Genomic DNA, 72,089 nt, shown 5'->3' with positions numbered 1-72,089 from the left:
TGCCCCGCCCTGGTGCCATTCTTCCCGGAAGTACATATGGGACTTACCAGGTTGTGGATCCATCCTCCATCCAGGCCCCCATCAAACCTCACTGTGAGCAGAAGTGCAAGAAGCTCTGGGATGGGCGAACCAGAGAAGAAAGGAAGCTGCTCTTTGGGGAATGGTAAAGTCACCTCTTCCTCCCCCGGAGGAGGGCTGGATGGAGAATCTTGATGAGAGAGCAGTTTTCTCTGGCTTTGGGTCCCAGGAGGGGATGGAGAATCGCAGACAGATGAACACTGGACCACAATCATCCTGCTCCATTGCCCGAGGGCAGCAGCGGGCAGTTCTAGAGCATCAACAAAGGCCCTATCTCTCTTTGTATATACAATAGCCTAAGTATTATTATTAATATTACTAATAACGTAATCTACTAGAATCAATCATTTCAGAGTAAACATAATAATTTAAAATGAACCAATTTATTATCAGTCAGATAAGAGGTAGGAGTTCAGCTCAACTCTGAAAAAACCCCTCAATTTAGTAATACTGAAGATATTGATGAGCTTGTTCAGTTGTGAACTGCAGGACTGCGGCTCTCTAGGACCGAACTTGCCTACCCCTGTCCTTGGTCAAGTCAATTCAGCTTTATTTATATAGGTCTTTAAACAAAAAGGATTGCGTCAAAGCAATGAAACAACATTAATTAGGAAAACAGTCTGTCAATAATGCGAAATGACAGTTAAAGGAAGTTCATCATTGAATTCAGTGATGTCATCATCTCAGTTCAGTTTAAATAGTATCTGTGCAATCATTTGCAATCAAGTCAACAATATAGCTATAAATAAAGTGACCCCAACTAATCAAGCCAGAGGCGACAGCGGCAAGGAACGAAAACTCCATCAGTGACAGGATGGAGAAAAAACCTTGGGAGAAACCAGGCTCAGTTGGGGGGACAGATCTCTTCTGATCAGACTGTCACGATAGGTATTGGGGAAAAACACAAAGAGAGGGTAGATCCAAATGCAGGTAAGGGTTTTATTTAAACAGAGGGGTAAATACAAAATAAACAGTCATGAGAGACAAATCAAACAAAAAGGGAACCGGATGAAACGGGGAACTCGGAAGAACTGAAAGGTAGAGGAAGTCTGGTGGAACGAGAGAATGAGACACATAGGGTAAGACAAAGCAAGACTGATGGACCTGAAACACAATGACATCAGACAAGGACTCCGTGACATAGACTAAGACAGACTGGGTATTTATACACAGAAGGATAATTGGGAAACAGGAGACAGGTGGGGTGAACAATCAATCAGGTAACAAGGAGGAAGGTGACCATATAAGGGAACAGGAAGTGATCTGGGACAGGCACCGTGAGAAGGAGGACATCTAGTGGAACCCCGGGGAACAACAACCCAGACACTGTGACAGTACCCCCCCTCTACGGAGCGGCTACCAGACGCTTAAAGACAAAACATGACACAGAGACCAGGAGGGAGGCGGACAGGTGGAGGCTCAGGGGGAGGGACGGAGGGCCAGAAAAGGAACACATGGGGGACAAACACCAGAAATGATACATAAAACCGGGAGATCAGGAGGGAGGAGGACCGGAGGAGGTACAGGGGGAGGGACGGAGGGCCAGACTAAACTAAAGAGAACAGACAGAAACAGAACTCAAAAAACACAAAACATAAGTCCATGAAGGACATGTTGAGGCGTCCACTAGGACGGAGCAGATGACCACCACAGCCGTGTGGTCAAGGCCAGAGCCCTCCAGGGCGGAGCGGAAGACCACCACGTCCTCATGGTCATCACCAGAGTCCCCCAGGGTGGAGCGGACGACCACCACGTCCTCGTGGTCACCGCCAGAGTCCCCCAGGACGGAGCGGATGACCACCACGTCCTCGTGGTCACCGCCAGAGTCTCCCAGGGCGGAGCCGAAGACCACCACGGCCTTGTGGTCACCGCCTCGGGAACTGTAACGGACACCGCCTCGGGAACAACATCGGGCACCGCCTCGGGAACAACCTCGGGCACCGCCTCGGGAACAGCATCGGGCACCGCCTCGGGAACAGCATCGGGCACCGCCTCGGGAACAGTATCGGGCTCCGCCTCGGGAACTGCATCGGGCTCCGCCTCGGGAACTGCATCGGGCACCGCCTCGGGAACGACCTCGGCCTCGGGAACAGCATCGGGCACCGCCTCGGGAACTGCATCGGGCTCCGCCTCGGGAACAGCATCGGGCTCCGCCTCGGGAACAGCATCGGGCTCCGCCTCGGGAACAGCATCGGGCTCCGCCTCGGGAACTGCATCGAGCACCGCCTCGGGAACTGCATCGGGCTCCGCCTCGGAAACAGCATCGGGCACCGCCTCGGGAACTGCATCGGGAACTGCATCGGGCTTCGCCTCGGGAACTGCATCGGGCACCGCCTCGGAAACAGCATCGGGCACCGCCTCGGGAACTGCATCGGGCACCGCCTCGGGAACTGCATCGGGCACCGCCTCGGGAACTGCATCGGGCTCCGCCTCGGGAACTGCATCGGGCTCCGCCTCGGGAACTGCATCGGGCTCCGCCTCGGGAACTGCATCGGGCTCCGCCTCGGAAACAGCATCGGGCACCGCCTCGGGAACAGCATCGGGCACCGCCTCGGGAACAGCATCGGGCTCCGCCTCGGGAACAGCATCGGGCTCCGCCTCGGGCACCGCCTCGGGAACTGCATCGGGCACCGCCTCGGGAACTGCATCGGGCACCGCCTCGGGAACTGCATCGAGCACCGCCTCGGGAACTGCATCGAGCACCGCCTCGGGAACTGCATCGAGCACCGCCTCGGGAACTGCATCGGGCTCCGCCTCGGGAACTGCATAGGGCACCGCCTCGGAAACAGCATCGGGCACCGCCTCGGGAACTGCATCGGGCACCGCCTCGGGAACTGCATCGAGCACCGCCTCGGGAACTGCATCGAGCACCGCCTCGGGAACTGCATCGGGCTCCGCCTCGGGAACTGCATAGGGCACCGCCTCGGAAACAGCATCGGGCACCGCCTCGGGAACTGCATCGGGAACTGCATCAGGCACCGCCTCGGGAACTGCATCGGGCACCGCCTCGGGAACTGCATCGGGCACCGCCTCGGAAACAGTATCGGGCACCGCCTCGGGAACTGCATCAGGCACCGCCTCGGGAACTGCATCGGGCTCCGCCTCGGGAACAGCATCGGGCTCCGCCTCGGGAACTGCATCGGGCTCCGCCTCGGGAACAGCATCGGGCTCCGCCTCGGGAACAGCATCGGGCTCCGCCTCGGGCACCGCCTCGGGCACCGCCTCGGGAACTGCATCGGGCACCGCCTCGGGAACTGCATCGGGCTCCACCTTGGGAACTGCATCGGGCACCGCCTCGGAAACAGCATCGGGAACTGCATCGGGCTTCGCCTCGGGAACTGCATCGGGCTTCGCCTCGGGAACTGCATCGGGCTCCGCCTCGGGAACTGCCTCGGCCTCGGCCTCGGGAACAGCATCGGGCACCGCCTCGGGAACTGCATCGGGCTCCGCCTCGGGAACAGCATCGGGCTCCGCCTCGGGAACAGCATCGGGCACCGCCTCGGAAACTGCATCGGGCACCGCCTCGGGAACTGCATCGAGCACCGCCTCGGGAACTGCATCGAGCACCGCCTCGGGAACTGCATCGAGCACCGCCTCGGGAACTGCATCGAGCACCGCCTCGGGAACTGCATAGGGCACCGCCTCGGAAACAGCATCGGGCACCGCCTCGGGAACTGCATCGGGAACTGCATCGGGCTTCGCCTCGGGAACTGCATCGGGCACCGCCTCGGGAACTGCATCGGACTCCGCCTCGGGAACTGCATCGGGCACCGCCTCGGAAACAGCATCGGGCACCGCCTCGGGAACTGCATCGGGCACCGCCTCGGGAACTGCATCGGGCTCCGCCTCGGGAACTGCATCGGGCACCGCCTCGGAAACAGCATCGGGCACCGCCTCGGGAACAGCATCGGGCACCGCCTCGGGAACTGCATCGGGCACCGCCTCGGAAACTGCATCGGGCACCGCCTCGGGAACTGCATCGAGCACCGCCTCGGAAACTGCATCGGGCACCGCCTCGGAAACTGCATCGAGCACCGCCTCGGGAACTGCATCGAGCACCGCCTCGGGAACTGCCTCGGGCTCCGCCTCGGGAACAGCAGCTGCCTGTCTCCTCCTCCGCCCTCTACGATGGGGAGTCGGTGGCGTTGAGTCGGCCATCTTGTGCTGTGGTGCTGGGCTGGCGGCCATCTTGGGCTGTGACGCTAGGTTGGCGGCCATCTTGGGCTGTGGGGCTGGGCTGGTGGCCATCTTGGGTTGTGGGGCTGGGTTGGCGGCCATCCTGTGCTGTGGGGTTGGGCTGGCGCCCATCTTGTGCTGTGGGGCTGAGCTGGCAGCCTTGTCTGGACACTCTGGTGTGGTTGTTGCATCCCACTGGGCACGATGGTGCAGGTAATTGGTAAACCCCCAAAAGTCCAGTATCTCTAACCCCTTCATCTCCCATGAAGGTAAAGGATCATCCAGGCAATTATTAAATAAATCCTTTAGTGCTGCATCATTGTAACCTAGCCCGACTGCCATAGTCCAAAACAATTGCGCCAGGCCACCCACCTCACTTCCCTCTTGATGAAGGGTGATTAAGTTCTGGTATCTCCCCCTCCGTTCCTCCATGGTGGCTGGGGAACCGATTCGAAATCCCACACCGCTGGATCTAGGCATGACGGAGTCCTTCTGTCACGATAGGTATTGGGGAAAAACACAAAGAGAGGGTAGATCCAAATGCAGGTAAGGGTTTTATTTAAACAGAGGGGTAAATACAAAATAAACAGTCATGAGAGACAAATCAAACAAAAAGGGAACCGGATGAAACGGGGAACTCGGAAGAACTGAAAGGTAGAGGAAGTCTGGTGGAACGAGAGAATGAGACACATAGGGTAAGACAAAGCAAGACTGATGGACCTGAAACACAATGACATCAGACAAGGACTCCGTGACATAGACTAAGACAGACTGGGTATTTATACACAGAAGGATAATTGGGAAACAGGAGACAGGTGGGGTGAACAATCAATCAGGTAACAAGGAGGAAGGTGACCATATAAGGGAACAGGAAGTGATCTGGGACAGGCACCGTGAGAAGGAGGACATCTAGTGGAACCCCGGGGAACAACAACCCAGACACTGTGACACAGACAAAATCAGCAGCCCAATTCCATGTTGGGATTGGCAGAAGAATCATCTGTTTCCTGTGGTCCTTTCCCGGTGGTCGTCTGAGACAGGGTTGTCCTGGTCTCCGCTGTCTTTCAGGGCTGTAGAGGTCCTTTCTAGGTTCTGATCCACCATCTGGTCTTGATACGTACTGGATCCGGGTGGCTGCAGTGTCCCCTTGACTTGGATACAACCTGGATCTGGTGGCTACGGTGTATATGTTTTTCTCCTTTCAGACGAATTCAGTTGGATTTATAAAAAAAATTATTTGATCTTTCAAGACATTTGATGCAACTTACCGGGTGTCGCACTCCATCGGTCCATGAGATGTTTGATATAAAGCTCATCCATTGAGGGGTAAACAAAGCCTCCTGTAGTGAATCGTTATAATCACTTTAATCTAGCTTGAGCTCACTGTTGTAAAATGGAAGCAGTTTCTGGGGTATGACGTATGAGGACAGCATTGTGCTTTGAAAACCAACGTTTGTTAACAGGAGCAAAGGAAGCACAGGAAAACCAGTCTCCTCTTGGCTTATATCGAAATCCTGCAATGTTCTTCTTTAATTAGTCACCATTGTTCTGTTTTGATCTCTCCACTGTGTTTCCACATGGATCACTTCTGAGTGGCGCATGCGCAAAGCTGACCTCATACGTCATTCCCCCAGAACTGCTTTGTTTACAAATGTGAGTGCAAGCTAGATTAAAATGATTGTTAGGTTTTGAATATGGATATCTATTATGGAGCTTCAGGGCACTTCATTAAGACGTCCCCTTCTCATCCCCTATGTCCAGTGGTGAGTCCCCTCATCTCTTCATCTCCCAAGCCCTCCTAAAATGTCTCAACCTAACCCGAAGAAGGCTGGCCCAGGTGCTCAGGATTGAAAGGATCCAAGTGAAACTGCTTTGGCATGGACGCATCGAGTACCATCTTCTCCTGTATCTTTACAAGTGAGATGTTTCCACCAGTAAAAAATTTACTTTTTGGTATTGAAGGGACCCATCATGGACATCATCCTGAGATGCCCATGACTATCAGAACACTCTCTCGAGCAGATGGGATTCTAGCGAGATCCTCCGATGGAGTAAGACCTGTTTCCAAAACTGTTTCTCTCCAATGTTCTGTTGCCCCCTGAGAAGAGCCCCAATCTCCAATTTAACTCCATCTGTGTGGAGAGCCCCAAACCCTTGGAGAACCCTGCAATCCCATCTGACTATGTGGTGTTCCAGGATGTCTTCAGCAAACAGACAGCCACCAAGTAACCACCTCATCAGCCATGGGACTGTGCCATTGACCTGCTGCCTGGAGCCTGTCTCCCCAAGTGTGAAGTCTACCCCCCTGTCCATCCTGGAGTGCAAGGCAATAAAAGATTGCATCAAGGGTGCTCTTCAACAGTGGTTTATTCGTCCTTCCACCTCACTGGCCACCTCAAGCTTCTTCTTCATGTGCAACAAGGACAGAGGCTTGCCACCCTGCATTGATTACCAAGCCCTGAAAGAACACACCGTCAAGCTCCCCTATCCACTTCCCCTGGTCCCAGTCACCCTCGAGGAACTCCGTTAGGTCCGCATCTTCTCAAAGCTAGAACTGCAGAGTAACCTCATTCGAATCCGGGAGGGCGATGAGTAGAAGACAGCATTCATAACCCCCTCAGGTTACACTGAATATCTTGTGATGCTGAACTAACTCACCATCCATCTTCCAGGGATTTATGAATGAAGTGTTCCAGGAGATTCTCCTCCAATATGTCATACTGTACATAAATAAAATCCTGATATTCTCCCAGAACATTGCCAAACATCGCCATCCGTCCTTCAGCAGCTCAGAAGATACCAACTCTAACTGACACTCAAGAAGTGTGAATTCCACCACCCCACTGTCCAGTTCATCCTCACTGCAGATGGTATTCAAATGAACTAGGGGAAGGTCCAGGTAATCCATGAACGCAATCTGTCAAGAAGCTCCAATGATTTATTGGATTCACCAACTTTGACCGCACATTCATCCAGAACTTCAATCCTCCATTCAGCCCCCCTCACTTCCATGCTCCCTCATCGGCCCAAGTCTCTGTTCTGGAATTCCACATCTTTGGAAGCCTTCAAGAAGCTCAAGGAGGCCTTCTGCACTGTTCCCATCCTCACTCACCACGATCCCCAACTCCCTTGTATAGTGGAGGTAGACGCCTCCACTACCGGCATGGGAGCAGTGGTATCACAATACCATGGAGAGCCTCCCCACCTCCACCCTTGCGTGTACTATTCCAGGAAGTTTACCTCAGCGGAGCAGAACTATGACATCAGTAACAGGGAGGTAGCTCCGGGCATACTCCTACTCCAACCAACACGCACTCCCTGAAACAGACCACCAAAGCCTCACCCCATTTCAGTGCATACTTGGCTTCGAACCCCATCTGTTTCCCTGGACAGAAGAACCCTCTGACATTCCAGCTGAAGACCACTGGTTCTGTACAAGCAAGAGAGTTTGGGACACGTCCATGTCCACCTCCAGCAGGCAGTACAGAGATGCAAGGCCTTGCCTTTGCAAATGCCTGCCATTCCAACACCCCCATCCTGCTCCCAGGAGATAAGGTCTGGCTCTCAACCCTGGGATCTGCGGGACCTGCCTTGCACGAAGCTGAGTTCCTGCAACATAGGTCCCTTCACCATCCAAAGGCAGATCAATGAGGTCACCTTCCTCCTACAACTGCCAGCCTGGTATCGTACCCACCCGGTATTCCACATCTTACTCCTTCAGCCCCTTCTCTCCCTCAAGGTCCCAATGAGCCGGCAGTATCTCCTCCTCCTGAAGTCATGAAAGAGCCCTCTATCTACCGTGTTCATAACATCATAGACTCCTGACGACAGGGCAGTTGTAAAATGACTTTGTCATTTGTAATGCATATGTTGAGTGTCTGTTGATCAGATGATCATCATGTTCATCTGATGTTCGCTACTGTATATGAACCTAGTTTTAAAATAGGCAGGGGAAATTCCAGAAATTAATAAAATATCCGTTACATGCTTAGGATTTTTGCAGTGTAATAATGAACAGGAATACTTTCTAGGTGATGTTTTCTCAGTAAAATTGATTTCCTATTCATTCAACAGAATGTATGAATACTAGGGAATAACAATATGGCGGCATGGTGACTTCACTTTTATTACGTCATGAGCAATCCAATTCTCTGTTATAGATCAGTGGGTGTTTTTAATTTTTGGATGAACTGTCCCTTTAAAGAGAACCTGGTTTATGTAACTTTTAATTTCAGTCCAGATGCTTAATGTTACTCAATCCAAGAACCATTTTGAAGTTAATTCGATTTTTTTTTAAAAAACCAAACAATTTAATATGTATTAAACCCCTCAAAAATTGGGTAAGAAAGACAGGCAGCGGTGAGAATAGTGTTCACACATGACGGCTATGGTATTCTGTGAAACTCAGCAGATGGTCTTTTAATAATACATTTTCTAGATGTTCCCTTGCCCAAGCTGATGGCTATCATAGCACAGTGGGTTCATCAATGGTCAAGTTAGCCCCTCCTGCTTGCAACCACCCAACCAGCTGAAATAGAATAGTGGCATGGTCATTAACCCTTTCCAAGCTTCTAGGTGACAGAGCACAAGTAATCCTGTACAGTCCAGCCAAACTCTTAATGTTCTTTCCACTAAATGATAATGCAAATCCTGTAGGGGCACAGACAGGGCCGCTGAGCTACTTAAGGGGCTTTCACAGCATTGCAAGTTATTTGTTGATTATATCACCAATTATGTCACTGCTTCTGAGTTTTGCACTATAAAACACAAGGAAACAAACTCAAAAACACAATACACTACCAGTCTAAAATTTTGACTATGGATTTTGATCTAAAGGTTTATGCTCAAATGCTTGAAAGTAGTTTTGTAAGAAGATATAAACTAATCAATTTTTTTAGATCAAGACAATCAGCCAATAACTGTCTGCAGTACATGGAAACTTCAATAGGTCCCATTAAAACTTCCAAGATTATATCTCATGAAGTTTGAGAGAATGTCCTGATTATGCAAAGCTGACAAGTAAAAAAATAAATAAATACAATATTGTACTGTAATGTACAGAGTTTTTGACTGTTGAAAAAAAAAAAAAACTGGTTACTTCTCATAATTCCAGTAGTAGATGTGTCCAAAAGTATGACCACTAATGTATGTAGTGAAAGTAATTAACTCCCCAAAGTCAAACTATTTTCTATTCATTTAGCTGGATATGACCGGACTGGAAAACATACTTTTTTCTCACCATGGGCTGATCCTCTTATACCACCATTCTTTAACAGATGTTTGACGTCAGAAACTTCAAGGCTGAGTTACCATAAACATTTCAATCTTCCTTTATATTTTGTGCCAAAGTATTCAACTGAAGTTTACATCTTCCACCTCCAGCTCAGGGTTTGTGTGTGGTCTGTAGCATCAGCCGACCATCTGTGTACACTTCTGTGGAGAGTGGAGTCAGGGAGTGGAAGCAGGTTTACAGGTGAGGAGATGAGCTGTGATAATTCTCATCTAACCTCTCCTTTACCTTATCCTCTGCTTTATCCATGTAAAGACACCATATGTGTGAAATCTCTAGTTCAGATGTACTTAGTACTTCTGACCTCCTAAGTAAAGATTTGCTGTAAGTCACAAAGTGACAAAGGTTAAAAAAGGCCCTTGTACTAGCTTTATTTTATATATATATATATATATATATATATATATATATATATATATATGTGTGTGTGTGTGTGTGTGTGTGTGTGTGTGTGTGTGTGTGTGTGTGTGTGTGTGTGTGTGAGAGAGAGAGAGCTTGTTTATGTGGTTAATGAGGACACAAATTTGTATAATGACATAGGTATGACACAGGTATTACAATGAGGAGGTGGTTTATGGGGACATTTTTAGTGTCCCCGTAATTCAAAACGCTTATAAATCATACAGAATTAGTTATTTTGAAAATCCAAAAATGCACAAAGTTTCCTGTGAGGGTTAGGTTTAGGTGTAGGGTTGGGGTAGGGCAATAGAATATACAGTTTGTACAGAATAAAACCCATTACGCCTATGGAGAGTCCCCATAAACCAAATATACCAACATGTGTGTGTGTGTGTGTGTGTGTGTGTGTGTGTGTAATGTTTAGCCATTAGCCTAAACAAGTTGTATTCTACAAAAGAAAAAAGCGTGTGTGTATAAATTGGTAGTGCCAAGTTCTACAAGTTCTACAAAAAGACACAAAGACCATAGACTACATTCATGTTTCTATATCACCAATTAATAAATTAATGTCTGGTGCTGGAAATGTGCTGGAAATTAATTTACATTCAATGATTTCATTCAAAATGCACTGCAATGTCTACTTATAGTTTAAGTGTATTGCTCTACAGATGATTTTTGAAAGGCTTTATAAATATAGATCAATATTATGTTTTTTTCAACATAAAGACACTGTTGAAGAAATCAACTTGGAATGAATGAAAAACATTAAGAATGTTTTTTATTTTTATTTTTTTTTTTTAAGTTGTAGAGGCCTGACATTTTTAAACACAAAGCAGACTAGTAAAAGTTTTGAGGTCATTCTTCGGCCCACCCTGCTTTTTGACACATGTTTTCATTATGAAATAAAAATATTATGTAGTAAGGGTCACCAAGAGTTCCCCCTAGTGAGGTCCAGTGCATTATGATGATGAAATGGAAATTTCGTATTATTCTATAGGCAGGATCCCAGTTCTGTGGATCTGTGACACTCATCAAGCAACACATGAATTCTCTTTCAACAGTAGACGTTCTTAAATGTCACTTTACATTCAGACTGTATTTGTCAGGCAGCAAAGGGAGATGAACATGGAAAGTACATAAATAGCACTTCGGCTGTAAATTACTAATATGAATGCTTTACATCAACAGTTTAATCTTGCAGTGTTGACACAGGATGCAACACCAGCATCTCGAGGGCAAAAATATGTACACTACTGTAAATCTTCTAAAACCAGTTAAAAAGTCCTTAAAGTCATTAAGTCATTAAAACTGTGAAATAAAATAAAAGAAATTATATACTGTAGGAGTTATAGTGACCAATAATACAAATTAAGGTATGGAATAATAAAAACATGCCTTTTATAACAATTAGTTATCGCACAGTATAATATACAGTGAAATATTCAATAGGATATAATTGTACATTATATGTACTGTACCTTTTAACTATATAAAGTACAAATTACCTTCAAATTTACTGTGAAATTATAAAGGATGCTCTAGTGTGATGTGTCTCACTCTGTCACGCATAATAATTATATTATATTTAATTTTAAATAGTTTTTCCTCTTATTTCTGTATTCAGTTAATCTCTCTCTACAAACGTTGAAGCTGTGTTTAGTTACTTCCAAAACTTCCAAATAAAATGTAGCAATCCAGTATCTAAGCTATTTTATTAAAGGGGTCATATGATGCGATTTCTATTTTTCTTTTCTCTTTGGAGTGTTACAAGCTTTTGGTGCATAAAGAAGATCTGTAAAGTTGCAATGACTAAAGTTAAAATCCAAAGACATATTCTTGATGAGCTTTGTAAAAATCGACAGATTAGAGGACCAACAATAATGTACAGTATGTGGAAAATGATTTGTTTTTTGAACCTTAAACCACATAAACACCTTGCAATACACCAAATACACAATATAATGTTATTTTTCGCAACATCATACGACCCCTTTAATAAAAGTCGTGGGGCAGGTTGACGACAAGTTGTACATGCAGTACGATCTCCTATGTCACAAACCAAAATAATAGACGTGATCTTCTCAGGCCACATGTAAAATTAAATAAATTATCAAATAGATTATTACAGTAAATAAGTATGGATGACAGTTAATGACAATAACAGTTCAGTTAATTCCCCTCATTAGTAACAGTTTACCCTTGAGGATAAATAAAGTTAATATTAGTCGTATGTTAATAATAATACTTAAATAACATTGTGATCTTTTATCCCTGTTATCGTATTATTTATGTTTAAGTAAAAAAAAACAAGTTATTTTCTTCATCATGTCTCCAAGTTCTCTACCTCCAAATGTTCTTTAAGTTCTGGAAGTCCAAAAGTCCAACACTAAATAATTTTGTGATCTATTTCCATTTTTTATTTTCAAAAGGGAAATACTGACATGGATGTTTACAGAGCAGAGGTCACCTGTTTTAATTCCAATGGGAGAGATGGACTTTTGTTTGTCTTATTAATTTGTGCTGTGTTATTTGGTTACAGTGTTATTTCTGTTTAAAAAGGCAGAAATAAATAACACATTAAAATCTAAAGAGTGTTCATGTGATTTTTTTTTACATTAGTAGTGTAGTCAAATACTGTTTTTAGTTGTTGAAATGAGCTTTCCTATTTCTATCTCATGCATTGTGAATTGACATACTTTAGATTTAAAGTAGACTCTGAGGCCCATCTTATTACCATGGTCCACTCATTTTATAATTTCTAGTCTAGCCACTGATAAAGTCCAAACTTTTCTTGAAGTTTAAGCCTCTTGAATGCCTGTTAAGCAATGATATTCATATATTTATGGGTGAATTAAATGTCCAAATATATTTTGGACCCAACGCAGATGGAAAGCTGCATTAGATATCACGAAACTGCTATCTGGTTTACTGCTAACTTTGTTAATCTAAAAAAAAAATTAAAACACTTACTGTACTGTGAAGTATTCTTTTGCTTTGTGGAATTTTATGTCATATATTTTAACAAGGTAAACATAATATATAGAGTGATATAAAACAGTGAAATTCTCCACAGAATTCTGCTGTTGCATGACTAAAAAGGCTTTTCAGAAACTTTGTAGTTTTTCACAGAAAATCCTTTGTCAAATGTAAATGATTTGCTCTGGGTTGGTCATGGGACTGGAGTGAACTGGCAGGGTCTCAAACTTCAAATAAGATCAGTAAAAGTCAAGAGTTTTCATTTACTCAATATTCACTCATGTGATGGAAAGTCTGTTATTGCATTGCCATGGCTTTGCTGTCATATGGTCCTCAGGAAACCTCAGGTTGCTTTTTCATAGCTCAGAAGACTTCTCTACACTGTAATAAAAATTCTGTAGTTTTTACAAAATAATTTTGGCAGCTGTGATTGCCAGATATAAACTTTACAGTATAAAACTGTAATTGCATTCAGTATTTACAAACAAAAAAATTCAGTGTATAGTAAATTCAACAATGCACACTGCTACAAAAATCTGTTTTGTATATTTAACATAAATTGACAACCACCATAATAAAAAATAAAAAAATGAAAATGAAGAATCAGTTCATCACAAACAGCTTTTCCACAACATGACGTATTGTGACGAGCACTCCCGGAGGAATCAGCGTCGCCCTGGAAACCAAAGCAAAACACCTGCACGTCCTCGTCACCGGCTGATCGGTCACAGCTGCTCCCAATCAGCCAGCACACTCAAAAGGAGCACATGCTGCACTCAGAGATCGTTCTTGAACCAAATGCAACACTGGTCTAACCCCTCTCTCTTCACTTTTCAGAAAGCAGCGAGTGACCGACAGCCCAGGCACTTTGGAGCACGTTTGGACACCCACTTTCACCTTAACTGGCACAGAAAAGCACGAAGAGCAAACGGGAAGCACCGGCCACCAGAAAGCTGAGCAGCACCTTTCACCAGGCATCACTGTGTTTTGATTTCACATACCCCTTGTCGAGTGATTCTTCACCCCGTGACAGTGGTGGAGAATGCAGGCAGAACAGTGAGGAATCACCGACAAGATCACCGCCCCAACACCTCATTTTTTTCTCTGTTTCGGTCACCAGCACCACAGAAGGCGGCACGCGCGTCCCTGCATTGGAGGATGTCTTGCAACACCTCGCTGAATTAAGCATCCGCCAGCAGCAAATAGCGGAACACCTCGCCACTCGCCTGGGCAGGACGGAGGATGAACTCGCCGCCGCCCGTGCTGTCGCAGCCCAGCGCGTTCCACTACCTGAGCCTCAGGCACAAGCCATCCGCCTGTTACCCAAGATGACAGCCGATGACGATGTGGAGGCCTTCCTTCAGGTCTTCGAAAACACCCCCCACCATGAGGTATGGCCCGAGGACGAGTGGGCACGTGCACCCTCCTCACTGGTGAAGCACAGAGGGCTTACTTCTTGCTTCCCCTGGCGAGTGCCGACAGTTACATCGAAGTTAAGCGAGAGATCCTGGCGAGGCTGGGCCTCTCCCCTGTGAGCGCCGCCCAGCAGTTCCACGAGTGGGAATACAGGCCCCGGGTGCCAGCCCATACTCAGCCGCCTCGCCCAGCACTGGCTGTTGGAAGGAAACCCCACCCCAACACAGGTAGTGGAACGAGCGGTGGTAGATCGCCTCCTGCGCTCACTACCTCGCTCACCGACAGGCTGTCGGCATGAGGAACCCACGTGATGCCCGGGAACTAGTGGAGGTGATCAAGCTGGCGGATTCTGTCCATCCCAGCGGGGCAGGGGACCGGCTGCTGCCATTCCCCTGGACGGTGGTCCAGGAGCAACTCAGGCAGTGCGGTCACCCTCATCCAGTCGCGGCTGTGCGCCCCTCGAAGCGGCCGGAAAAACTTCCTACCGATTACCTGTGTGCACGGAGACACTCGCCAAGTACCGGCCCGTGTAATTTTGTCCCCCCAGGGCACCTGGCCCGTGGAGGTAGGCATGGTGAAGGACCTGCCGGTGGCCGTACTGCTTGGAAGGGATTGGCCCAGCTTCGAGAAGCTGCTGTCTGCCACTGCTCAGCCTGCCAGCCCCAAGGGGAACCGTCGAAGGCCGAGGCGGCCGCCTGGACCCCGCCGCCGACCGGCCCTGCTCGTCTCCGACAGTGGGAGAGAAGGTGAGGCCCCCTCCCAATCTACTAATATGTTTTATGATGTCTACCAACAGGCCGCTAGAGGGGGCTCTTTTGCCAAGGAACAGCGGGAGTACGACCGACTCAAGCACTGTTGGAGCCAGGTGCGAGTCGTAGATGGAGAGGACGTCCTCCCCCAGCCCCACCCTCTCCCACATTTTGTTGTAGAGAATGGCCTGCTGTATTGTGTCGCCCAGCGTAGGGGGGAGGAGAAAAAGTTACTAGTCGTGCCTCGAGCCAAGATCGAGACCATTCTAGAGCTGGCCCATTCCCACCCCATGGCAGGACACCTCGCGGCAGCCAATACTGCTCAACACATCCACATCCGCTTCCATTGGCCGGGCCTGGACGCCCAGGTAAAGCGGTTCTGCCAAGCCTGCCCGACCTTTCAGGCCATGTCGCCCAGGACTCCTCCCCCCAGCCCGCTCGTCCCGCTGCCTATCATCGAGGTGCCCTTCGAGCGGATTGGAATGGACATAGTGGGGCCGTTGCCGAAGTCTGCCAGAGGGCATGAGCACATCCTGGTCATCGTCGACTATGCCACCCGGTACCCAGAAGCAGTCCCCTGCGGAAGGCCACCGCGAAGTCCATCGCCCAGGAGCTGTTTCTGCTGGCCAGCCGAGTCGGCCTCTCCTCGGACATCCTGACTGACCAGGGAACCCCCTTCATGTCCCGGCTAATGGCAGACCTCTGCCGGCTGCTGCGGGTGAAGCAGTTGAGGACAACTGTCTATCACCCCCAAACTGATGGGCTCGTAGAGAGATTTAACCAGACCCTCAAGCAAATGCTCAGATGCGTGGCATTGGAGGACAAGCGGGATTGGGACCTCATGATCCCCTACGTGCTCTTTGGGATCCGCGAAGTTCCCCAGGCCTCAACTGGATTCACCCCCTTCGAGCTCCTGTTTGGCCGTCAACCCCGAGGCCTCTTGGACGTGGCCCGGGAAGCGTGGGAGCAGCAGCCGCCCCCACATCGTACCGTCATCGAACACGTCCGGCAAATGAGGGAACGGATCGACCGAGTGATGCCGTTAGTCCGGGAACACCTCACCAGGGCCCAACAGGCGCAGCAACGTCGTTACGACCGGGCAGCCCAACCACGGGAGGTCCAACAAATGCTGAAGTTGGGGGTAATAGAACCATCCCGGAGTCCATGGTCCAGCCCAATTGTGATGGTCCCAAAGCCGGATTGCACCCTCCGCTTTTTGCAACCACTTCCGCCGCCTGAACGAAGTCTCCGAATTCGACGGGTACCCCATGCCTCGGGTGGACGAACTGCTGGACCGCCTAGGAAGGGCCCGGTACATCAGTACCCTGGACCTCACCGAGGGCTATTGGCAGGTGCCGCTCTCCAAGGCCGCCAAACCGAAGACCGCCTTCTCCACCCCCAGTGGCCATTGGCAGTACCGGACCCTTCCCTTCGGCCTACATGGGGCCCCAGCGACGTTCCAGCGGATGATGGACATCCTCCTGCGCCCCACCATGCTTATGCGGCTGCCTATCTGGATAACGTCGTGGTCCACTCCGAAGCGTGGGAGGAACATCTGGATCGTCTGCGGAGGGTGCTTTCGGAGCTCTGGCGGGCTGGACTTCCTAGCCCTCTCTGAGGCCAAGTACCTGGGCTACCAAGTCGGCGAGGACTCATCCGGCTACAAGAAAAAAAAGTTGAAGCCATCCACGCTGCCCCAAGACCCCAAACGAAGACCCAGGTACGAGCCTTCTTGGGGTTGGCGGGTTATTACCGTTGTTTTATCCCCAACTTCTCCTCTTTAGCCGCCCCCCTGACAGACCTGACCAGGAAGGGGCAGCCGGAGAAAGTATGCTGGACCCCGTCGGTGGAAGAGGCCTTCTCCCAGGTGAAAGCAGCACTCACGTCCTCACTGGTACTCCGCGCCCCGGACTTTAGCTGCCCCTTCCTGCTGCAGACAGATGCCTCCGACATAGGACTGGGAGCGGTCCTCTCCCAAATTCAAGAAGGTGAGGAGCATCCGATCATTTACATCAGCAGGAAGCTGTTCCCCGCCGAGAGGAAGTACGCTGCCGTGGAGAAGGAAGCCCTGGCCATCAGGTGGGCAGTCCTGGAGCTCCGGTACTACCTCCTGGGCCGCAAGTTCACCCTGGTAACCGACCACGCGCCCCTACAGTGGATGGCCCGCGCCAAGGACACCAACGCCAGGGTGACTCGCTGGTTCCTAGCGCTCCAGGACTTCCACTTCGAAGTCCGCCATCGAGCTGGGGCCGCCAACGCGACACAGCTGCTCCCAATCAGCCAGCACACTTAAAAAGAGCACATGCTGCACTCAGAGATCGTTCTTGAACCGAATGCAATGCTGGTCTAACCCCTCTCTCTTCACTTTTCAGAAAGCAGCGAGTGACCGACAGCCCAGGCAATTTGGAGCACGTTTGGACACCCACTTTCACCTTAACTGGCACAGAAAAGCACGAAGAGCACACGGGAAGCACCGGCCACCAGAAAGCGGAGCAGCACCTTTCACCAGGCATCACTGTGTTTAATAAATCCACTCTCCGGGGCTTTTGATTTCACATAACCCTTGTCGAGTGATTCTTCACCCCTTGACAGTATATACTAATATATGGAAAGCAAGTCATTCACGCAAAAAACACTAAACACCATCATGGTAACACATGACACTTAAATAATGCAATTAACAATCATTAAACAACAGAAGATGTAACATAAACCAAAATGTACATAGCTGATAATAAACAGGACAAAACTATTAAGAAAACATGATTTTTTTTAAACAAAATACTTTAAAATGTGGAGTGTCATGCAGGGAATTCTGGGAATAATAGTTTACAGGTTTTTACGGTAAATTATATGTTTTTTTCACCTCATTGTTTTACAATTCACAGCATTTTACTGTAAATTTTCATAAAAAGTCTGGTTTGATCTTTTACAGTTTTTCCCTGTATAGTAAAGGAATTTATTAGATTAACAGTAAGCTCCCATACTATATACAGGGAAAAACTAAGTACAGTCCAGATCATATGATTTTTCAAGAAAGATTTCCTTGATGTCACTGATGTCAGCAATAAAAAAAATACTTTTCAGCCTGCATTGAGTTAAGTAATAAGTAATTGAAATTTGTCACAATTATTACCAAAGTTGTCAAAAACAGATTTATGGATTTGCAACCTTCAGACATGGCTGGGAATTTCTGTTGAAACCATTACTGCTATTTTTGTTTCTCTGACAGAACCAGTCCCAGGACAGGGAAGAGTTGAAACAGCATGGGAGGAAAGTGACCAGTGTGGAGGGCCAAGAGAGAAAGTTAAAAGTACCATTGTGAGTTTATTAGGAAAACAGATATTGAACCCCAGCGGATTATCTATGGGAATAGCTTCATTCAGCATTTTTTTTAAAGTGACATACCAAACAAGTTTACAAAAAAATTGAATGTTAAAAATCAAAATATAAAAACAATGCTTTAACAATTATTAGTCAACAACATTTGACTATATATATACAGTATATATATATATATATATTCCCTCAAAAAAGTGATGATAATAAATACTTAGTACTGATGACCAATGTACCGTTCAATAAACATGTCATAACATAAGGTGGGCCGAAACCCTATACTCAAGCTGTGCCTGCTGAAATGTCTCCCGCATGATGCATATCAGACGTTTATGAATATATTTGATCTCAGTCAGTGTTTACTTTCCCGATTTCTCTGCTTCTGCATAGAACAGGTCTCCATGATGGACAATTATATATCTTTACCTGATGACTCAACTCACTCTATTACCACTAGTTGACAAGAACATGCAGCGTACCAAATGTTCCCAAACGGTCTTGTTTTGCTACTCAAAAGCCCGCCCACATACGCTCTGTGCTAGCAATATGAAGCCTTCCATCTCCGACCATAGCACACAGGGCCCCACTGATGGGCTACTTAGTATGCATAGGGCTTTGTGGCAGATGTAATGTGCAGACAGTAAAAAAACAAGCTCTCTTGATCTGTTGGAGACAGGAGAGCAGTTGGCTGAAGTTACACAATATTACTATTAGATATCAATGTTCATGTTCAGTATTTCTGCAGCATGAACGTTACATAGATGACCTACATAATTTTCCCAAATATATTCCATAATACAGTTCACTCACTTCACTTTCCATGAACTGGAACTAATAACCATGATTTGTTACACTTTCTTGTCTTGTTATTTGATTGGACTGCTGAGAGTTTTTTTTTTTTCTTTCTATCTTTCTTTCTTTCTTTTCAGACATTTTTACACAGCTGTAGGTTATTAAAAATGCAAGATGCCAATTGAAAAGTTTGCTCAGGTTACTTAAAGCAGAGTCCTTATGTAAGATTCGACCTCTGTTTCTTTAATAATGGAGCAACTTGCATGTCAAATGAGGATATGTCTCAGAGAGTTATTCAATCTCACATGCACACATCAAACAAGTCACAATATAAACAAACCAATTTCCCCGATGTACTCTCCTCTTACACTAGGTCTTTAAATAACACTCGGATATTGAGGTAAAAGCATCTGTAAGTTCTTTTCTGTACTGAGAACATGAAATAAACAGACATTTGATACGGCTGTTGTTTGTGTTTGAGTTTTTTTTTTCTGTGTTCTGTTCCTGTGGCTCTGTGAATGTGCCCTTATAACAGTGTTAGCAGGTCAGTGCTCTTTCAGAACTGGAGGAGCACAGAAGATGGGTGTGTCTCGAGCAGCCAATCACAAAGCGTTTGAAGCCTGAAGCCATATAGTACCTCCCACAATCTGCCGAAGGAACAACATCATGCAGTTTTCTTTTTCCAGTATCAGCATATTTTAAGTTGTTGTTGTTATATTTCACAGTGTCAATATTATATACTATCTGCAGTGATACTAAGTCAAAAAATTCCTTAATTTAATTGTTAATAATTGTTTCATAAGTGTGTGCAAAAATAAAAAAAATAAAAAAAAAAATAAAAAAAATAAAATAAAATAAAATAAAACATACTTAATTAAGTACTTTTATACTTAAGTCAATTGGACATGATCACATGACTTGGTCAAATAAGATTTTTTTTCCCCCTACCACAGCAGTACTGTGTGTGTGTGTGTGTGTGTGTGTGTGTGTGTGTGTGTGTGTGTGTGTGTGTGTGTGTGTGTGTGTACCTACTTAACCATATTTTTCAGAACCAATTTGTACCCAAAAGTGAGCAAAACCTGACAAAATCTCCAAAAACCTCCCTTTGGGGACATCCTCATTAACAAAAAAACTGGAATAAGATAGAATTAGTCAGTTGGGCCACTTGCATATACTCACTTGGTGAGAAGAAACAATGTATATATATATATATATATATATATATATATATATATATATATATATATATATATATATATATATATATATATATATATTAAATAAAATGTATTTGCTATGATTTTGGTTGTAGGAGCCACTGGTAGCATTCTATGTGAAATATGTATATCTGCTAAACATTTGTTTACAAATACACCTTTATTATTTTATTACACAAATACAGTAGCCTAGACAGCCTTAAAACTGACAGATGCAGCCTAAAAGCCAGAAAACTCCAATTTTGATTAATTGAGCCCGAAAACTATTTATCAAACAATAATGATAAGCCTGTGAAAACTTCCCCAATGTTCCGACCACAACTTTTGTGCCCCCTTTCCTGTTCTACCAAACTGCTCAAATGTCTAAAAATGCTTTAAAGTCTCAAACATTGCTTTAAAATTATTTATACTAGATGGTTTCCTTAGAAGAAACTATAAAAGAGAACGGATGCCTAAATATTTTATGAGAGGAATGAATCACACACCACAGCAGTTGGAGTTTGACCGCCTCTGCTTGTGTAGCACGCGATAATGACCACAGCTAGTCAGTTCAAGGGTGACTCTACTCTGTGCTTCCATCTTTCTGTAGCTAATTTTCATCTTTGATGGGGCCAGATGGCCAATTTTACATTTGTCTCTTAAATTGTCTCATCTTAAATTCTTATTTAATTTATATCCTTCTCTCCAAAATCCTGTTTTCCAAGTTTTTAGCTTTCTTGTGAAAGTGGAGGAGGTGGCAGAACCAGCAGGCACCGGTGTTGCCCGTTCAGGCTGTTCCTCCCTCGTGAGAAATGCATAAAGTCTGCCAGCCACCGCAGCCCTTCCTAAGAAACAGAGCTGCAGTGGCTCACAAAAGCACACTTGTGTACACCGTGTTCAGATGGGAGTGTACTACTATAAAAAAAATAAAAAAAAAACTTTTATATAAAGTATGCTATAAGATTCCCATGCAGCATTTTTTTAGATATGCATTTTATATTTACATCAAGTTTAAATTCAAAGTTACAATATTAAAATAATATAAGAATGATATGTTATGTTTGGCCCTGCATGAACTACAAATGAAAGATACTTCTAAATCTCATTTAGTGTTAATATCAAGATGACTATAATTACTATTACATTATTAAAATCAAAAGTTGTATCTGTTAATATTAGTTAATGGTCATGAATTAATTAGCTGATTAGAGTGTGGCACCAGGTGTCTTCAATATTGAACCTTCTAACAATATTCAAATTTTCTGAGATACTGAATTTGGGATTTTCCTTAGTTGTCAGTTATAATCATCAACATTAAAAGAAATAAACATTTGAAATATATCAGTCTGTGTGTGATGAATGAATATAATATACAAGTTTCACTTTTTGAATGGAATTAGTAAAATAAATAAACTTTTTGATGATATTCTAATTATATGACCAGCACCTGTATAGCTCCATGTAGTGAATTAATATGCTAATGATAACTTATGGGACATTATTGTAAAGTGTTTCAAAAAGAAGTCTGACAGGCTCAGTTTTATTTGCATCAAAATGTATTTGGTGACCATGAAGTTTCCTTGTAATCATCCACAAAGCTGAATGCATTGTACTCTTTTAATCTAGACAGATTTGATTATAAATGGAGCAATCTAATTTTGCTGCGTGCTTGCAGTGTAGATGGGGTGTAACTAAAGTAGCTCAACAAGAGAACTTTGTCTTTGAATAATTTAAATTTCAGCCTGTCGTTTCAGGCAAGTTCCCCCATCTGCACTCCTGCTGGACTCGGAATGTATGAATGGTGTTCAGTCATGTGTTTGATTTCATCTGTGCTGCAGGTCAGGAAGCAGGACACTGTCAAGTCTACTGTGAACTCTCACATCACAAACCAACAGAGGAATGAGACTAGTTCCAGCTGAATGAATACCGATCATTTTTACTCTGTTACTGTGATACATATGTTTGCCTTTGTAACTGAAAATGTCACTAAGAATGTCACAAAAACATTTTTAAAAAAAAATCTGAAACGACATCTCGGTGAGTAAATAATGATAGTATTTTCATTTTTGGATTAAATTTCCCTTATATAAGTTTTATAAACTTTGAAAGATTGACCACTGTGTAATAAAATACTCCTCAGTGAATTAAAAGTCTTCAACAAAACTCATTCCGCCGCATTAATGCAATCTGCACTGCACAGAGCCATCATACTGCTTTTATACAACACTCAATGATCCAAAATGCCACAGGGTACTTATCAGAGGGGTAATATCCATTTAGACCAAGCTGTGGCGTTTTTAAACATTTAGCATCCAGCTTCAAATGTAAATGGAATTGAATGAAGAATGTACTTATATTTAACATATTTTCATAGCCCCCATTGACCTACAAAGATATTTAGCCAGAATTTTCTTTGGGGATAGGACACAGATCAGTAAAAAATAATACCTTAGAATTATCACATTTCGTCAGAGGTTCTAACCATTCTATATTATGACCAGAGGCTATGTGGTTTCTTTGGTTTAACCCATAGTGTAAAAATGCACTCATCATAGGAGTGCCAGAAATACATAATGCATTAGTAAAATAATTATTGTAAATGAAATAAGTGAAATGGGTCAAAATGAGGTGCTGTGGAGATGTTTGTGTAGATGTTGCAGAAGTTGTTAGAGTTGCACCAGATACTCAATCGCTTAAAACCAAAAGCATTAAAGCATTTCCAATATATTTCGTAACTCTCTGATTAACTACCATAGTGTGATGCATCGTTTTGGAAACAACTAGATAGTCAAATCAGTCCAGAACATGGTTGCAATTCCACCGTTATAGGGCTATCATTAATGACATTGTGTGCATATGGTTGAATAATAACTTCTGTTAATTACTTGATTAGAGATCTCTGAGATGCTGCTGTATTGAACATGGCGCTTGATAACTTTCTTAGTTTCCAGTTATTTTGCTTTCTTGAATGTTTATTTCATTGTGGCTTCCCTCTCATTTGTATCATACTCAGAGGTTGCCTTGCACATGCGCATTTTTCAAAAACCATGCTGATTGTTGAAATACTTAAACATTTAGATTGAAATTATATGTATAAACGGAATGAAAGATACAGAATGTACTGTAATGCCTGTTATAGTGCCCCTTGTGCCAATGCTGAAAATGCATTGAATAATTGTGTATGAACAATGTTTTGAAATATTTCGTCATGCACATCAAATCAAACTAGAGTAGCTACGTGCTAGGTGACACAAACCAAAGAATTTGTCCTCAATCCTTTTTTAACTCAGAAATTGAAACATTCCATTCACAGAAAGAATGCCTTAATAACAGTCTCAAAACTCTATACTTGTCTTCTGGACTTGTGCTGCATTCCGTTTAACTCAGAAGGTCAAAATTTCTAAATTCTTACTTAGAAACGTCCAATTGAATGGCATTTGATGTCAGACCTCCAAACTGGAAACTCCATCACCGATATATGATGCAACAGATATATATGATGTTGCACGAATGTGGTGGCCGCAGACTCCCTCGGTAGTGGGTATAGACTTATTGATTTGCTTATTGGGCATTCAGTTTTTAAGTAAATAAATAGTTCAGCGAGTAATAATTCTCCTATCGTTACATGATAATGAACTAAGTTAAGCAAACATTTGTACAATGCAATGCAGGTGTGTTAAAATGATCCTCTCTGTTGATAATCACACACCTGCAGAACAAATGCTAACATTGCATAGTGTCACTTATCCACTTATCACCTATCCACAAATTGGTTTCTGTGTGCCAAGGAGCTTTATGGAACACCTGCAAACCAAACAGAGCCAGTATTATTTTGCTTTTTAATTTGTGTCATCTTTCGAGCATCGAGCAGTGGAGAACTTTTATGACTGATAGTCAAAGATATTAAATAGGAGTAGCCTATATCCAAAACAGCACCTAATTCCTAACAACAATAAACTGGCATTATAATATAGTGCATTTATGTCAAAGCTGTTTGCTCCACTGTAGATAGGTGATTGGTTAAAATCTGCTCTTGATCTTTGGTACGATATCTTTTTACTACTTCAATAACCCAGATAATTTATGTAAATATCATTATTCTTGTGGAAGAAGTTAAAATATAGGATGGAATTATCTGTCCATTTTATATGCAATTAAACTGAATGGTGGGCACCTTTGATTCCACATCCCATTCCATAAAGATGGAAAATCAACTAAATATAAATAAGAGAGATACATTTATGATATCAGAATCTATGAAAGAATCTAATGGATTGGTGGCAGCAGGGTGACATATTCCTTTGTTCTTGTATCAAAATGTTGTCCACTTCAAAAATGAGAAAAAGTATCATAAAAGCATCACATGACTTGTGTGGAATGGCACTTGTTTGGACACAGTCTATGGTCACAATATGTTTTCATTGTGTGGAAACATTCTTCGAAATGCGTGTTTCACAGACCAAAGAAAACCACTGTTTGCTTCTTCAATTAACAATAGTGGAGCTTCTGCCAATGCTCTCAGAACACGAGAGAATGTAATGTGCTGCTTTACATTCAGTACACTATTCTCTGTATAAATACGGCTTACTGTATATATTTCAATGTGAAATGGAGGTCATTTATTTCATGTCATTTATATACATCATTTATTCAGTTCAGGGAGAAATAAAAAGCCTTGAAAGGGATTTAGTATACAGATAAGCACAAGTGCAATTGAGTTTTGAGTAAGTATATTTGATGTTTTCCTAAGCTAGTATTTCCTATGAAAAGGCCTGAGACTAATATGAATCATGTGTCTTGTTGCAGTAAAGTTTATTCGGTAATTATGTTCTATAGTGACAGATTAATTAACAGATTAATATTTACCATTATCATTAGAGGGATGATTTGCTAAATTTATTTAATTCTGCCAACTCATACTTTTGTAAACCTGTTTGATTTTCTTTCTTTCTTTTTGCAGCCTGATGACATAACTACAGCCTAGGGGCTTACAGGCCATGCTAATCACCACATCTTTGACCCCAAAGACCAACATAGGAACCTAAATCAACTAATGGCTTGACTTTATGACAGAACTATCAGTTTCTGTTTGTCTGAAATCATTATTTTCATTACAACGCCAGATTCAAACCTGTATATTTCCTGCATGAGCACCACTGCTTAATGTTTCTGGAGCTTGCATGCTAACAGCTACACTGCTCCAACAATGTCTGACCTTATAGACTGGATGCACGCCTACAGTGTCGTCCGCTGGGTTCATGACGTTGTTGAGGACAAGGTGAAAAATACCTTGGCTGTTTCTCCAGCTTTAGGTTTAGCAGATCAGTGTGATATGTGCCTCATCTCTTTAAGCTCTGCAGAATGAGGCTGTTCTGTCTCCTGTCTTCTATCAGCGCTCACAGTAAAGTACTTCTTGGCTATCTCGCCCACAGGCGTGCAGGATTAACTTCAGAAGAAGAGTTTAGAATAGTCTGGTAGCTTAACCAGTGAGGAAGGTCAAACAATTTTTAACAAGATGTTGACTCCAACATCTGACGTTACAGTTTTATTTGCTGTGGGCAAATCTGTTTTAGCAATTTCTTTATCAAGTATATTCACAAGTTTTAGAAACTCATCTAAATGCTTAAATTAATATCACTCAAGGCAGTTGTTTAGAACAATAAGGAAGCCACTATCAGTTTTGACCTTTGTGTACATTTCATTTGGAAATATATTATCATCACAGACTTTAGTAGGTCAGTCATCTTGTACTTGTACACATTGTGCATTAGTGGTTTTACAAACAGAGAAGTTAAAGAATTAAAAAATCAAAATCTCACTAAAATTATCTTGGATTGGAGTTTATTTCACTGGTTTAAAACAACTATAGCATGAACTTTAAAGACAAATTTGCCCTGGCTGTTAAACCTTTTCAGACTGCAGTTGACCTATTGGTAAGCCCCTCCCCTCGAATGCAGACGAGCCAATGGCAGTTGAGTACCAGTTACACGTTAATGTCATCTTGTGCTTCAGAAAGGTATTTCTGGCTAAAACTAGCTAATGCTTAGCGAGCCTATGTCAATTTAATTTAAATGGATTTCATTACTTATTCAAATGCATGTTTTTTGGTGAACTGATCTTTCACTGTGACATCAGGATAATTGCTCTGCAAACACTGTAAAAACTGTTTAATTCCAAATTTAAACCACATGATAATAACTATATTGTACATTCGCAAAAACAAGTTCAGACTGAAGAAGGAAGCAGTGTTGATGAGTACTTTAATGAAATGGAGAGGGACATTATTATAAGCCTTTGGAGTGGGTGAGTCACGAACAGTGTGAATAGGAGTCTGGTTTAATGTGGTATGGAGCTTTTATCCGGCCTTTCATAGTAGCAAGTAACTCATGGAGAGATCTCAGTCGTGATGATACACTCATGATACAAGGTTTCCAGTAAACAGGGGGAACTATATTTACCAGCTCCCATCAGAAACCATTTGATTTCTTGTTTCCTTGGTGACATGATGAACACAGTGGATGGCTCTGCAGTTGCCTATAATTACAAAGTGATTTATCATGCTGGCCTTAGTCTGGGGAAGATAAATCTGCCAAATGTTTGGTTTCCTAAAGCATCATCACTCTATTAGCATTTTTGGAAACTTGTACTTCTCAGCTCAGATGGCTTGTTGATCAGAAGTGTGTTGTTACTTTATTACAGGTTACTTTATCACCTGGCAGACTTGAGGGTGCACTCTTTTGATTTAGTAAGTAACTGCTTAACAACTATTGATATAAAAAAAAAAAAAAGTAAACCCCTAACAATTTAAAGTACAATGAATTCAAATTATATTCTCAGAAATGTTGCTTATTGCTTAGCTTGTTTTAAAGATGATTCATTTTACTGGAAAACAATAAGGGGAAAATACTAATCAAGAATGTTTTTTTTTTTAGAAAACCTCTGTGAAACAGTATACTTAGTGACCATTTTTTGAGAAGTGGTTCCTCCTTCCTTTTTCGAAGGGATCATAGCTAGAGATTTAATCTGGTGGACAAACAACTTAGTCAAAAATCTACTAGACTTTCACTAAAAATAGGTATTGCAGATATCACACACACACACACACACACACATACACGTCTATGTTACTAAGAGGGGACTATCGCTCTACACTGACCAAGAGGGGACCAGTGTTTCTGGTCATTTTTAAGAAACAAAAATTACATACAAAATTTTCATTTGAGTTCTTTTTTCATAATATAACTGAAAAAAATGCATTTTTAATTTTTTTTAAAAACATGCCAAGTGGGGACCTGAGTGACGTCTACCTATCCAACAGAGGACCTCCATAGACTGCAATGCAACTGTGTGTGCAAACATTAGGGCAATTGTACCAAGTCTTTCTTTACAATCTAACTGTATTTAAATGCAACTCTAAACTTTGAAACATTCACACTATATCTCCATTGAAGATATATATATATATATTTGTTTCAGTCAAACCAAAAAATATTAAGACAAAACAAACAAGACACTATAGTTAATTTGAGGATAGCATAAATAAAGTAAAATGAAGAGCTCTTTAAGGTAACAATTGCATGTCAATACTTCTGACAGTAAAGAGTGCATGTGTTAGATAAAATGAGTTTGGTCCCCAGTTAGATGGTGACGTGTGGCACCTGTTAGACTGAATCACCTCTTCTTACATCACAGACACATTAACATTATATGTTAAGTTAAGAAACAATATTATATGTTAACTTAAGAAACAATATTATATGTTAAGTTAAGAAACAATATTATATGTTAACTTAAGAAACAATATTATATGTTAACTTAAGAAACAATATTATATGTTAACTTAAGAAACAATATTATATGTTAACTTAAGAAACAATATTATATGTTAACTTAAGAAACAATATTATATGTTAACTTAAGAAACAATATTATATGTTAACTTAAGAAATAATATTATATGTTAACTTAAGAAACAATATTATATGTTAACTTAAGAAACAATATTATATGTTAACTTAAGAAACAATATTATATGTTAACTTAAGAAACAATATTATATGTTAACTTAAGAAATAATATTATATGTTAACTTAAGAAACAATATTATATGTTAACTTAAGAAACAATATTATATGTTAACTTAAGAAACAATATTATATGTTAACTTAAGAAACAATATTATATGTTAGCTTGCTGCATTGAATAATTTCAGTTGAGTTCAGTAAAATATCTTTTAACCAGGCTACTTTAGCTGTTTAACACTGACATTTTCCAGAGGCTCAATTGTTTTATGGTATTATCAACATTGCCATTATATTCAGAAATAAATAAATACATAAAAGTAATTTGTTAAATGTAAAGGCAAACAAACAGATCACGTCATACTTCACCATCTAACTGGGGACCGGTTTGATCTTGGAGGCCATTTTTTTTTTTTTTTTTTTTTTTTTTTAAAGATAGATAGATAGATAGATAGATAGATAGATAGATAGATAGATAGATAGATAGATAGATAGATAGATAGATAGATAGAATAGTGCTAATGTTGATCTGAACACGTAGGTCCCCTGTTAAATGGTAAACTGCGACATCTCTTTGGTTGCTTTGACATTTCTTGAAGATTTCATGTTAACTTTGAAAATATTCACTTGGCTAAATTTCTAAATCAATGTTACAATCAAAATATATTGTAACATTATATTATCATCCTTGCCATAGCATTCAGAGATGGTGAGAATGTGAAATATTGTTAAATGTAAGGTCAGCCAATCAGGCGTCACACTTCACCATCTAACAGGGGACCAGTGTTTTTATTTTATTTTTTTATTTACTGCATTAAAATCTTCAGTTGGCTGCAGTAAATTAGATGAACTGAATGTATTTTAACATTTGTAGAACCAACTGAAAATTCTCAATGCAACAATCAATAAATAATTTTGAGTTTTGACCTCCATGTGTGTATTAGTGTCAGGTGTTGTATGGAGAGCTACAATAAAATACTTTAAGCATTGGCACTTTAGTCGTTTAACACACTAACATTTTTCAGAGCAGCACTTGATTTAGGGGCTCCATTTTTATTATCAACATTGCCAAGAAAAGTAAAACAACAAATCAAAATGAAAATAATAAAATTTGTTTATTTAAAAAAAAATTAAATAGTTCAAAATTACAGTGGCTTAAATCAAAGTTATAACAGGTCTAAAACAGAGTCCCAAACAGCAGCTGAAAACAGCTGTAGTCAGTCATTTCAATGCTATGACGCACTGATGCTGCATGTACATGGACCTTCAGTGTCACGGCACAGTTAGGACTCAACACTGATACTCCACATCACACGCTCTCAGGGTTTATGGGCTCAGTACTGTTCACCCAAACTTCTCTTAACTGAAATTATTCTGTTGAGCACAAAGTATTTAACTGTTTTCCAGTCTCTTCCATTATCCTTTAGAATCCTGTTTGCATTTATGCATCTTTCACAGTCCACTTTTCCAGGAGCCTTCATTTCCTTAAAGTAGTTCTTGAAACAGTGTTCTATGAGTTTCCTCTGTTTCTGACCAGGGCTTTCTGGCTCTTGCTATTTAACAAAATTAAAAGATAAAAAATATATAAAGTGAATAAATATATGATTGAATTAAAACAAAATATGTCAGTAATGCATACTTTACAAAGTTGAAAACACGAAAAGACAATGATCTTTAGATCTTGTGTATTGTTTATGGTGAATGGAACATACCGTTTTGATTTAATGGCACTAGTGATTTACTGATGTGTCCAAGACTGAAGGCTGAAGTCTTTCCTGAGCTGTAGCTGTTTGTGGTTGATATTTGATAAGACTGGTGATCGAAACCTGTAAATTCACACTAATACTTATATCCAATCATTTTAATGCTTATTGTAAACTCTACAATAAGTCTTTGCACATAGTTTTGACTTCCTGAAGGCTTTCCTCAATAGTAGGATGCTCTTCCACTGATTTGCTCATCATTCTGCTTAAGATATGTTTAGTTTTTCATCCCATTGAAGACTGAAGTTACTCGTTCTGACATGTAGAGACAGACCAAGTGGATCCTGGGTGTAGGGTGTAGTGGTCAGATGAGGGTGTTGCCCATCCGTCTGTAATGGACCAAGCATCCTGCTACCTGTAATATAGAAGATTCATTTATATCAATCTCTAGTAATGGCCACCTGACTAAGCTGTACAGAATTAATAATGATATTGTTATGAACGCTGAAAGTGACATGCAGAACAATTCAACAAGTGCTCTTTTTTGTAAAACTGATTTTATCATTGCATACATTAAACTTGTTGACTTGCATCCCCTTTTATACTCAAACCCAGACCCAAATTAAAAGATGTAATTCATGTAATAACACACTAGTAATTCATGATTAACCTAACATTTTAAGGATCCAGAATTGTGTATTAGTTAAGAATAAACAAACCAGTAATTCATTATTAACTTTTTCACAATTATTGAGTGGAACTTACTAAGTGATATTCAAGTTTATTGACCAGAATAAGCCAATAATTATTGATTAACTAATGCATTATTCTGGATTACTAATGCATTATTCCCTTAAAATAAAGTGTTGAAGTGTAAAGTTTCACTTTGCAATAAGTCAGGTCAAGTCAATTTCTATTTATAGAGCTCAACATTAACACAACCATCATTGATCCAACGTGCTTTACAAGAAAATGTTACTTTAAAAGCAACAGAGATCAAAAAATTAAATAAAAAATATGTATATATACACATTTAAAAAAATAAAAACATACATCAAAAGAACCGTACACCGCATCACTCAAATGCAAGGGTGTAAAAATGAGTCTTTAAGTTTGATTTAAAAACACGGAGCAATGGACAGGACACATTAACTAACAATGAGCAATACATTTGTTTAAATATTTAAGCTTTGTTAACATAAAAAAAATACAACTGTTTATTTTTTGTTAATGTTAGCTCAGCTCCATTAAATAATATTTATTAATACATTATTAAAATCAAACATTGTATTTGTTAATGATAAAAGTAATGTTTACTAACATTAATAAACACTTTAAAAGTGATTTTCATGTTAACTAGTGTTAACCAATGACATCTTATGGGAAAGTGCTACTATTTTATGAAAAGACCATACCAATGCGGATTGTTTTTTCTTCACTTTGATCAATAATCTCTATTGTGTTGTAGTGCTATCAGCTCTGTTCATGCTCTCTCTCTCTCCCCCACAAACATCACACCTCTCACAGGATCAACACCTGACCAGTGAGTCTGGGATCAGGAAGACTGGTTTAATGTTTTTAAAAGAAGACTTTTCTGCTAATCAAGGCTGCATTTACCTGATCAGAAATATTGTAAAATGAATTTAAAATTGTGAAATATGTCAGCATCATTACTCCACTCTTCACTGTCAAATGATCTTCAGAAATCATTTAAATTAGCAGAATTGATGTTCTTTTATGATCAATTATTATTGGTTCTCAATCATTAATAATGATTCTTATATTATCAGTGTTGAAAGCATATTTTCCGGCTTCATAGTTTTGTGGAAACTGTGATATATAGTACTTTTTAGGATATTCAATGAAAATAAAGGTCAAAATTACAGCATTTATTTAAAATAAACTGAATAGACCTATATCGAGATATCTATAGATATCTTGCCTATATATATATATACATATATAATACTTGATAATACTTGCAGACTTGGTGAGCAGAATATTCTTTTAAAGACATTTAAAAATCGTACTGATCCCAAACCAAACTGATTTAACATTGTTTGTAACAAGTTTGCCAAGTTAATTCCATTATTTTACATTAAAACTCAAAGGAAATTTGATTTACTACAAATAAATAACAATTCATGAAATAACTCAGAAATATGAGCTAATTGAAATAGAAATGTACCTGTCTCCATGAGCAGTCAGGATCTCCGCAGTCGAACATCATTTCTTCTCCTGTAGTGATGTTTGTGGTCTCAAATGCACAAATGTGCTCTTTTCTGTTCATCAACAATCTGTTGGTCACAAACACATACACACGCACATATTAGCTTTAGAGAATACATACATTTATGATACAAGTTTAATATGTGTCCCAGTTGTTTTTGAGTTCCAGTGATTATCAATATTAAACATTTTATCAAGTATGATTATCAGTACATTACAATCTTTATAACTGTGCATCAAAATTAAAATACACTAAATATTCAAGCCACTGATTATCTATAATTTCTGTTTCTGTATTTTTTCACACCGCACACTATGAACTAGTAATAACATTGCACAGTACACTTCTTGAAATTCATAAGCTACTATGCCAAGTATTTAATTAATATTTGCAGTCATACAGTATTGGAGACAGAGTCTTAAATGATAACTTACCGTTCTCTTGACTCTTGACTGAAATGTGTCTTTATCTTTCCCAGATGCGATGAATTTTAAAGCTTCCTTTTCAGGACAGACTCTTCTGGGTCTCATTTTCCTGTTAAATATTCAAGATTTTTTTAGGGTACACTGCATTTGCCAAAATGAAAAACAATATTTAGAAACAACCACAAAAAAAAATCAATCAATCAATAAATTAACGAATATATTCAGTAAATAGAGATTAAACAGCACTAACATTTACTAAGAGACTACATACACATTTTAACAGTTTGCTTGCATTTTTGACACATTTATTTTTTAAGTCTACTATTTACATATTATCAAAATCTAAATTCAGAATATATAACTTACCTTTTCAGTCTTGAATGGAAAAAAGAGATGAGAAATGGCCTTAGTAGGCTTTGTTGTATGTGGTCCCTTGTAGGCAATGTAGGAATCTCAAAAAGCAGTTTGTCCTTCAAGGTTTTAGAATTTTATTTCACAAAAAAATAAAAAAAATCAATGAAGATTCTGTCAGGAAAACAGTATATATATAACCCCACCCAGATATCTGGAGCGTGATTGGATGAGACTCAGTTAGCCCGGATACTGTTGGTACTGTTTGCTGTGAAGGGCCAGGTGATAATGTGGAGACATTAGTGATTTTAGCATAAGAAGAGAGAACAATCAGTTTACCAGACGCTGCTGGGGGAATTGGGGGATGTGGGGATTCTTTAAAACAAGTCACTTTGACCGGGATTGGTTTGCTTTTAGATTATGTAGTTTGAAAAATAATCAGGGATTTTTAAAAAGTATTATAAAAGTATTAAAAGTATTTGTGTTGTATTCAAAGTCTTCTGAAGTCATACAATAAGTTTATGTGAAAAGTTTCAACATTGAGGTATTAATAACTGAAAATAATTCCACTCCATAAACACAGTCATCATAAAATACAGCTGAATTTGAGTTTGAGATAAAAGACATCAAAACTGACGTAATAAATGTCCCTGTCCACAGCGTCTGTTGATGCAAAGGTATTTTAATGAAACCAGTGAAATACCCTGCACATGGAAAAACTGCACTAAATGAGCAAACTAAAGATTGACGCCAAGGGCTCCTGACCAAGAGTCAAGGATTGAGAAAGTGTAAAAATGGTCCCCAATGAGACTGTGAATTGTGACGTCTGTTTGGTTGCCTTTACTTTTATCAATATTTCATATTCTGTTTATCTATGAAACAACAATGTTGATAATAACACTAAAACAGCCATTCTTTCCATCAGAAATAGTTAAACTTAAGTAAAAACATAAGACAGAGTGACTCGTCAGGTCGAGATGCATAAGAGAATAGCCAGCATGCTGATGACTGGTCAAACAGAAGCTGATCATACAGATGACCGGTCATACAGACCGCATCATACAGACAGTGATAACATCCTGATGTAACCCATCGCTCTCCAGCTGGAGGAAGTGCTGCTTTATAATCACAGAACATTCACTCACTATTAAAGTGATTCTGGCTGCTAGAAAGGAGAACATATCCTACAACACGAGTAAGTTCTACATTTTCTAATCACTTATTCTACAAATGTTGCAACTATGTTTAAACATGTTTAACAAAACTGTCTTTACTTTTTTCTTTTAAGAAAAGTCAAGTCAACAGTTCACATTGTTCACTCTAAAGAAGAATTTCACTTCATCAGAAAGTTCAGTCCTCAAAAAAAGGTATGTTGCTACTCAATATATTTTGAATATAAAATGTTCTGGGGTGACCTCCTTCCTTTCTTCCAACAGTGTCTTAAAGAAAGAACTGAACAACCTCGACCCGAGGCACCACTGGAGGAAAGGTGGACAGAGTCAGGAAGTTTGTGAACAATGTGATGGCCAAGTTTGTTCTCTGTGTTAATGGAGCATTGTCCATCATCCACACATAGTGTTTGACAAACCTGAGCTATATTTAAATGATGAGGTTCATTTAAGCCCTAAGGGAAAGTATATTTTTTTTACTGATATTATCCAGTGTTTGAGAGACCACAGACCATAAACCTGATGCTGGATTGGTGCATGTTATGGGAAAGAAGGTCTCCTGTATTTTTAAAAAGTACCCAGCAGTGTGTTCAACAAATGCCTGACTTAATAAAAGTGTTCCCCGGACTTACTGCTATGATCTTATTTTATTTATCTAGCGTTTAAAAATAAAATAATATACAATGCATAAAATATAAACAGCTTCTTTGTTAAAATGTTGAGTTTCAACCTAAATTGAATAATAATAAATTAGTATCTGGTATAATTAAATACTATTTGTATCATTTCATTTATAAAATACACTTAAATAGACCTGCTTTCTTTTCTGGGCTTTGCTTGTATGTCCAAATATCTGCTCGCTGTGAGAGGCCAGGTGATAATGTGGAGGCATTAGTGTTATTAGCATATGAAGAGAGGAGACCATCAGTTTACCAGACGCTGCTGGGGGAACTGGGGGTGTGGGGATTCTTTAAAACAAGTCACTTTGACTGGGATTGGTTTGCTTTTAGATTATGTAGCTTGAAAAATAATCAGATTTTATTTTACTTTTTTATAATGCACTAGCCAGGAAAGACCATAATACACATTGTAGATACTGATATATATATATGTTTCAATGTTTAGGTCACCATTTTGTTCACTACTGCATGGTCATTTCTACACAGACTAAACTGAAGATGCTAAACTTACACAGCAACAGGTCTGAACCTGAACTGTACTACTAACTTAAAAAGATTAAGAACACCGCATTTAAAGTCTTTTAAATCATTGATGCAACTTATAAAAATTACATTTTCTGAATGAGGAATTGTTTTATTTTTTTGTGTGGCTTAACGTCGGGTTTTGAGTAGACTTTTCTATTGAAATTATTAATTTTAAGTTTACTCCGTGACGTCACGTTGTTGTTCTAAACGACGTTCAGAAGAATCCATTCAACACGGCGGATAATCACAAGCGACTGGAGCAAACTTATGGAACAACTTGTAAGTACATCAAAACAATTGTGAAAATGTCTTATTGAATATCACGATAAAGGAATGTTTTTATTTTTGGGAAATGCTGTTTTTACACAGCGCCCAAGTGCTTTTGAATGCGCATTGATTTGGATTCTATTTCAGCATCACTGCTTACAGTATGATGTTAACGTCTAAGAAGGACACTAATCTTAACGTTAGCTGGCATTTCGTCACTAAACGATTTGAATGTCACTGATGTTAACGGTGATGTTCAGGGCTGCGTTTCTCAAAAGCATTATGAACAAGTCGATTGTTGAGACCATTTGGTGTCAAATGTTTCTATGCTCATCTTAGCCATACAGTGCTTTTTTGGGGAAATGCCCTGATAAACGTGTGTTTGTTTGGTCTGTTTTTAAACAACTAGCTTCTAAGAGTACTAATCCAAAATTAGGTTTAAGCTTATACACAGACATGAATATTGTAATATATTAAAATTACAAAAGAAATGTACAAATTTGTAGTAAACCTTTACAATCTTTCTTAAACTGCAGGCTGAGCTGGATGCTGAATATAACAGAGTGAGCCTCAACACTTCAGGTAACTTCTGTTGAGCTGAAGAGCAAACCTAACATAACAGGACACAGACTTGGCTTTCTCTTTTCCAATGTCGGTTAAACACTTTATGTTTTTGTGGTTTTCTAGGTTTCACCATATCAGAGACCTGCAGGATTTCACAGACATTCATGACAGTCTAAACGTCTGATCTTCATGTGAGGGCAAATCACAAACACTAACTGCCTCCTTCACCGTTTCTTTATTATTATAGTTTTTTTTTTTTTTTTACATGATGTCAACATGAAAGGAGCTCTTCATGATTTCCCAGTGTACATGTGTGAGAATAAATGTTCTTTAGGACATAAAATGTAAGAATTAAGTGCCATAATAGATCTGAAATAAGAGTGGTGGAACTATGACGTCAGAGCTGCGGGTTGCTTTGAGATTTTCATATGTTTTTTTTTAATGGAGTTTTTCAATTTATGAATAAAATAGTGCATGTGGTAAACATAACTTGACGATGCTTCTATTTATTTTCTACAGTGTAAACTGCACACACTCACAGCCTAAAACTTTCTTATTTAAATTTAAATTAAATAAAAAATTAAATGTATGCATTTAGCAGACGCTTTTATCCAAAGCGACTAACAGTGCATTCAGGCTGTCAATTTTTACATATCATGTGTTCCCGGGGAATCAAACCCCCAAACTTGCACTTGCTTGCTTATTTTTATTATTTTTTGCTTATTTAGCTATTTATTAAAAACATTGTTTTTCAAAAATGAACATAACTGCTTCAATATTTGTGTCTGATGTTGTCTACACTGGATGTGACACGATCCCCATCAGTGAAATGATGCTCGTTCTGTTTATGATCAAATTTACTGACACTACGTTCAGATGATGTGACACTATAGTGTGATGTCATCAAGTCTAGACACACTTTCAGCTCAGCGGAGCACGGCACAACTCTCATGTTCGGTGTAGACATGGTTAGACAGTGTCTGCTCTATTACAAATAATTTATATTTAAATCAATCAATAAATAACCTAAACCTGTGGCATTACAAGATAGAAAATATAGCCTAGAAAATATATTTCCACTTGCTCTGTCCTCCGTCCATGACACTGTCTCACTGCGGAGCTGCAGTTTAATCTGAACATCTCTGAACGCTGAGTGGATGGTTAGATGCATGATGGGCTGGTATTAAAAACAATAAGGTCTTTCCAGCTTTAAGGTAATTCTGCCTTTTTATATATATCTTGTCTCAGTTTTAAATTTGACTGTTAAATTATAAAGAATGACATTTTAACTGCTTTGGAACTACTTCTTTGTCATCTGAATATTGATTTTAAGTAGGGGGAAAATCAATTAAAATTGTAAATCAGATTTTTTTGTGAAAAAATTAGTTTTTTGTTTGTTTGTTTTTTAGGCCATATCGCCCAGCTCTAGAACGATCCCATGGTGAATTACTCTTCTGGGTTCTGATGTTAAAGTTCCCCCCACTCTGTTGGCATTACACATTAATGTCTACTTTAGTCTCTGACGATAAAGTTTTCCTCTCTGTGCTTATTCCAGGAGGAATTGAGCGAGACATCACTGACACAAGCCCCTCTCCTGCTGATTGTGTTATCATGGACAATGTCCTGCAACACTGCAGCTGTGATGAGATGATCTTCCAGTGTTTCACATTCAGAAATACACATAACGTGCGGTTTAAAAAAGGCTGAATATTTTTTTGAGTTTTTGATTCTTTTTTTAGTTAGTATTTGTAATTTATAAAGTACCAAAATAATTGCTAAATGAAAAACATTATGTATGATAAACAGTTTTAAGTACACTGCACTTAAACATTAAGCAAAAAAAAAAAAAAGCTTTTTAGCTTGACTTGACTAAATTAATTCATGTAATTATTATAATGTATAATTAAATTAAAAAAAATGTAGTTGCTTAAATATTCTTAATATAATATATTTTTTAGATAATTGTTGTCCACAAAAAAATTGGAGTAATCACAACTTATGAGTTTTTAGAGTGTAGAAGTGATGTGACTAAACTAAAGCACACTGGTCCCCTGTTAGATGGTCAAGTGTGATGCTGGTTGACCTTACATTTAGCATCTTCACTATCTCTGTATGCAACCCCAATGTTGATCATAACACTAAAATACCTGTTCAACAAACACTGTAAAAAGATTTTAGGGTAAAAAAATAAAACCATATTAATACTACTAGTGAACAATGAAAAGTAATTTAAGTAAGTTTTAGTAATATAAGTAATATACTAATATACATTATAGTCAAAATTGTGTATAAAGACAGATAATATGTGTAACTCATATGTCATTATTACATTCAGAAATAATGTAAAAAATGGCTAAACAGAATTAAGATTAGTAGGCTTCTCATGGCAAAATCAGTCAAATAGACGTCACAGTTCACCATCTAACTGGGGACCAAAGTCATTCTAACAGAATCTCTTCTGTGTCTATTTCCACACTGCTTAAACTCTACAAGCGTTCTCAACCGGTCACATACTGACAGAAAACACTGTTTCTCCACATGCAGGTGCTGTGAATGAGAAACCTTTAGCATCAATATGCAGAATCTATGGGCAAATGTTATTTCCTGATGAAATAATATATTGGGGTACACATACTCATGGACATTTAGTCCAAGAAAGATTATAAAAGTATTAAAAACTATTTTTGTTGTATTCAAAGTCTTCTGAAGTCATACAATAAGTTTCTGTGAAAAGTTTCAACATTGAGGTATTAATAACTGAAAATAATTCCACTCCATAAACACAGTCATCATAAAATACAGCTGAATTTGAGTTTGAGATAAAAGACATCAAAACTGACGTGATAAATGTCCCTGTCCACAGCGTCTGTTGATGCAAAGGTATCTTAATGAAATCAGTGAAATACCCTGCACATGGAAAACTGCACTAAATGGACAAAATAAAAACTGACGTCAAGGGTTCACTGTAAACTGACATTAAGAACTTTTACTTACAAACTGTTGTTAAAATTAAATTTAAGATTTTAAGATGAAATGTAAGATTCTTTTCAAGCATTTCTTACAACATCTGCTGAATAGTTAGTAAAATATGCTACTCATGTCAAACAAAATTGTTTTTGACAGAAAAAAAGTTGTGTTTCATTAAACTCGAAATAATGTAAAATTTGCGTATTAAACGAATAAAAACTATAAACACCGTAGTCCACGATAAACCCTTTAAATTTAACAGTATCCGTCAGTAGTAGAATTGTTGAGTTTTGAGCTCCAGAATCTTTATAGTGCGTTTGTTATTAGAGAAAGGGCAAATCAGCCAGACATGTATCACACATCACCATCTAACTGGGGACCAAACTCATTTTATCAAACAAATGCACTCTTTACTATTAAACGTACTGACCTGCAATTGTTACCTTAAAGAGCTCTTTCTGCTGCTTTTACCCATACAATGTCAAAAGATTTGTTGGTGAAATCTGAAGTGTAAATTTGGTTCAATGATGTTCAATAATTTTTTTCACTTGAACAAAATCAGTTCATTTCAATGTTTCCAAGTTGAGGTCTCCATTTTGTTCACTACTGCATGGTCATTTCTACACAGACTAAACTGTACATGCTAAACATACACGGCAACAGGTCTGTGCATGTAGTGGTGATTTCACTAGACTAAAACACACTGGTCCCCTGTTAGATGGTGAAGTGTGACGCCTGATTGGCTGACCTTACATTTAACAATATTTCACATTCTCACCATCTCTGAATGCTATGGCAAGGATGATAATATAATGTTACAATATATTTTGATTGTAACATTGATTTAGAAATTTAGCCAAGTGAATATTTTCAGCACTATTCCATCTATCTGTTCTATCTATCCATCCATCCATCCATCCATCCATCTATCCATCTATTCATCCATCTATCCATCTATCCATCTATCCATCTATCCATCCATCTATCTATCTATTAAAAAAATGCACAAATTGGCCTCCAAGATCAAACCGGTCCCCAGTTAGATGGTGAAGTATGACGTGATCTGTTTGGTTGCCTTTACATTTAACAAATTACTTTTATGTATTTATTTATTTCTGAATATAATGGCAATGTTGATAATACCATAAAACAATTGAGCCTCTGGAAAATGTCAGTGTTAAACAGCTAAAGTAGCCTGGTTAAAAGATATTTTACTGAACTCAACTGAAATTTTTCAATGCAGCAAGCTAACATATAATATTGTTTCTTAAGTTAACATATAATATTGTTTCTTAAGTTAACATATAATATTGTTTCTTAAGTTAACATATAATATTGTTTCTTAAGTTAACATATAATATTATTTCTTAAGTTAACATATAATATTGTTTCTTAAGTTAACATATAATATTGTTTCTTAAGTTAACATATAATATTGTTTCTTAAGTTAACATATAATATTGTTTCTTAAGTTAACATATAATATTGTTTCTTAAGTTCACATTTAATGTTGTTTCTTAACTTAACATATAATATTGTTTCTTAACTTAACATATAATGTTAATGTGTCTGTGATGTAAGAAGAGGTGATTCAGTCTAACAGGCGTCACACATCACCATCTAACTGGGGACCAAACTCATTTTATCTAAAATATTAACACTCTTTACTGTCAGAAGTATCGACATGCAATTGTTATCTTAAAGAGCTCTTTCTGCTCTTTTAAACCTGTAAATTTGTTTTGTTGGTGTAAATTAACACAAACTAATCATTATGCTTTACTGGAGAAATTAATGTAATTATTTTCTCCTCGCCTTTTATTATTTGATTAGCATTAATGCCAACACTTAACTCAAGCCACAAAACAAGATTTTTACAGATAAAAAAAAAGGAATCTCAATGACCAACTTCTGGTCTAAAAATGTTTGACTGGAAAAATCATCTTGTAATAAATATAAATTCAGTTCTACTTTCTGAGTATGAATTATCATATGCAGTAAAAACAACAACACTCAAGCTCTGTAAAAGGTTTTGTTCAACTGCCTGGATTCTCTCCTTCATGATTTTATCTGAGTCTCTTTAGACGTTGGAACCGTACATGAATTATGAGCTTCTAGAAGTGGGATCACAATGTGTCAGTCATCACCGATGTGATGTTGAGAGTGACCGACTGAAAGTGAACTCCTTTTCACAAACTGAACAGACAAATAAACACATAACAAATAACATAATAGTCGTATTAAGTAGAAACAATAAGTGCTCTCTATATATTCAAAGTTCAAATAGAGAAAGATAACAGATCTATAGACAACTACAAAACCTGTTATAGTCTACATACTAATAACAGTCTAGATATGTTATCAAGCCTAACTTGCGAGCATCAGGGAGTCACTCTCAAAATGCGGGGTATTAAAATTGCTTTTAAATACGCGTACATGTTTCGATTTAATGATCGCGGGAACACTCAGCGGTGCTGAGCGTACATTATACATTACAAGACATTAATTTTGTCAGACACTCTACAACGAATCCTCCTTTGATGTTTCTTATTGGCCAATGAGGGTCAATTTTGTTTGTGTTGAACAAAAAAAAGTCAAATAATAAAAACAATTCCACACAGGCTAAACTGTACATACTAAACATACACAGCAACAGATCTGTGCATGTAGCGGTGATTTCACTAGACTAAAACACACTGGTCCCCTGTTAGATGGTGAAGTGTGACGCCTGATCAGCTGACCTTACATTTAACAATATTTCACATTCTCACCATCTCTGAATGCTATGGCAAGGATGATAATATAATGTTACAATATATTTTGATTGTAACATTGATTTAGAAATTTAGCCAAGTGAATATTTTCAAAGTTAACATGAAATCTTCAAGAAATGTCAAAGCAACCAAAGAGATGTCGCAGTTTACCATTTAACAGGGGACCTACGTGTTCAGATCAACATTAGCACTATTCTATCTATCTATCTATCTATCTATCTATCTATCTATCTATCTATCTATCTATCTATCTATCTATCTATCTATCTATCTATCTATCTATCTATCTATCTATCTATCTATCTATCTATCTATCTATCTATCTATCTATCTATCTATCTATCTATCCATCCATCTGTCTGATCAAATTATCATCACTGATAGGACCTTCTCAGGAATGGGTTTTGATTGCATTCATACGTTGAGAAGTGTATTGGGGTTAAGCCAAGAAAATGTCAAATAAATGTAAAAAAAAAAAAACATTTTTATATATATATATATATATATATATATATATATATATATATATATATATATATATATATATATATATATAGTTCATTATAAGAGGCATTACCTCTGCCCTTGACAGCTGACTGACTCTAATTATATTACTACTTTTTATTACTATTATTATTATTTGAAAAATAAAGAAACTAAGTACTAACAAACTAACTATAATGACACTTCTCAATGTATCAGTATTATAAGTACATATACGTATATTGTGTATGTATACAATAAAAACTACATTTATTCAGACACCTTGAACATTTCAAACGCAATCACAGTTTATTTGCTATAGTTTAGATAATGGTAATAAAAGATGACGAGAACTCAGAGTTAAACTGTCAGAACAAATTCATCTTGATAATATCAGATAGCACTTAAACAAAAAATGGTTAGGTCTATTGGCAGAATATTTTTTATCAAATTTACTGGTAGTCTACTTTATGAGGAATTTTTGGTTATAATATGTCAGTTTTTCAAAATTATATATTGATTGTTGCATTAAAAAAAAGCACACTGGTCCCCTGTACCCAATATCTGTGCATGCAATGGCAATGTTGATGATAACAATAAAATACCAGTTCTTGACATTCAACATACACTGTTAAAAAATTTTGGGGTAAAAAATATAAAAAACTTTTTTTAGCATTAGACTGAAATAATAATGCTAATAATTCAGACACTATTTTGCCTCACTGTAATGTGGTCCTCCTGGATGTTTGAGAATATGAATGATTTAAGATTTTAGAAGAGTTTATGAGTTTAAAAGACTGGTTTGTGTTCAATCTCCTCTCAGAGCCTCAGAGTCTCTCTGGAACAGCAGGCATTCAGACAATAGAGGAGTGTGAACGACGTGTGTGAATTTGCCCTTACAGTTCCTGCCCCGGCCTACAGGGGCGCTGCTGAGAATGAGTTTAAACACACACACACGTCCAGGTCCCCACTTGGTCAAAATTAAAAAAACTTCACCAGGGGCTTTTTCAGTTGATTTTAGCATGATTTAAGGCATGTCTAACAGGGGACCTGAAAAATGTCCCCTCTTAGCTCTGAGGTCCCCTGTTGGTGAGTGTGTGACGACACCATGGTCCCCTGTTAGATAGGTAGACAAGTACACACACACACATACACGCACACACACACACACACACACACACACACACACACACACACACACACACATATACACACACACACACACACACACATATATTTATTTATATATATATATATATATTTATATATATATACATATTAAATGACCTCACGGTATACACGGTATCTGAACTGCCATGTGTATGAAGCTGAAGTACTTCCATGTAACCAGAAGATTTTATGTCATCTCAGCATCCTTTTTAAGGCATTGCAGCTGGAACTGAGAAAAACTGCCTAGAGCAAGACTGCCTTGTCTACTAGAGAATTCACTAGTCTGTGCCCATCACCCATAACCACATCAGAGCAAAACTAGGTCAGCCCTTCTCTTCACGGATCAACCAGATCAGTTCAGTGTGCTTGTGAAAATGCTGCTCTGTTCTCCAGGCTCTTACTCAGACCCAACCCCTTCACTACTCCCTTTGTCCTTCCCTTGCCTATACATCCCTGTGTCTATTTCCTGCACAAGATTATTGCTACCATTCCTTTCATTGCATTTTGTCTGCCGGCAGAGTAAGAGACCAGAAGGGTTGTGATCAATTCAGATGAAACTGAGACAAGCAGCTGATGTTGTTTTGGAATTAGTGAGTCTTTTGTATTGACAGGGTTACGTTTAATCAGAATGTGTGTCCAAATTTTACTACACTAAAGGCTTCAAAAAACAGTGTTCCATGTTAATATGAAAGAAGTATTATCCATATTTTGAATTACACATTACATTCTGTTTTGTTTTAAGATTGATTAAATTTCCACATTTCTCATTTCTCAGTTCATGACCCCTTTTATTCAATCTGTCTTACATTTAGATTTCTTTATTAGTTCTGTAAAGAAATGTGTCCTGGAAGTGCACAGTTAAAAAATAAAATAAAAAGGTAATTAGGGCACAATACACTGTATTAATATGAAATAATGTATGAGTATAATAATTATTATTATATATTTTTTTAGGATTTTAACCTGAATTTTGCACTTCATTGGGTTGTGGGTCAATGGAAATGTATTTAAAAATAATTGATTAACGGATCTCCTGTCAGAAAATTGCAAGTGTATTTTGTTTCTCTACAGAAAACAGAAATATGGACATTTGGCAAGCCACATTTGTTTTGAAAACATAAGTTTAATTAATTGTAATTTTGTACAAAACGTTGTTTAGTGTCCTTTTATATAACATTGATACATCTGACTGATTTTTAAATTGATGAGAATTACATTTTTCATGATACATAATGATGTTATCGTGGGAAACCTTTGTTTTCCCTCTATACCTCCACATTTTCAGAAGCTAATGGGTTCCAATTATGGGCCCAAATCTTTTAACAGAGCCCTACATATTCATAAATAATTCTTATGATTATTTTGTAAATCCTGCCTATTTTGTGTGTGAGTGTCAATGTGTCAAACCTTTTTTCCACTGAAATTAAATGAAAGCAACAGGAGTTGGCTTTGATAAGTCAAAGATGAGAACAGGACAGGAAGAGAATTCAAAAAAAGGCTGTTTTTTCTCTTTCATGTTTTCATGTACTACTATGAGAAAAGTAAATAGTACGTGTATTAGCTTCAGGTGGTTTTGATTTGATTAAGTACACATATGCTCGTCATCTGGACAAATGCAGGTTTATAAAAGTCAGATCTGCTTACACTGTAAGGAACATTATGTACCCACAGATTCAGCTCAGAAAGGCTTGTATGTCATCACAGAATGAACAGGCATTACAACTTTTTAGAAACACGTATTTCATGTCTTTCATGGATTAATTTCTTGTACTGCCACATTTGTCTTTTGTCATGACTGCTCAAGAAGTCTCACGTGCCAAAATCTCACGATTACATGTGGGAATTTGGTAAGTCTAAACACGTCTAATCACACCTTGATAATTGTAAAGCCAATCTCAAAATATTATTGAACCAGTAGTTTCATCTGATGGCATGATGGTCTAATAGTATGAGTATGAATTTTGAGTATGAATAGTAGGTACGTATTTTGGCCTTAGTTACAGTCCTTTATGACACATAAGTAATGGTCTTATAAAAAAATAATAAGATGTTCTTGGAGTCTGTGACATTAAAATGTTTTTATATTCAAACCTGGAATAGACCCACTGTTTATCTGAATAGCTGGTCATTACGCAGACCACTTAATGAAGAAAAGTTATAGAAAATTCCACTATTAGATTTCCACTATTTTTATAATGCCTTTTATAAGTGAAAGTTTTTTTCCTATCCAGTGCATTGTGATTGGCCGAATACCTCAAGCGTGTGTCAGAAATGTTACACCCGTTACCATACTGTGATGCCATGTCCCAGCATGATGAGACAAAACCAATGAATCCCATTACACGCTGCATAAACATAAAACCATGTCTGTATTTGTGATCGGAGTAATGACAAACAACAAACGCTACGCTACACTGTTCAAAACTCGCGTTTGAATTGAAATTTTTTTTTATATGAAATGTACTTTCAGGCTGTGAGTTAGAAGCTCCAGACTGTCCTTGCAAAGTTGGAATTGTCCCACTTTATAGAAACAACATTTTTACAAAGCCGGGGCATTGTAGGCTACTCTCCCAGATTCAGGAAGCAGTCTTCCATAAAAATGCATTGCACACATCTGAATATTTGGGTTGAATTGTTCTGGAACAGTGTTGTAAATACAACATAACCACTGATTTCTAATTGTGTCCTATTTTGGAGGACCAAACAAAGTAGTTTGGCTTTCACAATGAAACAAAGTGCCTCCATGACATGGCGGTGGAGGCAACAATAATACAGCAAGAATAATAGTTACGTCATCTTTTTTTGCGTGAACATTTGGTTGATGTTATGAAAGTTTTCCCACGCAGTGACATAGACATGTGGGGGTGTATTTAAATGAGGCGTTTTAGGAGGGCGTGAACGAGTCTTAACTTTGCTAAAGAATATCTCTTTGTGTTTGAGACTTTAGTTTTCGCATCTTTAGTGACCATATCTCTTCACGAACAGCTTGTAACACTCCAAAGAGAAAGGAAAACTTGAAAATGCATCATATGACACCTTTAAGTAAAATAAATGAACCTTTATTAGCTCTTCTTTTCATCTTTTCCCCTGACAGGATTAGGAGGAGTTTAGGACTTACAGTTATTTAAAGCATGGCAGCCTTGGCTATACATCAATCAATGATGCAAATTCTCTTTCTCCCTCCTCAGTTGACAAAGAAAACTGTTGGGCAGCAGAACAGATCCATCAGTAATAGTTCCCTCCAGACTGCCACCTCCCAATGAGTCTTTTTAAACACAGCGTCTCACAGTCTGTTGTTATGAGCCTTTTTAAAAACACTGTGGTTTCCTGCTTTTAAGGGTTTTTTTTGTTTGTTTTTTTTTTTCAAATCATTAGTGATATTTGTTTTAAAGTATCATGTTTGCACTGTACACTTAAGAACAATGAGACTAGACAGCGTCATTTAATTGCCAGCTTGAAAGAGGGAAATGCTGTTGCAAATAGTGTTGTCTGTTCAAGGCTGATCAGTAGGGGGAAACTGGTAAAAGTAATAACTGCACTTTTCGTGACTACAACAGTGTGGCTTTTCCAATGACATGCATGAATAATCATCAGTAAAGCAGTGTTTGATGGGAGAAAGAAAGAGAGAAATAGATAGAGATGCATAGCAAAAAAAGAGGGCTCTATATCCAGTTTTGTAAGCGTTGGTGGGTGATGCATTTCACAGGTTCCTCTTATGTCACTGGGTATTATGGTGTAGACTGTGTGAGAATTCTCAGCTTGCTCACAAAAGTGGGAGAATCAGTGAATGGGAAGCAAAATGAAAGGAGGCAGTCAAAAGACCCCTCACATCAGCAGTGGAGTAAGCAGTAAATGGGTAAAGGTTTAGGGGGCCCAGTTCATGCAAAGTGATTTAAAAAAAAAAAAAGAAGTAGATTAGAAATTCACTGAGGGAGTGCAGAGAGACATTCTGTTGCCTATGCAGCATTCAGTCAGACCTAGGGAAAAAAAATCTGCAAAAGATATGTACTACACATGAGGGCAGACTTAGAACTTGGCTCTCATTTCTCAGAACTACTGAGACACATGCTACCTTGCAACTTATGTCATAAATTAGCACATACTTACTTTACAGTTGATTGCAATCACCATATCACAGTGGTTGCTCAATTTCAGTTCAGGTTGTTCAAGTCAGGATGTTCTGTGATGTCTGTGTGGTTACATGTGGCCCAAATCAAAATAGACCAACCCCATCAAGTCTTTATTATATTCCATAAAACTATGGGATTTCTTTATTCCCTTTTATCATCAATTGCTTAGAAACAGTAACAGTACACCTTTCCTCAACAAGCCACACAATTTGACTATATATACTATAAGGTGCCCACAGAATAACATAGGTTATATAGACAATTGGACGAGCTTTTGGGGCAGACCTGACCTGTTTAAAAGAGATGGTCTTCATCCCTCCTGGGGTGGCGCCACTCTTCTGTCTAGAAATATGGCAAATAGTCTTAGTGTTTATACTTGACTAACTGGGGCCCAGGTCAGGAAGCAGACAGACTGGCTAAACCGACCGTCTGCTAGCTGCCTCCCGTCACAGAGGTCAGTTAATTCTCAGCACATAGAGACTCTTTCACCTAGATATCACACTATAGAGACTGTGTCTGTTCCACGAACTAGAAAATACAAAAAACGTCCAAACCAAGTTAAGGTTAACAATTTAATTGAGGTTCAACAAATAAAAAACAAATGCAATATGGATAAACAAATGATAAAGATTGGCTTATTGAATATCAGATCCATTTCTACGAAAACACTTTTTGTAAATAATATGATAACTGATCATAATATAGATGTGCTCTGCTTGACAGAAACCTGGCTAAAACCTGATGATTACATTATTTTAAATGAGTCCACCCCCCAAGATTATTGTTATAAACACGAGCCGCGTCTAAAAGGCAAAGGGGGAGGTGTTGCTTCAATTTATAATAACGTTTTCAGGATTTCTCAGAGGGCAGGCTTCAAGTATAACTCGTTTGAAGTAATGGTGCTTCATATAACATTATCCAGAGAAACCAATGTTAATGATAAATCCCCTGTTATGTTTGTACTGGCTACTGTATACAGGCCACCAGGGCACCATACAGACTTTATTAAAGAGTTTGGTGATTTTACATCCGAGTTAGTTCTGGCTGCAGATAAAGTCTTAATAGTTGGTGATTTTAATATCCATGTCGATAATGAAAAAGATGTATTGGGATCAGCATTTATAGACATTCTGAACTCTATTGGTGTTAGACAACACGTTTCAGGACCTACTCATTGTCGAAATCATACTCTAGATTTAATACTGTCACATGGAATTGATGTTGATAGTGTTGAAATTATTCAGCCAAGTGATGATATCTCAGATCATTATTTAGTTCTGTGTAAACTTCATATAGCCAAAATTGTAAATTCTACTTCTTGTTACAAGTATCGAAGAACCATCACTTCTACCACAAAAGACTGCTTTTTAAGTTATCTTCCTGATGTATCCGAATTCCTTAGCATATCCAAAACCTCAGAACAACTTGATGATGTAACAGAAACTATGGACTCTCTCTTTTCTAGCACTTTAAATACAGTTGCTCCTTTACGCTTAAGAAAGGTTAAGGAAAACAGTTTGACACCATGGTATAATGAGCATACTCGCACCCTAAAGAGAGCAGCCCGAAAAATGGAGCGCAGCTGGAGGAAAACAAAACTAGAGGTATTTCGTATTGCTTGGCGGGAAAGTAGCATATCCTACCGAAAAGCATTAAAAACTGCTAGATCTGATTACTTTTCTTCTCTTTTAGAAGAAAACAAACATAACCCTAGGTATTTATTCAATACAGTGGCTAAATTAACGAAAAATAAAGCCTCAACAAGTGTTGACATTTCCCAACACCACAGCAGTAATGACTTTATGAACTACTTTACTTCTAAAATCGATACTATTAGAGATAAAATTGCAACCATTCAGCCGTCAGCTACAGTTTCGCATCAGACAGTGCACTATAGACCCCCTGAGGAACAGTTTCCACTCATTCTCTACTATAGGAGAGGAAGAATTGTATAAACTTGTTAAATCATCTAAACTTACAACATGTATGTTAGACCCTATACCATCTAAGCTCTTAATAGAGGTGCTTCCAGAAGTCATAGGTCCTCTTCTGACTATTATTAATTCCTCATTGTTATTAGGACATGTCCCCAAAACCTTCAAACTGGCTGTTATTAAGCCTCTCATAAAAAAGCCACAACTTGACCCCAGAGAACTAGTTAATTATAGACCAATCTCGAATCTCCCTTTTCTGTCCAAGATACTAGAAAAGGTGGTATCCTCACAATTATATTCCTTCTTAGAGAAAAATGGTATATGTGAGGATTTCCAGTCAGGATTTAGACCGTATCATAGTACTGAAACTGCTCTCCTTAGAGTTACAAATGATCTGCTCTTATCATCTGATCGTGGGTGTATCTCTCTATTAGTTTTATTGGATCTTAGTGCTGCGTTTGACACAATTGACCACAACATTATTTTGCATAGACTTGAACACTTTGTTGGCATCAGTGGAAGTGCATTAGCATGGTTTAAATCGTACTTATATGACCGCCATCAGTTCGTAGCAGTGAATGAAGATGTATCATATCGATCACAAGTGCAGTATGGAGTACCTCAAGGCTCAGTTCTAGGGCCGCTACTCTTCACGCTTTATATGTTACCCTTGGGAGATATCATCAGGAAACATGGTGTTAGCTTTCACTGTTATGCTGATGATACGCAGCTCTATATTTCCTCGCAGCCCGGTGAAACACACCAATTTGAAAAACTAATGGAATGCATAGTCGATATAAAAAATTGGATGACGAGTAATTTCTTACTGCTAAATTCAGAAAAAACAGAGGTGTTAATCATAGGGCCTAAAAACTCTACTTGTAATAACCTAGAACACTGTCTAAGACTTGATGGTTGCTCTGTCAATTCTTCGTCATCAGTTAGGAACCTAGGTGTGCTACTTGATCGCAATCTTTCCTTAGAAAGCCACGTTTCTAGCATTTGTAAAACTGCATTTTTCCATCTCAAAAATATATCTAAATTACGGCCTATGCTCTCAATGTCAAATGCAGAAATGTTAATCCATGCATTTATGACTTCAAGGTTAGACTATTGTAATGCTTTATTGGGTGGTTGTTCTGCACGCTTGGTAAACAAACTACAGCTAGTCCAAAATGCAGCAGCAAGAGTTCTTACTAGAACCAGGAAGTATGACCATATTAGCCCGGTCCTGTCCACACTGCACTGGCTCCCTATCAAACATCGTATAGATTTTAAAATATTGCTTATTACTTATAAAGCCCTGAATGGTTTAGCACCTCAGTATTTGAATGAGCTCCTTTTACATTATACTCCTCTACGTCCGCTACGTTCTCAAAACTCAGGCAATTTGATAATACCTAGAATATCAAAATCAACTGCGGGCGGCAGATCCTTTTCCTATTTGGCGCCTAAACTCTGGAATAACCTACCTAACATTGTTCGGGAGGCAGACACACTCTTGCAGTTTAAATCTAGATTAAAGACCCATCTCTTTAACCTGGCATACACATAACATACTAATATGCTTTTAATATCCAAATCCGTTAAAGGATTATTAGGCTGCATTAATTAGGTAAACTGGAACCGGAACACTTCACATAACACCGTACTTTCTACATCATTAGAAGAATGGCATCTACGCTAATATTTGTCTGTTTCTCTCTTGTTCCGAGGTCACCGTGGCCACCAGATCCAGTCTGTGTCCAGATCAGAGGGTCACTGCAGTCACCCGGATCCAGTACGTATCCAGACCAGATGGTGGATCAGCACCTAGAAAGGACCTCTACTGCCCTGAAAGACAGCGGAGACCAGGACAACTAGAGCCCCAGATACAGATCCCCTGTAAAGACCTTGTCTCAGAGGAGCACCAGGACAAGACCACAGGAAACAGATGATTCTTCTGCACAATCTGACTTTGCTGCAGCCTGGAATTGAACTACTGGTTTCGTCTGGTCAGAGGAGAACTGGCCCCCCAACTGAGCCTGGTTTCTCCCAAGGTTTTTTTCTCCATTCTGTCACCGATGGAGTTTCGGTTCCTTGCCGCTGTCGCCTCTGGCTTGCTTAGTTGGGGTCACTTCATCTACAGCGATATCGTTGACTTGATTGCAAATTAAAACAGACACTATTTCAACTGAACAGAGATGACATCAATGAATTCAATGATGAACTGCCTTTAACTATCATTTTGCATTATTGAGACACTGTTTTCCAAATGAATGTTGTTCAGTGCTTTGGCGCAATGTATTTTGTTTAAAGCACTATATAAATAAAGGTGATTGATTGATTGAAGTATATGCTAAGGAGTTGGATAATTTAATTTATATATTTCAGGTTTTATAATATATATATATATATATATATATATATATATATATATATATATATATATATATATATATATATATATATATATATATATATATATATATATATATATATATATATATATATATATATATATATATACAAACATGCTGGTATTACACACAGTGTGCCCTGCTTCCCATTTCCAATTGGTGGTCTGTGAGGACCTCTGCTTTGATATCAATGTTTGATTAGCATGATAATAGCCATCGCTTCAGAGATTCCTGGTCCCCAGTTTTATAGATGGCCACACATAGGTTTGTAGCCTCAGCATAACTAATCTACAGCAAGAACAAAAGACTAGCTGACAGTTCCAGTCCAAATTGGTTAGGTTTTGGAACAGTTAACTCACTGTTATCCAAAATCCTGTCGAAAGTACAGTGTGTATTCTGTATATATAAGTGTCAAACATGCATACACTGAATGTTATTATACACCCCTCTGTGATCATGTACAGGCATTGATATAACACATTTTGAAACTACACTAACGTGCAAGAGCCAAGAGCAACAATCTGTGGACAGGACTGATTTACTTTGCTTTCAGCCTGTGAGAAAATGATAGGTGAACTGGGGGAGGTGTTATTTAGTTTGGAAAGCGTGGAAAGTTTCTTGCAAACATAATTTTATTAATGAGATACTTATGCATCTTATGTAAAAAATGCATTCGGTGAGAATGCCTATGCAGGTGGTAAACACGAAGGAGAAAATATAGAAAACAGGGATTACAACTAGCAACATGATGAGGGTTTACTTTTTTAGACATGTCTGAACTTGCTTTGAAGCACTGAGGCACTAATTTGTTCTCAACCACATTCCTGTATGGGGTTTTGGAACATCATGAAAGTCAGTAAATTATGGTAAATTGTTAGTGTAAAATAACCAGTATATATATATATATATATATATATATATATATATATATATATATATATATATATATATATATATATGAAGTAAATGAAATGCAGAACAGGATTTTTGATCAAAGATCATAGAAAAGTAAGTGATGCACATATGAAAAAGCAAAAGGTGGTCGACAATGCTCAAAGTAATTTTGCAGATATAAAAGTACCATGCTTTACCTTTTTGGACATGTACAGTACAGCTTAAATGGCATTATTTAAAAGCACCTTGGTGGACCATAAAAAGCATAATTATATGAAGTGATATGCTATATAAACATGATACCTGATAACTGATACCAAGGTACCACCACAGTACTTTTCTGAAGAACATGATTTGTAGGTACATAAAACATGAAAAGAGTGAGCTGGTAGTACAACAGCTAATGAAGTTAATAAACAGAAAGAATTCAAATCATTATGCTTCAGCCCTGAAGCTCAGCGCTGTGGATAGAATGATAGAGGTGTAATTACTTGAAATTGTTTATTGCCTGTAGACATAGGTCTCTCTGCTTAGCTCTCAAGTCAAGCCTTGTACAGTGTGTAAATGTTGTTGCTCAGGTTTTGTGAACTACAGTAACTCCTTGCTATCTAACATTGCGTAATACATCTCTTTAAAGAGTGTTATAGGTGAAAATGCAAAACACAGCGGCAGCATTTCAGGACAAACTGTTCCACAAGTCATACTATCAGCAGAATGATGCTTCTGGGCGACTCAGTGTCTGGATTGAATTGAGAGCCTGCAGCTGATGGGCTGGAATGCAGCCAACCACGGTTCCATTAGGAAGAAAGCTGTATTCCTTTTGCCTGCTTCTGAGGGATATCGTATGTCAAAATGAGTTTGGCTAATTTATGATCATGCAATATAATTCAAAAGGAATGAGCAGTATAATAATCCAATGTATTGTGCTGGCACTCACGCTAGTTTACATTATTTTCACCATTCACCACCAGAAAACATTGCAGAAATGTGGTGTGCATGGGAATGCATCAAGGGGGAAACCGCAGCTATTCAAACAGAATGGCAGAGGTATGCAGGTGGGATAAACATTTGATTTCACAATTTTGTTCGCACAGGTTTCAAATCTGGGGACACTTGCATCAAAGCGTTTACTCAGAAAACAGTACTAATCACATCTTTCTATTAATTTATGATCAGATTTCTGGAGTATTAAAGATAATTCTAAATTCAGAACTTTTTTTTCACATCAGTATTGTGTGTACACAATGTCTGATCAATCTATTGTTTACATTCTAATGCCACAATAAAATTAGTTGCAATTCTTTCACATGTGTTAAAATGATTCTATAGGACAGAATGCTGTGAGCTCTCTCTGTATACTTTGGATGGTAAGCCACTCACACCAGGGGATTTCTGCAAGTTAACCTCCCCCATGATCAGGCCACCCACATTCACAGTCATGTGCCTGGGATTGGCCCTTTTAAATGAGTCCAGTGTACTCCTTATTGAATCCTGACTGACAGGGAATAATGGAACACAGGAAATGGCCCCTGCTTTGAATATGAACACTTATCTTGGAGCACTATACTGTAGATTTTGTGGATGTTGTACAAAACTTGCCATAAAAAGACTGAAGGAAATATCATTTTGTATACTTTTCAGAGAAAATTTTACATCTAAGTAGTCTAAAAGTAGAAAAGTTATTTTATAAAGAAATTATTTATATATTAAAAGAAAACAATCATCTATTAGTGGTAACAAATGCAATAACATTAATAACAATTATGAACTTTTTTATTTTGCTTTAAGTTTATTAAGTTTTAAAAAAGCTAAAAGGAAGAAAAAAAAAGAGAAAGAAAGTTTTCTTAGAATCAAAGTTGAAATCAGGTGATAAGATCACATTGCATTTATCCATTTTCACAGACACTGCATGGTATTTAAAATTTTATTGCACTTTAATTCAATTTCTTGTCTTTTCCTTGAAATTCATTACTGTGTATTTTATGAGGAAAATGTGCCTTAATTGAGACAAATGTGTCCCAGTTATTTTTTTCCCTTCTTCTTCTTTTTTTTTTTTTTTTGCAATATCACTGCTTCACAGCATCCTCAGTGATACACTGAGGACATTTCCTGCTCCATTCTGAGAATGCTAAGTGTTCCAGTACTGAGAAACAGGGGGACTGTGAAAGAAATTCAGCTTGATTTAATTAGGAAAACGGAACAGGGAGTTAGAGAGAAAATGTTGCATGCTTACAATCTTTCTTTACGCATCATAGACTGCATGCAGCAAACATGATAACAAAACCATTGGAAAATAAACAATTTAAAAATGTGAATCACATGGAATGGCCTTTTCAATAATACACACAAAATGTGCCAAAGTTAGGGCACTCTTTTCCATGGTAATGAATGATTGCCATTTTCATGCTCCTCGTTATTCAGTTGTGGTCAAAATTTTACATACACTTTGCAGTATCTGCAAAATGTTAATTATTTAATTTACCAAAATAAGAGGGATCATACAAAATGCACACTATACTGATCTGAATATTTCACATAAAAGACAGTCCACACGAGAAAAGTATAGCTAATTTATATAAATGAAAAACCTTTACATTACATACTCTTGATTGTGTTGTTGCTGGGATGTGTTTTTTTTTTTGTTTTTTTTTATATTGATATTTGTTCATGGGTCCTTTGTTCGTCCTGAACAGTTAGACTGATTGCTCTTCTTCAGCAAAATGCTTCAGGCCCCACACATTCTTTGGTTTTCCAGCATCTTTTGCATATTTTGAACCCTTTCCAACAATGACTGTATGATTTTGAGATCCATCTTTTCACACTGAGGACAACTGAGGGACTTTTACATGCAACTATTACGAAAAGTTCAAACGCTCACTGATGCTTCAGACGGAAACACATTAAGAGCCTGGGGTGTAAAGTTTGTGAACTAGAAGATCAGGGTAAATTGAATTTAAGAACTGCTGGGCAATTTAACTGTTCAGGACAAACAAGGGACTTATGAACAACTATAAAATAAATAAATAATTAAATCAGCTGTGGATCATCCGATTAACAACACAGTATTAAGAGTCAAGTTTTTGTAAACTTTTAAACAGAGTCATTTTTATAAATGTAACTATTTTTTTCTTTTTTGGACTATATGTTAGCCTAACATATTTTATTTGGGTCAGTACTAAATAAAAAGAAGATAAAATGCATTTTTTTTTATTAACCACAACTGTATATCGAGAACAGAAACCATACCATAACATAAAATTCCACATGTATTACATTGGTATAATGTCAGATAACCAAGTGTTATATATAATCGCTACAAATAAAGTGACATTATAATCTGATCACTGATTTATTTCGTGGACTAATCTAAGTAACTTTTTGTCAGAGCTATGAAACACATTTTAGCTACATTAAGATTTCCAAGCATTAAGATAGCAGCTATAGTTTAATTTCTAATGGTTATCGTATCGCAGCTAATCTTGCCCTAGAAACAACCCACGCATGTCAGTTTTGGCATAAGATTATACATATTATCTAGAGAGGCGGGGCCTGAAAGGGGGACTGGCACTGACGCAACCCAGAAGGCGTGGCTTGCGTTCTGGCGTTCCTGCCATTGAGAGGATTCTGTGTGCGGTGACTCGGGCGGAGTCGGCTTTACTGTCGGGAAACGAGCTCAATCATTATAAGTTAAAGTATTTAAAAAACGCTCAGTTAGCGTGTTGTAATTTATCCTACTACTGGATGTTATTTCCCCGAAGACGCGTCGTATAAGGTGTGTTTTATAGCGGTTTTGGTGGGTGGATTTGGTGGAGAGCTGTGTAAACTGGAGTTACGGGAAGCGAAGGAGATTTTCTCGGCCCTGGCTTTCATGAACGGGCCCCTTACAACTTACTAAAGTTCGCAGAGATACGTCAGATTCTCTCTATTTTCGCTATTCCCCGGTAAGTATGCATGTTTTATGAAATATGCAATGCATTTAGGATTGGTATGTATTGGAATGTTGATATTAAGGGAGGTTTAGAGGGATCGCTTTTGCGGTGTCGATTGTTCCAGTACAGCGTGTCCCAACTGCATCCTATTATAGGCTCTCCGCTTACCTTACATTAACACTGGCGATTTATTTTCTACCGCCACTGTGCGTTTAGCGTTGTAATTGAAGTCGCACGGTTTCTAAGATTATTTTGCGTATAAATTGATATGTTTCGCTCTTAAAGTTAATCTGTTAAATTATTTAAGGATAATGTTAGCAAATATGCTAAACCCGACCACGCAAGATTAATGTAAATCTATAAATAAAAGGGTCTTCTATAACGCCACATGTTATGAGATTACAGTCAGTTCTGTTTTAATGTATCCGCGGTGTGTGATTTGTATCCGATTTGGTTGTGGTATTCGGTGCACTTTAAAATTATAGTTTCACCTATTTATTTATTTTTCCACAATGCGTTAGTTTATGCTTAGTTAATTTGTTTACATTTTATTTCAATGTGGCGCCGATTATTAATCGCAATCTGTTACATGACACTTAATCGAGAGTTTTTGCTCGGTCGGCATTGCGACTCTTTGGAGATTCTTCTGCGCCATTTGATCTTTTATTCTGATTTGTGCAAACAGTGTGTATCTACATTTGTGTGTTGTTTCATCCTTTTGACGCTTTCTCAGTCGACTTGTCAGTTTTTTTAGGCATATGTTTAGGCAATGTTTTAAGAAGTTTAGCGTTTCATGACTGAGAAAGAAAAATAATCTGGAAATAAATCATTTTTATATGTTAAGTAAGACTACATTTATCATAAAATTGCTAAAAAACAAAAACAAGCATTCGCTCTAAAGTGGCAGCAGATTTATAGCCTATTGTTGTTTATACTATTAAGCTACTACAACAAATAAATCAATAAACCGCTGCACACTTTTTAGTTTTTGTTTTTTGTTTTTATTTGAGCACATAATGTGTAATGTAGATGTACATTGTTTTTCCATTGGAAGTCGAGTCTGTGTAATCGAAGTGCTTTTTGTATGGCGTGTGTAAAAGAGCTTCTCTTCTGTGTTGCAGGTTCGAGTTATTCTGTGAGATTCACAGGATAAGGCCTTACACAGATGGGAAGAGTGTGTATGAAGCACCTTGAAGGTGCACCCAATCATTGGACTATTAGTTTCACATAATCCACTCTTTGTGGGAAAAATAACAATAATAATAATAATTTTTTGACTCTTGCCTATCATCTAAATATTGGTTCAAAGAACCTTTGTGAGCAATCATTATCATTTTTGTGACACCAAAAGTTTGAGACGACGCCATCAAAATGAGTGCAGAAGGATATCAGTACAGAGCGCTGTATGACTATAAAAAAGAGAGGGAGGAGGATATTGACCTGCATGTCGGGGACATTCTTACAGTCAATAAAGGTGCACTACTTTCAGTTGGTTACACTGAGGGGATAGAGGAGAGACCAGAGGAAATCGGATGGTTGCCTGGCTTTAATGAAAGCACTCAGGAAAAGGGGGACTTTCCTGGTACGTACGTGGAGTTCATTGGCAAGAAAAAGATTTCACCACCAACTCCCAAACCAAGGCCCCCAAGGCCTCTACCAGTGGCCCCTAGTCCTGCAAGGGCAGACTCGGACTCTGAGCAAAGTAAGTGAGCTATATATTTATTTAATTTTCATGAATGTTATTTTCAGCATTTTTGCCCCATTGAGGAATCAGGAAATTTTGCTAACAAAATTCTAAATGCTTATGTCTCAAACACACTATCTGTCTACCATTTCAAGCTGCTCTTTAGATAGTTGCTCACAGAAGCTCTATATTGTTAACCTTTAGATTAATATTTGGTCACCAGAGTTGCTTGGTTTTAACGAACGCTCCTTCCTCTTAACTAGATCCATTCATGCTGATGCCAAACCCACGTGCCTCTCTCAAAATACCCACTCGCCACTTATTCCATTTTCGTAACATGTGACCATATTTTACACCACCATTTCATCAAGAGATTGGATTTATAGCTGCAGCCCTCATATTTCCCCTGAATATATAAGGCTGTTTAAGGTTCCTGTGGCTCAGTTATAGGGCACTGCATTAGCAGCGCGAAAGGTTGTGTGTTCAATTCCCAGGAAACACACATACTGATAAAAAATAGAATGTATAGCCTGAATGCACTGTATTGTAAGTTGCTTTGGATTAAAGCGTCTGCTAAATGCATAAATGTAAATGTAAGGTTTTCACTGGTCTATGGTTCATAATTGCAAACATGGCAGGAAGCCCAGATCTGGATGAAGGCCTGCACACAGTAGTTTGTAATTGTCTGGCGTGGCTGCATCTTTCACACAGCCGCACTATGAGCATTCAGAGTCCCCATGGCTCCTTTAACATATCACTTAACTCTCTTATTCTGTAGTTTTGGTCTGCGCTGTCTTTTGTGGCAGCTATGACATTTATTTTCTAGTGATGTGACCAGCAACTTCAAAAAGGCTTGATCTGTGTATTTATTGTACATGATACAATACGGATTCTAAGGACACTTTCACGCTTGAGCTTCTGTTGACCCAAATCCATTTGACGAGTTTCCATTTGATTCATTTGAGTTTAGTTTGCGTGGAAATGTTTGTCAACAGTCCGTATCTTTGCTCTTCTGTTTGGTGACGCTAAATGGCACAGAAAGCAGATTGAAACAAAGTGTATTAAATTGAACCCATACACAGTCAGTATCCTCTTATTACTTTTTTCCTTGGTTGTTATGGTGACAGCTAAGTTAGCAATTTGTTTTTAAGGTTATGGAACATAGATCAGAGTCATTGCTGTTGAAAAGTAGTGGCAAACGTGTGTGTTACTTCCTAGTCCTATGTGGTTTGATGCGTAAAAACACTTTTTTTTTTCTTTTTTTATATTTGGCAAGAGCTATTTTTGTTTGATGAAGCCCAACTAAATGTGTATGCAGATCTGGATGATGGTCAAAATTTATGGCGTTATGCTTCTCACACACTAGAAACACCACCACTAAATCCACATAAAATTCCAGCTCTCAAACCTAGGAGTTTTGACTTGGAAGTGATTATTCAAATGACAGAATCTGAGGTTGATTTACACTGTATACGTTTAGTAAGAAATTCTCTGGTTTTTCTTCCTCATTTGAAATGACTTACTTATGACTTTTTTTTTTCATGAATTTCCCATAGTCGGTCTATTTGCATAACTCTTGCATAAAGTATCAATGCAGAGAGAAGTGAAATGCCAGAAAATGGTTCTCATATTGATGCTTGTGGTGTTTTGTCATTCTGGCACATGTTATTCTTGGTAGTGCTGGGAAATATGATTAAATAGTATTTTTTTCAGTAAGTGTTAACTATATCTTACCAGTTATTTTAAAGTCCTTATTATAAAGTATGTCTCATGTTTAGGACAAACTGGACTATGCACTTTCCTCACAGTAGCTCACTTCGTGTCCTCTGCTATTATTCATATGCGTTCATATCAAACTACTGTATATCGATATAGATATAATTGCCTCATACCATGTGCCTATTAAAGATATATCGTACAAACTTGATATTGCCTAGCCATATATATATATATAAGAGAGAGAGAGAGAGAGAAATCCAAATAGAAAATGAAACTCCAGAGCAAGCTGAACTAATTTTCTTCTTCTTTTTTTTAAGACTGAGAAGGAAAAAAAAAACCTTTAAAGTCTTGTAAACCAATTCAGCAACTTGTTCTCCCTCTTTAGTGTCCATTATAACAGCCTAGACTGTGATTTAATGTGTAATCGGAAACCATTGCATCTTTACTCCCAGAAACTGTAAAATATTTTTAAATTCCAAAAACTATAAAAATCATAGTCACCAAAAACATACAAGTCTGATCATTTACAGAGGAAAACCCATAAATTGACATTCTCAGAAATCTTTGTGTGACAGCTTACATTTAAGTTGAATTATTTTAGTGTTAACATGATGGTGTTTTCTCTAAATGGTGTCCCCTCCATACTATTAAAAGGCAGAACTGAAATCAGTATGAATGCATTATGTATTTAAGGCTCCCAGGTTTCACTTCTCAGTTCCTCACTGTGTTTCAGATTTATTAGCCGCCACTGAATGGTCTTCCAGATTTATCTTGATCTCTCTCCTCCCTAGTTCTCTTGTTTCTCCATCTTCCTCTTTGAATTTTTGGTTTATTCTTCTGGGGCCAGACCTGACAGAGGAGATTAAGGGGAAGTGTTGAGCTTTGGGCCTCTCTCTCTCTCTTTCTCTTTCTCTCTCTCTCTCTCTCTCTCTCTCTCTCTCTCTCTCTCTCTCTGAGCTGCACGGTTTGTTCAGAGAACAGCAGATGTGGAATTCCAGTCCACTCTGGCTCCCAGGCTTTTATTTATATATATTTATTTTTTATTATATATAACGCTAACATGCTCCTTTCTGTGGGCCTCTGGGGTGAGAGGATCCGTATGTGCCCGGCCCAGCTTCTTGTTTTTATTCCTTGTTTTATTTAAGTTAAGCCATTCTTGCTAAAGCTTGGAACGTCATTCTAGGTCCACAAAATGTATTGCTCAGTTTTTCCTTCACTTGGATTCCAATTTGGACCTTGGAATTTTTCTCTGCGTGACTCCAAACAGGGAATGAGATCTTTTATGGCTTTGACGTACTATGTACTATGTAAATTAGAGTTCCTCTTTATCCACTACTGTTCTGTTTTATTGCATGGAGAATGATAGTAACTGTAATACATACAGTTTGTTCATAAGTACTTTCCAGCATACTTGGTTCCCACAAAATCAAAATGTACTTTTTATTTCTGTAATATTTCAGTGTTTATTATAAATCATTCATCCATGCGCATCATAAAAAAAAAGAATCTTAGTAAAACTAAAAAAGTACATTCCCCTCTTACAACGACATCTTTTCTCTGATAGCGTGTGGTGTGAAGGTGGGACAACCTATCACTCACATGTAGGAATGTAATGATTAACCGTGAGCTGGTTGAGAATAGATTCAAATATATGACGGTTGAGATGCTAAACAAATCACGATTAATTTAGGATTAGGAGTTTATATCAATCCATGTTGGAGGGGAACTTACTGTCTTTAGAAAAGTCTAGATAGTATTTTTTTATTTTCATCTCGCCTCTGTATAATGCATATTAAAGTTCATAGGTGCAGCGCTGCTTTGTTTACAGCAGAAAACAAGGAAACACTTTAAGTGCCACCTGCTGGCAGAGAGTGAATCTGTATCTCATTCAGTTTTTCCACTGTTTTATGTAGATATTTTTAACACAGTTTTTTTTAAACCAATTTTGAAACCAATTTGAAAATGGAAAGAGCACCTACAAAGCCTTATTTTGTTTATATGAAGGTATTTATTTTGTGTTGTTTATTTTATTTAGGGCTTGTTTTAAAATTTCTGTTTAGTTTTGTTATTCACGTTTACATTATTTCAATTGTGTAATTTAGCAAACGCTTTTATCCAAAGGGACTTACAAATGAGGACAATCGAAGCAATCAAATCCAACAAAAGAGAAATAATATGTGAGTGCTATATAAGTATATTATTATAGTGTTATTTTTCAGTTAAAAAAATGTGCAGTATTTTGTCCAAGCAAAAATAAAAGGATATATTTAATTTATAATTTGTCTTAAATCTAATTTTGTTAAAAAAATAAATAAATTGTGAATCGAATCAAATCGAATTGTAAAATAAAAATCGTGAGTCGAATCGTGATTTGAGTGAATCGTTACATCCCTACTCACATGTGTTCATAACAATAGCGGACGACAACAGCCAAATTATCCAATCAATTCCCAAAGAACCAAGAACCACACTAGATTTGTGTAATTTTATTTGTATAATTCAAGAAGCCATTTCACTAAGGTATACGAAAGATGAATACAACTTCTGTTTTTTGTTGACTTACTGTAGCAGTAGAATTTTTGTATATATATTTTTTTTAATGGCCAACATATTATTCAATAATAAATATTCAGAAATAACTAAATACATTTGAGCTACACTGGTCACGACAGTCATCCAAAACTGATTAGCGCTAATTTTTTTTTTTACCTTGGATATTTTAGCAGTGCTGTTAGCTTTTAGTTGGTTTACTGTGTTTATTATGTTTAAGACCCATCATGTAAAAAAGAATAAATGAAACATCCATCTGCTTGATATTTCTGAATATGACATCTTCCATGCACAGTTGGACCAAAACTTGTTACTGGTTCGTACATACAAGTCCATGCAAGACTCGCATTTCTGTCATTCATGAGATATGGCAATCTTTTAGCAGGAGATTGCGAAAGTGCAGTTTGTGTTTGTTCAGTTTTGAGATGCTATCTTAGGTACAGATCTGTTGTGGTTGTTGTGTTTGTTTATTTAAAAAAATTCAGGACCTCACAAATGATTTAACTATTTAAAAAAAAAATGTGTGAAAACTGTCAGGGAGAACTGTGGCAGTTAACAGAAAGTGTGAGCTGGTTGGGGGAAAGCTTTGCTGATGTTTGAGATAATGTGCTTCTCTCCTTTTCGGTGGCCTCTTCAGTGCTCGACTGAACATCTGCTGAACGGTGCAGCTCTGAGGGAGAACTGTTGCTGTTTTTTTTATAAAGAATGTGTACTTCCCCTTACCAAGCAGTAAACCAATAAAAATGGCAAGGTACCAAAAAATAAAATAAAAAGAATATATAAAATGTGTATTGTACAGTCCCTCCAGAAAAACGCGATTATGCGATCGCCTGATTTATGCGGGGTCGAATTTTTTTCAAATACGACGCTCTTTAGCCGCATAAATTGCCGATTTCAGAAAGCAAAATATGCAGGGCTAGCATGATTTCATAATCCCTGTACTTTCGTTGCAAAAAACTCACATATATATTAGCAGAAAGTTGAAAAATGTTGCGTTTAATTCACACAAAGAAAGCATTTTCCCCCTATTGGCATGGGAACCTTATGAAGTGACGTAATTACGTGACGTGAACATCATCTGCAAACCCTGCGGTGAAACTTGAAGCGCGCAAATCATTCTTATTTGCCAGCAAAAAAACGCCCAAAGCAATTTCCTGATTTGTTCATTGACAGTGGAGCTAAATTAAATTGGGAGAACTTGCGAAAACTGCGGTTTGATGAAATAGAGAAAAAAAGGTGATTCCCCCAACATCCCCTTCTCACTAGGCTACTTACACTGTTGTAGTTTCATTCAGAAGTTGATGCAACTTTACAGTTGTAAGATTGCACTTTTTTGTTACAGAACAGTACCAAAAACTTAGTTGTAATTATATTAGTAGTATGTAAAATAATTTACGTTGCAGTAAGAGATAACTTACTTAAGTATGCTCGCTTATCATAGGAAGTAATAAGAAATTACTCTTTACATTAAGGTAGTAGCCCAGTGATAAAACGGTGTTGGGGGAATCACCTTTTTCTCTCTTTTTCATCAAACCGCAGTTTTTGCAAGTTCACGCAATTTCATCGCATAAAATTGCAAAAATATCCCGCATATTCCATCGCATTTTTTAAGAAAACATGCCGCAAAATCAAGGATTTCTGCCCGCAACAATCACACAAAAAATCCGCGTTTTTCTGGAGGGACTGATTGTAATATAACCTATTTAATTTATATATGTTTTGTTTAATAATGTATTTGTTTAGATACTATTATGTCATCAAAATTATAAAGTGATGTATTTAAAAAAAAAAAAATAATAATAATTATACAAATTTAAACATCAGATTCCCACAGACTTACACTCTATGTGTAACTCTGAACAAATTAAAAATGTATCTTCTGAAGTGACCAGCTTTGTTTAGAATGCTGCACAGGACATTTTTTCCAAACAAATTAGTGAGGTGCATCCTGCTATCTCTTCAGGTTTCTTTCCCTGCTAAAGACGTTGTTCCTAGGCAGGGTAATGGTACTCATTAGATCATCGTGGTTGTAACCGGGGCAGGACTGGTTTGTGGCAGTGGGCGTAATTGTGCACGTTCCTGTGGCTTAGCTTGAACAGTTTGTGCCCGGTCGCCACATTTAGCATCATGACCAATCAGTACAATCATCTCTAAGTGCTGGTGGAGTAGGCGGCGAAAAAGGGCTCTAGCAAAAAAAAACTTGTGCTGATACAGTTGACTGCGTTTGCCAGGATATGGAATAGCCATTACACATCCACTGTTTTAAAGCAAGAAAAACTCTGTAAGATAAAATTATGTGTTACATAACAGTCATGTGTTTGTATACAATACAAACTAAACATCCCACAGCGTAATGTAAAATCTTTTTTTTATTTTTTTTTAAGCCCATGTAATAGAGCTGAAATGCAAATTCAAGTTAATTTGAGTAATTTAGTTCCTTTACATAAGCTTTGTGAAGTGATTGGTCATGAATTGCTTTAAAACTTGTTTATAAAAACATTATATATTTTTTTTTAATCGGACACCACAACATTTTACTGGACTGTTCCAAATTACTCCATATTTATTATGTATTTAAGGTCTGACTTAAGTAGTTGATTTTCATTATTGCCAGCAGGTCTGCAGCAGGAGTGTGTTGTGTTGACTGATAAAATATTGATTTGCCATCAGTGAACAGGCACTGAACAGCTAAACCCTGCATGCAAACTAAACCCTAAACACTGAGCTCATTAAAAGAAATAAAAGGATTTTCACTCCAGGGGTTTGAGAGTGTTACAAGCTCTTAAAGCAACAGGAAAAAACAAAGAACTTGTTATCTTCATGTAAGATCACCATGAATTTGTGCTGTTTTCAGGGCATGAAGATTAAAAACAGAAATAGCCCATCTGTGTCACAGCATTATTTTTTCTGCATAACCCTGAATTAGTAGCCCGAGATATATCTTGTGTGCTGTGATCGTTTGATGTGTGCTTCCTGAGGTCGGGCGTTTTCACACAGGGCCCCTTTGCTTTTACATTGAGAGTTCACCCCTGTAATATCTGACATTGCTATTACAGTAGATGTTTCAAAACATCAGCACAAGTGCCTTTTTGTCTCAAGTTTTTCAGTTTTAGAAGTGGCTTGTTTGAAAACTTGATTTTGTCTGAAGATTTGAGCTGTTACTGTTTTATACACATTTGACTTTTTCCTCATTGATATAATTTTGCAATTTTGCAAACTTTTTTCTTTAGTTGTGTGTAACTGTTACTGAAGATTTAATGAATAAAATTGATTACCTTTACATGAGATTGAGAGTAGGGGGACACCGAAAGGATATATTTGAAAGAATCGTCAAAGAGCCCCAAACCCCCCACCCCCATATATAATATTATATGCACAAATATTCACAGTAACCAGAGCAGCTGATGACTAATGGAAACAATGCATCCCATAGCATAGAAACAAAAGGACCTCTACATTCAGACACTACGCGTGTTCAGACATGCACATGGACTCCCTTTTCTAAAAGTTGCTATGGCAATCAGAATCTGCAGCCCACATGATTGGCTTTTTGCATCTGAGCTGGGCTACTTTGTCTGTTTTCTGTTTTTAAAAGTTGCTAGCAGAGAACTACAGGCATTTTAAGCTGTTTTTCCCTCACCAATGTTGCTAATGTTTACCCTTTGCCCGTAAAGTCTTACAGCACTTGCATGTCGTGAATGCATCTTAAATTGTTTCCATTTCCCGGTGATTGCGTGATCTCAACTGCACAGCTGGGATAAATTAAGCCTAGTAGTTGAAAACAGAAGGCGTTTTCATGTGGATCTTTCTAGAGCATTGTTCACAGGAACACACTTTGCTAAGTTCCCAATTTTGCTACTCTCAGTGGGTTGAAGAGCTTAGCGTGAGCATAATATTGCATGAGTTCAATGCACAGTGCAGCCACTCTTGCTTGACTGCCCAGTGTCACTTGCTTATACTTTGCATGTAACACATCACACAGAGAGTGGTCAGACTTACACTTTCCAACAAATAATAATAGCCAAAAAATCTCATTGAATTACACTGAGGAACTCACCCAGCCCGAAACTTTAGGATGGGCTCTTTTGACCTGTGACCTTTTGTTTTGCATCTAAGTTCAGTTCCTCTTTAGATACACAAAGATCTTGGAGAAGCTCTCTCAGGGACATAGTGGAACCTTGAACCAAAACATTTGGACTATTCCACTATCATCAATCCTGAACGTCATTCTATCCAGCCACGCAAAAGGCCAGTGCTATCAGATCACCCAAAGTTACTTAGAAGCAACTCAATCCCCCCTTCCCTCTAAGTCTCGCGTCTCCGTGGAAATGCCCATCCAACACATGTAAATAAACACAAGACTCTTGGAATACACAGTTCAACTGTGAAATGGTGTGTGCGTCATAACATTTATTTATTTTATTTATGTTTATTTTAATTATATTTATTTATGTGATTCCAGACCACTATAGTGTTACTCAGCCAGTTTCAATCTTATGGCATAGCTATTTCACCAAACATGCCTACATTTCCCACATATATGTTCAATTCAAAGGCCATATTTGTCACCTTTGACCAGAACATTTTGAGCGAAGGTAAATTTAGCCCAGAGCTTTGAATCTGGATTCTAAGAAGCAGTGGGCTGGATAAGGTGTCTGTCTCGGCGCAGCGTACCAAAGTGACACTACACTCCAAATCTCTATATGAGGAATCTTTCGTTCACTCTCCCTGCCTCGAGTTCAGCAGTTCTCAGAAAATGAATGACTCTCCTTATGCTCGATGTAATGGACCCCAGATGCCTGTTGTCTTTCAAATGTAAGTTCAAGGGAACGGGTGTGATATGAGCTGAACTTTCTTTGCTTATCTTCCAGGCTAGCAAAAAAAAAAAAAAGTCCCAGAGCCTTGGGACTAAACAAGACCATTATTTCTAATGGCCTAAACCCCCATTTCCTCATGTGTGGTTATTTTTTTTCCCCATTTAGGCAGCCTCCAAACTTTTAATTTGAGCCACTCCTTCTAAGAAACTCTGCAAACTGTAAAGATACTCTTGATACCTCTATGAAAAAAGACTCCGTAAAGGGAATCCATTCATGATCTGCGGCCTTGGATGCTGCTAACAGTAAAGTCTTTTAGAAATCCAAGCCTTTTAAAATGCTGTGCAACGAATCCAAATAAAGCTCAAGCCAGTCCCGCAGGCCTTTCATGCCTGTACCTCAGTAACCCTCCACCCTTCTCCAGCAGCTGCATATTGCGGTCTGTTTGTTTTAGCTGTCTTGTCCACCTTCACTGTACACTTAAACATATCGTACAGGTCAGCACCAGCCCTGAAACCCCCACCAAGGCCACACTTAGATGTGCCGTCCAAATATGCTTCTTGCTGCACCACATAAATACATGAAGACCATTATTGATCTAAGTGACTGTGGACTGGGTCATGGTGTCAAGTTTTGTTTTCATTGGAGGCTTTGAAATTATGGCATTTGGTGCTCAATGAAAGGCTAGTAGTTGTTCAAAGGTACCTGGCGGCTTTTTGATGCGAGCGTTCAACTTTCTCTCCTCTAGGCTCAAGCACTCTTTTAGACCTGACGGAGCAGTTCGCTCCTCCAGAGATAGCTCCGCCAGTGCTGCTCAAGCTCCTTGAGGTCATCGAGAAGAAAGGTGAATAGAAGCCATCGCACATATTTCCTTGTCATGTGTATGCCGTAATTACTGCATTTTCTACGTGTTAACTCACATAAAAACTCTGTACAGGTCTAGACAACCCTACGCTCTACAGAAACTTCACTGCTGGAGGAGGCCTGGATGTCCGACAATGCTTTGATAGTGGTGAGTGACACATTGTATTAGCAAGTTGCTACTGGCAGCTGACTGGTGCGATGCGACCAATACTTTACAGTCGATGCTGAGCGCAAAATCACAGCTTGATATTACTATTGCTTCTTTTTTAAAATCTCCAACCTAAAGTAATACAATTGACAGCTCATCTCCAACAGTTTGTGCTACAGACGTGGGCTTCTTGAGAAGAGGTGTTCTGTCAGTTGTATAAGCAACTTTTCACCAGAAAATTATAAAACTGGTAAAGTTTCATATTGTCAGTGTCTTGGCAATAGGGTTGGGCCGATACACGATGCCATCGTCCATCGCCGTTGGCTGATAGATATCACGATGTTGCGCCGGCATCGTGAAGCCCCGCCCCTTTTAGAATGCTTGATTGCTTTTTTTAGTTTCACTATCACTTTCGAGATTAGCGATCACATGTTCTATGTTTATCCTAGTGAGCAGCAGAACATACAACACATTTTACAAATTATCTCTTTACACTGTCTACGCCAGACACAAAAGTTGTCGTGCGGTGACGCATCAGCTAGACACATCATAGAAACTGTTGAAAACAGTTGAATTTTGTTTCAGCACATAATAAACAGTCAATGTCAGGGATTTATGTTGACGCATCCATGTAGACAGTATCACTGATTATACTGAGTTCTATTAAATGATGTATATATTTATTATTCTCTACTATAGATCAGTGGTTCTATAGTACACATCCTCCCAGCAAACGACCACCCAAAAAGTCTTGTTGATTATCGTAGCTAAAGCTGGTTATGACAAGAATCAGTTGATCAAAAAGATTTATCGCTCGTCTCTATCGCTCGTCATTCCTTCCTGGCTCACTAAAGTCTGTGTTCTTTAAATCAGACGCTGCATTGGTGGATCTTGATCAGATGGACCTTCAGATGTTGTGTGACGGTCTGAGGAGGTATCTTCAAGATCTACCTCAGCCTGTCATTCCCTCTGTGGTCTACAGTGAGATGATACGCATCGCTCAAGGTGGGTTTCCATAGGATTACTCCATATCAATATTAGACCAACAGCCCTACAACTCTCAGAGGATTTATATGATATAATAATAATAATCCGTATTTAATACAGCCATGTGTGTCATTGGATTTACTCTGGGATGAGATGTCAATTCTCAGCTTGCCCCTAAAGTAATATTTAAACTGACATGAAATGCTGTGGTTTTAAGTCGTTTTTAACCTGGTTCATTTCAATGTTTTAGCTATGTAAGTACAGATCTTATGTTACAGGATCATTGTTTTTGTAATCTATCAAATATCACAGGTACAATAGCTTAAAGTTAATTATTCTTTAGGTCAAATCAGGCTAAAATATATATATATATATATATATATATATATATATATATATATATATATATATATATATATATTAAAGGATTTTAATCAGGTTTGCACATTTAAGAATAAGGGCTTTCAGTTATTTCAGTTGAAATGTAGGAGATCTTTTCAACAGTCATCAGAGTTATAATATCTCCTGTTCATTTTACATAAGCGGTCTGGTTCATTATATGGTTACTCTCAGAACTCCCATGGTCCTTCTGATTAAACTTAAGGGCCTTGAAACCAAATGATACATGGAATAAACCGACCATTTTTTATTGTTCTCGTTTCATTATTAGAGCCACAGGGTGGTGCTATTGTTCTGATGTGTTAGCCAGATGGCGAGCCGCCTACAATGGTAATAAGTAACACAAGGAGTCCTCATAAAAGAAGAAAGATCTGCACAGTTCCATGAAATTCTAAAACCAGAAAGCAGACTCCTCTAACAAGATCGTGTGGTTGTATCATCACAGCGCGTGCTTTTATGAGTACACATGTTCCAACTCTTATCTGATTTTGTGTCTACAAACCCCAGCCGAATCTACAGCAAAAAGTATTCCAGGTGTTGTATTGGTAGTTGGCTTAAGGGTGTTAACTTTATCTGCCTTCGTGTGTGACTGAATGTTCTGTCCTTGTGCTAAACAAACTGTAGCCGGTATAAACTACTAGCACGTATCCAGATTTAGAGAGAACTCTTTTTTTTAATTTATTTTTTTACTTTGCAGTACTCTTTTGGGTAGTGTACAGTCACGTGGCTGGAAACAGGATATCTGTGGTTAATAGGCCTAAAGCAAACTTGAAACTTATCTGCGACATCAGCGTTGTCAACCAATCACCTCTCAGTGTACCTTACTCACTGTGTCACTTGTCTCGCTTATGATCTTGTGCGGTTAGTTGCACGCTGAGCGCAATTTTCCACACGACTGCATGTTCACTTTTTTTTTTTTTTTTTTTTTTTTTTGCTTATGTCCTTGCTGATTATTGGTATGTTTAGCTCACAATAAATACATGGCTCTGAGACAAAGGTCAAGGGAAGTCTTGTGACGACACTGTAAGTGTATGGATGTGAGTGTTTGAGAGGCATTTTTTCAAACAGTCTTCTATCTCTCGGCCTCTTCAGAAGTGCAAGGTACAGACGAATGTGCACATCACCTGCGGCTGGTGGCCAGCTCCTCTGCACTTCCTCCACAGTACTGGCTAACCCTGCACAGCTTGCTGCGCCACTTCTCCCGTGTATGTCAGGCCTCAGCAGCCAACCTGCTTAGTGCTCGTGCCCTCGCTGAGATCTTCAGCCCGACACTCTTCAGACAACAGCCCACCAGGTACATCCTCACACATATGCTAATGAATCACATTGTTGTCAATGCTAGCTTGTTAGAAAAAAACCTGATGTTTTGTTTCTCTTCCCAGCTGTGAGCCCAGCCCAGAGGCACACATCAGGATAATTGAAGTCCTGGTGACCAGCGAATGGAGTGACAGTCAGGCAGCTCCAGGTAAATACACTATAATGCTGATTACAAACCCCTCTAAGACAGTGGTTCTCAACCAATAAGTCATTTAGCTAAATTAACAATCCTAATTAAAATAGTTAAAAGAAAAGTAAATATTTACACTTATGACGTCATATTTAATTGGTGTTATTGAAGATAGGCAGAATTGAGTTTGAGACACACTGCTCTAAGGTTATGTGTACTTTTAAGGGTGTAAACTTTTATTCTTTTAGTCAGGACAAAAGTCATTGGTGGGGGAAAAGGATAGTGATCGCAAGCTGGATTCAAACCAATGTTGTCCAAACATTGAGCCAAATACAGAGTACCTTGGCTCAGTGTCTCAAACATATGCACCTTTATTTAAAGTATCAGAGTAGGTGAAGGGCTGGCAACACTGGGAAGAAGATTGGGCAGGTAACTCATAAACTGCATGTAATGG

The 72,089-nt window shown here is 38.6% G+C and overlaps 1 protein-coding gene and 2 long non-coding RNA genes across 5 annotated transcripts in view; 2 read left to right on the top strand and 1 right to left on the bottom strand.

Annotated features, from left to right (window-relative positions):
• Window positions 1–29,530: 29,530 nt before the first annotated feature.
• On the bottom strand, window positions 29,531–33,568 carry LOC113069439 (uncharacterized). 2 transcript variants are annotated; one of them, XR_003279723.1, is made up of 5 exons: window positions 33,157–33,568; window positions 32,800–32,899; window positions 32,324–32,432; window positions 30,145–30,550; window positions 29,531–29,985 (listed from the first exon to the last, which is right to left on the bottom strand). It is a non-coding gene; the product is annotated as an uncharacterized LOC113069439 (long non-coding RNA). The 2 variants fall into 2 exon arrangements; XR_003279722.1 differs by lacking the exon at window positions 29,531–29,985 and having other exon boundaries at window positions 30,063–30,550; window positions 33,157–33,561.
• Window positions 33,569–35,736: 2,168 nt separating this feature from the next.
• On the top strand, window positions 35,737–36,801 carry LOC113069432 (uncharacterized). The gene is made up of 3 exons (XR_003279719.1): window positions 35,737–35,794; window positions 36,319–36,364; window positions 36,470–36,801. It is a non-coding gene; the product is annotated as an uncharacterized LOC113069432 (long non-coding RNA).
• Window positions 36,802–56,710: 19,909 nt separating this feature from the next.
• Window positions 56,711–72,089, top strand: part of LOC113083631 (phosphatidylinositol 3-kinase regulatory subunit alpha) — a 24,277-nt gene continuing 8,898 nt past the window's right edge. Inside the window, exons 1-7 of one of the 2 annotated variants that reach the window (XM_026254672.1) lie at window positions 56,711–57,035; window positions 58,145–58,725; window positions 68,539–68,634; window positions 68,728–68,802; window positions 69,676–69,807; window positions 71,281–71,482; window positions 71,571–71,653. In XM_026254672.1, coding sequence (XP_026110457.1) covers window positions 58,395–58,725; window positions 68,539–68,634; window positions 68,728–68,802; window positions 69,676–69,807; window positions 71,281–71,482; window positions 71,571–71,653 — 919 coding nt within the window. In that variant the 5' untranslated portion in view covers window positions 56,711–57,035; window positions 58,145–58,394. The remainder of the gene's footprint in view (window positions 57,036–58,144; window positions 58,726–68,538; window positions 68,635–68,727; window positions 68,803–69,675; window positions 69,808–71,280; window positions 71,483–71,570; window positions 71,654–72,089) is intronic. The other variant, XM_026254673.1, reaches the window with a different exon arrangement.

Source organism: Carassius auratus, chromosome 5 (assembly GCF_003368295.1).
Source record: "Carassius auratus strain Wakin chromosome 5, ASM336829v1, whole genome shotgun sequence".
NCBI classification, from domain to species: Eukaryota; Metazoa; Chordata; class Actinopteri; order Cypriniformes; family Cyprinidae; genus Carassius; species Carassius auratus.
This window is presented reverse-complemented; position numbering and strand designations above follow the sequence as displayed.